Here is a 59,524-nt window from a genome sequence, read left to right as displayed (position 1 = left end):
GATCGAGCGTAACCGGGGGGGTCATATGTAAGGGTGATGATTTGTGTTTGGATGTGGAGTTTGGATCGCACGGCTATGATAATTGTTGCTCTAAATTAAAGTCTAATCCCATGGCTTAGGTGTCTATCATAATCTGAAATGCACTAAACCAGAAAACGTCGACGTGTACCAAACGCTTGGGTGCAGTGCAGCACACAATCATATTCCCATTTCCCACCACAACTTGCTGCGTCTCTGATCCTAAATTCACAAAGTTCAACTAAAGAAAGATTGGCCTTGTTGCTGACACGTGTGGGCTCACACGGTTTTGAAAAATCCCACTAATGGACAACCGACTGATCTCTCCATCATCCCCACAGCTTGGTGGCTGCTTCCTTGACGGTGAGGTGTCAGCATCCTATCCACTAGTGTCCAAGTGGACCATTGCCACGTTGTAAAAGAGATTGAAAGGTCAGGATCATTTTAACCACATCTCTAATCCCAAATATACCGAAAGCCGACACCATATTTGGAACAGCATCACAAAGAGTTGAAGATGGGAAAAGATAGAATGACTGTGTTATTCTCTGCCTAACATGCTGCTAAATCCACGAAGAACTTTTTTGGGCATGATATGATGCGGTGATGCTGGAACCTCCTAGCAAAGAATCACTGCAATTGGAATTAGGTTTTTTTTTTTTTTTTTTTTAATGGACATAAATTTCTTATGAATCAACTTTTAACAGTGACATATATATATATATATATATATATATATATATATATATATATATATATATATATATATATATATATATATATATATTAATCGACCCTTGTAAGTGAAAAACAAATATTTTTTTAATTGCACATGCTTTTTATATGCTTTTTTAATAGTTTAAATGACACATATAGCTTTTAGAGTTTGATTTGTAAAAATTGTGTCCCCTTTAAATAAGTCCCGGTTAAAAAAAATTATATATATTCAATGACTATTAGACAGCACAAATGTGTGATGTATAGTATTACTATCTCCTATCCAATTTAAATAAAAAACATTATAATAGCTTTTAATTAAGTCCATATGTCTGCGGAATGAAGAGAGCAAAGTGCATGATTCTTTTTCGGAGAGGATAAGAAGATAAAGGTGCATGGCCGGATATTCTCACCTCCTTTTGAAAATTACGCTAAAGAGAGAGAGAGAGAGAGAGATCAGGTGTGGTGGGGATATACAGCGCTGTCGCAAACGTAGGACCCCATGGCATGTTCAAAGGAGATGCTCTCTTGGACGATTGTGACTTAATCAATGAATATGATAACCATGACCCGAATAGTAGTTTTGAATGCCCCAGAAGTTATCCTTAAAAAGCAGCCGACCTTAAACTAATGTGTTTTTTTTTTTTTAAAAAAAAAAAAATACCTTAAACTAATGGGTTGAGATGATGAAATCATGAAATGACACTAGTATATATGATTCAGAATGGTTAGTAGCGGTCACTTGATTTTTATATTTTGAAGGAAGAAAATGTGATAATGATGATCTAGAACACGATTGTTGCATTTAATATGCATTATCTGATTTTTATTTTTGGTTTAATATGAAACCAATTATACCTACCAATTTGGACTTCAGAAATAAATACTGTACAATGACACTTGTAAGATAATAGACAAGAATATTGACAGGTGCTTGATTTTAACTGGTCGGGTTTCTATTCCGTTGCAGAAGCGGACGGAATAGAAGTATATGATAAGTTTTATTTTATTTTATTTGAAGTGTTATTTAACTTCTTCTTCTTCTTTTTTCAAACAGACATGTAGTCTACAGGATATTTATCAGGTTAGTAACTAAAATATAAATTGTCTTAGAGCAGTTTTTTTTTTTTTTTTTTTTTTTTTTTTTTTTTTTTTTGTCTTAGAGCAGTTTAAATTGCACTTACAATGTTTATAGACTAACATGATAATCTATGGCAATTTATATATAACAATTATCATATTAGTCATTAAAATATGAATTGTCACATGGCAATATGCATGCATTGATATATATTCATTTCTATAAAATGTAGATTATCTCATAAATTTATAATAAATTTTAGTAAAAATTATACTACCCGACAATAATAAAAAGAAATAAAATAACTTCCGATTTCTATCCATGAAGAGAAGAAGGGGCCGCGGGGAAATCAAAGGTGTACAATCAGTACTCTGTGGGTTAAAAAAACAGGACTCTAGGGATTGTCTGTCCATTTAGAGCTGAAATAAATAAATAAATAAATTTATCGGAGAAAATATGATGGCTTAGGAGGCTTTTATGTGGTTCCACCCCTGCCACTATTAACTACATATAGGGCAAGGGGCCAGGTCCATTGGTTTTCGTTTATTTTTTATTTTTTTTAGTTTATTAAGTTCAATGTATATTAATTTTTAAGCTTAAAAAATTAGAAATAATTTATTCCAATTCAATTTATTAAATTAATAATATATTTTAAAAATATATAATTCTCATATGTATTTTAAAAAATGCATATGAAAATTATATACTATATTAAAAATTTAAGTAAAAATTACATAATTTTAAAATAAATTTTAATTTAATAGATTAAATTAAAGGACAATTGAAATTTATCCTTTCAAATAATATTCCTATAACAAAAGGTATTTCGGGAGAATGTCCATCTTTTGTTGGGTTATGAGTATAAGAGTATTAGGTATCTGAAGGAACCTGATCTTGCAGTTCTCCATAAAAGGGGCGAACCACAAGGTCAATACCCAATCAATTAATCAAAAACAGTGAAAATAAAATAAATACATAAAACTGCGAAGGTAATAAAAATAAAATAACCTTTATTGCATTCTGAGGAACCACCTATCCACTTGTATCCTGACATCTGTTAGCGGCGTGGAAGCGTCTCGTAGCATCTCACAGTCTTCCCTTGCAAACAAACTGGGTTGTGGATCCCATACCTCGCAATACAGATTGCTACGTATGATTATGACTAAATGTGACTAGAGACGTGAGTAGAATTAAAAATAAATAATAAAAATAATAATAGAGACGTGGGGTACACATGGACCAATATAAACCTTTGCAATGGGAGTGGTTACGGTTTAGTGTTGACGTTCGTTAGAAGATAAATGTTTTCTTTACATCCCTGGTTTTTTTTTTTTAAGAAGTTATTTAAAACACGTAATGTCTACCGATATAAAGTAAGTGTCAAGGCCAGTGCAATAGATTTTGAGGCATAAGACAACAAAATTTAAACGAGACCTTTTTTATATTTAAATAATATTACTTTTAATTTATATTTGTTATTTACAAATCATTTTTATTGCTTCTTCCTCTTTTCTGTTTTTTACCAAATAACACGTAGTCTCAACAAATAACATAATTTGTGTTGAACAACATATAATTCCTTTTTCTATAAAATGTAATTTGTGCAAAACAAAATTTACTTTATTTTAAACATTATTTTAATGAACGAACTTAATTAAAATATTAGTTTTAGGTTCACCAAAATTACTTACTGCTTTAATGTAACTTTCTGTTTAATGCTGTAGCTTTCTATTTTTCTCTTTTTTCTGCTTTAATGTTTGTTTTTCTCCTTCTATAGGTAATGGGAGGTAGGGATTTAAATTTGGCCGGTTATAACTGGCTGGTAACCAGTAACCGAAAAATCAGCCAACCAGTTTGGTATTCGGTTGGAAATAACTGATAATCGGTTTTACCGAAGCGTTACCGGTTTTAACAATTATATATATTCGGTTATAACCGGTAATCAGGTGTATATATATATATTAAAATTAAAATTAAAAAAATTAAAGTGTGATAAAACTCTGATTATATTCTATAAACCAATTAATAGATCCTTTCAGATTTCCTTGTAGTCCCGTGGATGAATGAAAAGATATATTTCCTTGTGGATGAACAAATATTGCTCTTGATGAAACTCTTATTATGTTCTATAAATTAAACCAATAAATCTTTTCAGATTTCCTTTGCGCGTAAGGGCACTTTCCACTTTCTACTTTTCACTTTTCAGGCCAACATGGTGGTGTTTTCGGGAAGGATTGCTGACCAGCTGTAGCAGGGGTGGCCGGAGTGCGGTGCATGTCTTACACGCGCCGATGGGTAGTCCTCCACTTGTCGGCTCAGCGTTTTGTTTTTGTTTTATGTATATTATTTATTTATTTCACAGTTTATTATTGTGATGAGCTGAAAATTACTTGGGCATTTAGGTGACTTGATAGCTAGACTAGGTCTTCTCAATTTTAGATGGGTGGTGTTTTATTGTAAAGAGAGGGCCAAAATGTGTTGTTTTTGTAATTTTTTGCTTGTTGCTTTGGTAACTGCTTTAAGTTATGTCTAATCTTGACTTAGTGTTTAGAGATTCTTTATCTCTATTCACTACCTTCGACCTTCGGGCTTGTGTTATAAATTTTAAGACTGGTTTATTTACTTTCAGACTTTTGTATTTGCCTTCGAGCTTCTTATGAAATGAAAGATCCCGTTAAATATATATATATATGTATATTAGAAAGACTGATACAAATTCTGTAAAGGCACATCGATCTGCGCGTTTGAAAAGCAATCAAGGCTCCAAACATGCAGAATATAGTCGATCAGTAATTGAGACTAATTAGAAATGCATAGATTTTTTATTTTTTGACACGGAATCATTTATCATTCAATAAAATATGACCAAATTACGGTCTAGAAACCAAAAGATCTCTATCAGAAACATTAAAAATAAAACGAGGCATATCCTTATTGAAGAAGCCTCTCTAGCTAAAACATGGGCAACATCATTAGCTTCTCTACAACAATAAACCCAAAAACAAGAAAAGAACCTAGAAGCATTCTGTCTAATTGCCTCCACATAATGCCCAATTCGAACATAAAGAGATCTTAGATCACAAATTTCTTTAATCACATGCAAAGAATCACCTTTACACACAACTTTAGAAAAAGTCTATTTCCTTACAAAAATCTATAGTAAGATGGGCAACCATTGCTTATGCCAACAGAGGATTCGCCTGTACTTTACACGCACAATATTTAGCACTCACAACCAAGCCTTCATCATTCCGAATAACATAACCCAAACCAACAACACTAGCTCTCAAATTGAAAGAGACATCCCAATTAACCTTTACAAACCCCAAATCAAGAATTTTCCAAATTTACAACTATTTAAAGTGTCGTCAACCTGAGCCCTTACCATTTGTTCCTTCATTTTAACCGGTCGGAAGTCCTCAATATACTTAGAAGCTTATGTGAAGACCATTAAAGAGGAAGAAAATTGCTCCTCAAAAACCACTTTATTCATTCTTAGCCAAGTGCTACGAAAAACAGTCACTATTAAACTCAATAATTCATCGTTCAATCTATTAAACAGACAAGAAACAAGCTCCATCACAACCCCAAACATCTTGAGCACTAGGACAATTCCATAAAGCATGGATGATGGACTCCTCCTGAATTTTGCAGCAAGGGCACAAATCATCATTCACCACTCATTTCCTCAATAAATTTTGTTTAGTAGGAAGCAAGTTTTGACAAGCTTTCCAAATAAAGATTTTTAAAGAATTAGGAGCTTTAATAGCCCAAAGCTTTTTTCAAAACTCATCTCTATTAGGATTGGTGAAACATTTCCCTTATTATCTTCTCATCAACTCTAACCTCAAATGATAGGCACTTCTAACAGAAAACATTCAATTATATGTACCATTACAAATAATTTTATACGGAGGCAGGGAAAAAAGCATAGATATTTGGCATCTATTACAGGTACGCCCAAGTTCCTAGGAGAATTATTACTTTGTTCTTGACGATTTATTCTTCTTTACCATTTCTATCATTTTTCGATTTATTTACTTCGTTCTTTTCAATTTTTTTTTTTTAAAATTTTCCTATCAACCAATAACTGTCGGTTATTACATATGTGGTTAACTAACTATCCGGTTTTAAGCTTTAGTCAATAACCAATAACCGTAACCGAGTTTTCATCACTAATGAGAGGAATCATGTATTTCTCAACTATTGTTTCGAGATGATACAACCGTTGAGGTGAGTTGAGAAGCCTAACTGGCCAGGATTAGTAGCCAAATAAAATGGGTTATTTATACTCGCTCAATGGATTTGATCCGACCCATCATTAGGTGCTTAACAACTTTTAGTTCTTTTTAAATCCTTCAAAGTTCTTTCAGCACCCAAACGAAGGATTTAAGTTTAAATACTTACACCTTTATAGTTATTCTATGCGCATAATTTCTTAAAGAGTAATGGTTTAACATCACCAAAACATATAATTTTTTATTACTTTGTTTATGTAGTAAGGTGGTCCATAACCTTAATTTATTTAAAAAAAATTAAAAAATCAAAAAAAAAATCAAAAAATTATATCTTTAAGTGATGATACATCATTACTCTTTTTTAAATTACTTAGATTTAGATTTATGATTTATCTCAATCTCATTTTTTATGAATTTAAAAACACAAATAAAAGGAAGAAAATCGGGGGCCAAACAGTAAATTGACTATTAAATCTCGCTATCTCTCCGAAATCAAATATTAAACGAAAGGCCGTTGAAGACGAAAGAGTGGGGAGATTATAAAATATATTGGAGGTATCCGTACCTGTTAACCCCCTATGGGCCACGGAGGAATCTGAGTGACGTAAGCTGACCTCCACCTCCCCCTTCCCCACTCTCAAGCAAAAACTCTATAAATAAGGCGCAAAGGGTACCATACATAGGCTTGAAGACGCCACTCCATAAGCATCTTCGAGGCCCTCTCTCTTCTTCTCCTCCTCTCTGTTCTCTAAACTGGAAGCCATTCGTCTTTTACCCAAGCCACAGAAAAGCATGGTCGGACCTTCACTCCACACCCTGAAACCCACCCCAATCAAATTCCTCTGTAGCTACGGCGGCAAAATCCTCCCCCGTTATCCTGACGGCAAGCTCCGGTACGTCGGTGGCGAAACCCGTGTCCTCGCCGTTGACCGCTCCATTTCGTTTGCCGGTTAGTCAAATTAATTTTTTTGTTTGATTTTTTATTAGTTTGAACGTATAATTAAGAGGAAGAGAATATGTGGATTGCGAGAAATGATTCAGAGTGAGATTTGTGAATTGTGGTTATGTGTGGTACAGAGCTGTTATTGAAGCTCGGAGAATTGTGTGGCGCATCTGTGAGCCTTCGTTGCCAATTGCCTACGGAGGACCTTGACGCTCTGGTATCGATCACCTCCGATGAGGACCTCGCTAATCTCATCGAGGAGTACGACCGAGCGGCATCGCCACCGTCATCTCTGAAGATCAGAGCGTTCCTTTCGCTGCCCAAATCCACCAAAAAAACCATTCCTTCTCCTCCTCCATCGGCTTCATCTTCATCCAAATCGTCGTCGTCGTCGTCTTCGGCGTCTCAAAGTCCCACCGTTTCCACGACAAGGTTTTCGGTGCCGGTGGCAGACATGTGCCTCCGTCAGATCTCAACGCCGGTAGTGTTTCAGAAACCTGCCCCGAAGACTCATCCTCATTGTGCTTACCGTGCTCATGGAAACCCTAGGCATATCTATCTCATCCACAACGGGAACCACTGGCAATAGCCCCCAAACTGATGGGAATTGGGACTACAACATATGCGAAGCAATCTATAAAGGAAACAAGAAAAATTACTGCTGCAAACAGCAAAACCAAAATTCAAAAGCTTTCCGAGTTTCATATATATATGTCTGTGTGAGATGTACTGGGACTGTAAATCGTTGAGAAGGATTGCTTTTGATCCGTCGCCATTAATGAATTTCAGTCCAATTAGTTTTTTTTTTTCTAAAAAAGAAAAAGAAAGTGGTGGTGAGTTTTGTTCGTTTCGTCCTGTTTTGGATTCCATAAGCCATTATTTTCGCATGACAGATTCCATGGCCACTGCCCATTTGCCGTAAGGTTCCGTTAAGCGCCGTTTTCCATTGCTTACGTAACCGTAACAGCCGGTGCCGGTTTGTTTTGTTTGTCTGTTTCCCTTTCAAAGTCCGCCGTATTTGTATGCGCCACGTTGCCTCAGCCATCTTTTAGCTGCCACGTGTGTGTTGTGTTTGGTCATTGCGTTTGTCCCAAGTCACACCTGCCATTTCTGGCTCTCTGCTTTTCTCCCTTTCTGTTTTTTTTTTTTTATTCATTTTCTCTTTTTCTTTTAAATGCGTTTGTTTATTAATTTATTATTTTTTTAATTTGTTTGTTATTTGTTTGGATTTTTTATTTTTTGAGTGATATTATTTGTTTGGTTGGTTGGTTGTTTGCGTTGATTTTTTTTTTTTTTTTCAATTTAATTGTAATTTGGCATTTGTGAATTGCAATTTGCAGGTTAAAGAGGAAACAAAAATGAATCAGGCGGGAAGCTGAGTGCGAAGATAGCATTTGGCGACGAGCAAGCGATTCCCTTAATTACTTTAAGATGGTATGAAGTAAACTCTTTATACTTCGTCAACAAAACTTTTATTCAACATCTGTTGCAAAAAAAAAAAGAAAAAAGAAAAAAGAAAATGCTTTATTTCTGGGCATTTGAATGCTAATATTTCTTAATTAGGCTCCATAATTGTTCATTTTTCCTGAAAACGCGATTTTATGCTTAACAATTTCAGTACTCCTCGAGTGCTATATATCCGAGTAGTACTGAAATTTTTTATTTTTTATTCTTCGAAAAAAAAAAAAAAATCAGTACTACTCCGGATATATAGCACTCGAGGATTTTATTTATGGAGGACCAATTAATTTCTCTGTTTCATTATGTACCCTTTTTTGTATAAGAGATGAGTCATCTCAAACATCTATTGTGCGAGAGGAGTCATACTTTTGGAGTTTCTTGACGGATTTAGATCCCGTCAGTCGTCACGCAATAGGGCAGTTGTGTTTCCCTAAATCTGCCACTAATTATATTGGCCAATGAGTTTTTTTAAAAAAAATCAAAATTTAATTAGAAAAATCTAACTTTATTAATTTAGCTAATCACTTTTTAAAGTTATTAGCAAATCCTCTAAATGTTTCTCTATTTTAAATAAATACTATATTTTATTGATAAAATTAATTAGTAAAAGCATTCAATGCATTAAATTCAAATCAAGCAAAACATTTTGAAGCATCAATGCAAAAAATAACTTGAAAAAAATAACATTAAATTTTTGACTTTTTAGATTTAAAAAGATTTTGACAAATGTTAGATATAACTTTTGATAAAGAACTTGTTAAATAATAGTTTTGTGTGTTTTGTTAAAAATTTATAAAAAAAAAAAAAAAAGAAGTCAAATTTAAAGAACTCATCGTTAGTGCTCTAAAAACTTTAATCTCCCGGCAGCTAGTGTTGTATTTGTTTTGTTGTACTTTGATCGTGAAAAATGATGTTGGAGAATTGTTTTTTGGTTATCGAACGTGGAACATAGTGATTCGATCGATCAAACTAGTTATATATAGAGAGGTTGGGGAAAAAAATGAAAAGAAAAGAGGATGTGTACGTAAGGCTAGGCTGCTCATTGTAGTGCGCGCAATAAGATAAGATCGTTGCATGGGATCTCGCTCCCTTTATAACAAAAGACATCTAGCATAGTAGGTTCATATTATGAAACGCTGCAAACAACATTGTTTTAATTTTCACAAAGTAACCAAAGAGACGACTAGTGGGTGTTTTAAGGATCATGATATTTTAATTAGACATTTGTCTTTCCTGTTTCCGAAAAAGAATGAATATATATATATATATATATATATATATATATATATATATATATATATATATATGGTTGATGATATTTTATCCTTTTGATGGGTATACCCTATGGGCCCTGACTAACTGGTGATGGATGATGTGCATTTTGACCAGATTCGACCAAACTGTAACTGGCCGGGGTGGCACGTACTGGAGCGAGCACTGGTGTTCTTTCACATTAATGATAGAACGTATAAAATCCAAAGGCAATGGCATGGCATGATGGCAATAATATATAAAATTGGAAACATTGGGGGACCCCATGACAGCTGGAACATGAAGGGGCACCAATATAACATAAATTCATATATATATATATATATATATATATATATATATTTTAAAAAAAAAAAAGAAAAAAAAAAAAAGAAAAAGAGTACGCACTCGGAAATAGACCTAGGCAGCTAATAGCTATTTCGTTTGGGGAAGGGGAAGGATAGACATGGAGGCATGATGATTTTTTGGTGGAAAGAAATGCTCTCCATTCAAAAGGAAGATTCCCTTTGCCGACGCGATCGATTAATAGAGGAGCCAAACAAAATTGAAAGAGAGGGAGAGCTCATCATTGTTATCTTCTGATCAGAAAAGGAATTGAAAAAGAATGATTTAAGGTTGTGATGCTGCCCCACCACGTGTTATTTCATTTTCATTTTTGATAATAAAGTCTAAATGCCACGAATGCCACGATCATTGGATCTTTTGTTTTTGACCCTTTTTAAACAAAAGAATGGTACGTTTGCCAAATAGGTCCCTGTTAAATGTGAGGCTCGGGCAAAGACTAATGTGGGGATAAGGTGCAAGTGTGCTGCTGAAAGTAACAAATGCTGTTTGGGATAAGATGGAGGTTGGGACCCTCAGACTAGGGCACATTAATAGATAGCGTGATGAACCTGGTATGCAACATGGGTCCCACCCCAATGTGTATTGGGTTGTGTTAAGATTGTGCTAAGGGTTGTGCTTTTAACATTTCCTATATATATATATATATATATATATATATATATATATATATAATATAGCCTTACCATGTGCGCCTGGACCCTTAATTGTAGATGAAAAATACATACAAGATGTTGAAATGAGGGGATCAGATTAAATCAGTGTGATGGACAGATGGTTTGAGGGTGATTGCATGACTTGGGCAGGACAGGACACTTAATTAACCCTTAATTGTAGATGAAAAATACATACAAGATGTTGAAATGAGGGGATCAGATTAAATCAGTGTGATGGACAGATGGTTTGAGGGTGATTGCATGACATGGGCAGGACAGGACACTTAATTACTTTGAAGGCATGTATCTGGGTGTAAAGCATCAGGATTTTTATGCTACAGTAAGATCGAGAGATAAAAAGGCTTTGGAAGCATGGGTCCAAGTAAGATTTAAGAATACATGTCATGTCAGCTAGGTGAATTTACGGAAAGCCGGATGCTGAAAAGTTGAAAACCTTCTTCTGCTGAGGGCGGATACAGTGGCGGACTAGGCCTGATCTCCGCTATATTAGCTTAGGGGAAATGGTCTTCGATCAAAATCTTAAAACATTACGTACTTCTCTACCTTAATTTACATGTCAAAAGGAAGACCTGTTTTATTTTGCACTTTAGGCCACCATGTCTTTGGTTGAGGGGCACTACACCCAATGAAGGAGAAAACAAAAGCTCACCAAATTAAGAGCAAAAGACAACAAGAAGAAGTTAATTAAGCAGATTCTTCAAAAAGAGCTCATATTGAGAATACAGTTGACTTGCATCTTTAAGGCCATCCCCCTCTGCCGCCTCCTCGACCTCACCCACGCCGCCCTTCATGGTGTCATCTCGCTCCACAGCGGTGTCTTGTCCGGAGGCTCCATTCTCCGCAAAAGATTATTCCAATCTGCTTCTCACCCTCTGGGGTCCTCAAAGACCTCTCCAGGTTTGTGGAGTTCCATGACGAAATCCTATTCGCCAAGCCCATTCCCCGCAGGAATTGTAGTAACCCTGAGAATTCAATTCCTGCGAGCCATAAATCGGATCATTCCCATAGCCCAAATGGTAGCCGAAAGATGTCACGATAAGTAAAAGATTTGAATGATATCTCTGCCATTAACCGGTTTACAGGTCAAACAAATTATGTGTATTTAAAGTCTCAGTTTCCAAGAAGCAAGAAATATATTGTGTGAGAGAGAGACTTCATTGTCAAGAAATTCGAAGAAAATTTGCACATGAGAATTGGCTAAAAATGATGTGACTGACTACCCGAATCTAGATGACTCACTGCCCATACACGTCACCCTTCATCAACCTCAATCCTCATCTCTCATCCCTGCTACCATACCCCATCATGGTAGACCCATAACAATCCTCTCCCCAATTATAGCAGAGCACCCTAACAATGTTTCCCTGGAATTTCTGTCAAGGACTGATAATTTTATTAAAGAAATGTCTGTCATTATGTTACAAATTGCGGTACATGGAATCCATCCCCCACAAAAAAAGATGGTGGTACTGAGGAAAAACCTGTTTGCCCATTGTTTAATGAAGGATCTTATCCTATCTAAAATGACAGAAAAGAAATCATCTAGCTGACACAAAGTATGTGAGAAACTGTTTACCACAGCAATATTCCGTGAGTCAACAGTCTCACAAGAAGTTGTAAGTTGTATATTAATAGAGAATTACTTAAGGAAATGTAGTGAGCCTGTAAAACACCATAATGTCAACGGCCATTACCTCAACAAGCACCCTTGTTCTCTTCTTCAATTTTGCACCAGGTTCATCTTTATCAAGCTTTCCTGAAGCCAAGCCAGTTTCCTTCCTCACTCTCTTGCCAGCAACTGGTTCAACCTCTTCCTCATCTGCATCCATGCCAACTGCATCATTGAACTCTTTTTTCTTATTCCAGTTGGGATGGACACTTGCACACATTTGACAATTCTCTCATGCGCTCGATCATCCCATTATCATATATGCTAGTAAAAACAAAGGCCACAACTTATGCCCTAACTAAAATTAAAAATATCCCGTGTAAACTAAAAATACGACACAACAAAGAGCTAAGAACAAATCAGGGCTAGCAGTTCTACTGCGCAAGAGCTACTTGCTTTGTTTGCACATCGAGTTTGTCAATTTAGGGCAAAGCGTCTCACAAGGAATGATTTTTTAGGAAAAAGAAAAATAAAAAATATATCCATGTACCCACTAACTTTTTAAAAAATAAAAAATAAACAGATATATTACTCACTTTTAATTTTGAAGATACTAAATATTTTGAAAATTTTGAATTAAATTTTTAATATAATTAAAAGAATATAAAAACATCATACCCAAATCGTGATACCATTTACTAGAGGGCCACTCAAGCAAGCAAAGCCCATTACTCTCGGGCCTATAAAAGTCCATTATTTGGGTTGTGCCCAATGAGTTAGCCGACTCAACCCTCTCCCTAGAGAGTCACCAACCGACTAAGGATTCCTTGCTCGAAGAACAACTTGCAAAGAGATGACCAACAAATGGTAAGACCACTTTGACAACCATATCGCAGTCCATGCTCGTAGTCCATATCAATAGTATCTTCTCAACTAGATGGTGCTACGTGGCTTGAGTCACTACGCCAAACTTAAGGCACCACGTGGCCTAAAGTGCTTAATTCTCTTCTGTATAAATATGAGCAAAAGTCCTGAAAGGAGAGAATGAACTCGATTGACAATCTTAGAGAGAGACACAGAAGGAAAAAACTTAAGATGGAATCCAATGTTGTGTGCTGTTTTATTGGATACGTGAATGTCAAAGGAGGCACGGGCGGAGGGGAAGGAAGGCTAAGGTGAGGTTACATTTGGCCTCGTTGTCCGCTCCTATGTGGGCGGCCGAACATTGATGATGTTTCTCCTCTGTCGCCGCAGACACACAAATCTTTTGTTCATACACATGATGTTCCTCCGTTCCCTACTTCTCCGCCTTCTGTACATGCGAACCATAATAGAATTAACATTCTAATGTCGTTCCGGTGAGCGAATCCGAAAATCGGGCAGCAGGGTCGAGTGATGCCACTCTCAACTTTTTGGGATCCCTTTGCATACCATGATTGAGCCCGAGTTTAGAACTTTGTTTCAACTTTTCTTTAGTGAGCTACCTAATGCGGTGGTAAACCTTTACCACCTGATACCGACATTTTGCTTGATCCCAACTCATTCTCTGAAATTGAATCTCTACCACCCACGTCACTCTGCACACTCCACCACTCGATATCTTTCTTGGCAGTGGCAGTTGGCCCAACTCACCTACCCTTGTCCATTCCATACGCATCACACAGCAGTCTCAACCCACCATACCACTGAACGTGATCGATTTGCCTCCTCGACCCGTGTTCTCTGCTGACAATATAATCGAAGAAAATAAGGAAGTGAAATCATCAAAGGCTCGCCACAACTTCTGGAATCTAAGGAAGAAACATGCTTACCGCTAGATGGAATCCTTGGTACAAAGAAATTAATGTTGGTGCAATTACCAAGGATTCCATCTAGCGGTGAGCATGTTTCTTCCTCAGATTACAGAAGTTGTGGCGAGCCTTTGATGATTTCACTTCCTTATTTTCCTCGAATATATTGTTAGCAGAGAACACTGGTCGAGGAGGCAGATCAATCACGTTCAGTGATATGGTGGGTTGAGACCGCTATGTGATGCGTACGGAAGGGACAAGGGTGGGTGAGTTGGGCCAGCTGCCACTGCCAAGAAAGATATCAGGTGGTGGAATGCGCGGCGTGGCATGGGTGGTAGAGATTCAATTTTAGAGAATGGGTTGGGATCAGGCAAAATGTTGGGCTCAAGTGGCAAAGGTTCTGCATCAAGTAACTCACTGGAGAAAAGTTGAAGTAAAGTTCTAAACTCGGGCTCAAGCTCAGGCAAGGGTAAGGACCCGTGGTATGCAAAATCGGGATCCCAAAAAGCTGAGAGTGGCATCACCCGACGCTGCTGCCCGATTTCCGAATTTTTCCACAAGAACGACATTGGAATGTTAATTCTATTATGGTCCACATGTACAGAAGGCGAAGAAGTAGGCAACATAGGAACATCATGTGTATGAACAGAAGATTTGTGTGTCTGCGACGACAGAGGAGAAACATCGTCAATGTCCGGCTGCACACACAGGAGCGGACGGCAAGGCCAAATGTAACCTCGCCTTGGCCTTCCTTCCCCTCCGCCCGTGCCTCATTCGACGTTCACGCATCCAATAAAACAGCACACAACATTGGATTCCATCTTAAGTTTTTCCCTTCTGTGTGTGTCTCTCTCTTCTCTCTCTAAGGTTGTCAATCGAGTTCATTCTCTCCATTCAGGACTTTTGCTTCTAATAGTGAAAAGAAGTATCAAGGGTCGAGATCTTGAAGCCTGCATTGAAACAAGGACCAATTAATCAAAACAATTGTTTTTTATAAGTTAATTAATCACCAGAAAACTGTAAAAGATCATGTCAATCCATTAGGTAATGGATACAAAAAATCATGATAGTTCAAACAGTAAGTGTATCATATAGTAGTAGAATACTTAACTGGAAGAAATCTAGTATGCATGAATTAGAAAGAAGGTACTGTCTTCAATATGTGTGTGTGTGTGTGTTCTACAGTTTCACAAACATACCCAATTTTGGAGCACAATCAAACTCCAAGTGTAGATGTCCGTAACTAACAAATACATACATCAGTCCTTTTTCCAGGAATAAGAACATTACTGGCTTTAATAAATACGTGAATTAGAAGGAAGATGCAAGCTCCTTATAGAAGCACAGCTCAATTCTCAACTAATCTAGATGTCAATAACAGACAATTTCTAACCAATACATGCATCAATCCATTTAATTTCTACAATTATTTCCAAAAGGCAAGAGAAGCAAACAGCTTGAACTTTGAATTAAGACTAGAGTCTGAAGGCCAATGAGCTCTAGCTCAAATGAAACCTCAAAAAGAATGTTGCAGAGAATGTGGGTGTAAGCTCAAGACTTCAGGGCACGTCTCTTTTTATTTATTTATTTATTTATTTATTTTATAAGACTTCAGGGCGTGTGTATAATGTACAAATCAAAAAAACAAAAAATGTAAGAGGACTGGATTCCTTAATGCTTATGCTGCCACTTTTATAAAGCAATATATAAGCCATTATTGGTAACAACAGTACACAAACAACAAATATGGTAAATACCTTATGAAATGTAAAACCCATTAAGACATTCACAAATCAGGAATATCATATATACGCAATGGATAAAGTAATATACACATATGTGATGTACCAAGTAAAGATAATTATCTTGAATCCCATGCAATTGGAGAATTTAAAAATATCATATAGAATGTTCCACTTCGTCTCAGAACACATATTCCCCTCACCTCTCTCAAACTAGAACAAGTATTCCACTGTAATACAACAAAGCATCTCAATCAAAGTACTTGAACTTAAGGCTGTTCTCTATCCAAAATTACTAGTCATTGGGAGTTACTTGTGATATTTTTTCCCAATGAGATGACCCATAAGTTCACAATAATTGGTTTCATAATTTCATTGCCAAAATTTAGATGTTGAAATTACTGAATGAAAATTTAACATTAATATCTCAATTACAAGTCCTTACAAGAGCTTTTATTTTTGAGTCGACTAAAGAAAAATTATCAGAGATTAGTACGCAACAATTTTCATCTCTTCATAAGCTTCCAAAAAAGGCCCAAGTGTGTGGTGTATTGTTAGGCTAATCGTCAAAATTCTGTAATTACATTCCACAAAAACAAACAAACAAATCAAAACAAATACGTCAAAACTAAGAAAATAACTAATAAGAAATAGTCATGATTGTCTGGTTGCTGAGAAGAAAAAATTGGGCATGAATTCCTGGAGTTTTAAACTTTTGGAACAAAATCAAGCTGATACACTATCATTTGTAATCAACTAGTCAAAATTTAAGCAAATTTTAGCTAAAAAATTCACTTTTGTTATTTTAGCTACCTAGTTTTCAAAAGTTGTAAATACCAAACTCTATAAATATTCTCTACTTTAAATAAATACTATTTTTTATTGGTTTCAAAATAACCACTTCTGACCACTTTCCAACCACTTTCAAAACCAAAATTTTGCTGGTTTCACCTTCATTTGAACATTTCATCCACAAGGTGCCCAAACATGGTGTACAAAGAACCTAAATCCAACTTAAAGCACATACATTGGTCACAAATGTGCACTCAAAAAATGGGTTTATGATTCAAACAAGGTGAAGCCAAAATACATGTGGACAGAACAATTCACAACCATTACCAGAACAACTCCACATTCAGAAGCCAAAACAATGCATGTAATCTGAACAAAAAACGCAAAAAAGATAAATTTTCACATTCCTTCCCCTGTTAGCAATAATTAACATATTACTTATCTAACATGCGCAGCGGAAAACGAATAAGACAGGATTCAGGCTTACCTCTAACCATATTTGCTCAAGTGTTTCCACGATCCATCTGAAGAACAAGAAAAAATTATTTGAGGGATCTTCTAACCTATGCCTATTACCGAATTGCCATACTGATGGTGTACACAGGCTGTTTATTTATAGGCTAGGTCAGGGACCCTCAAATATGGTAAGTACCGTATTGTTCCTCCCATCAAGGAAACAATATTATTAATTGATTTTAAATCAATTAATCGATTCCATTACGGTAATTTAATTAATTAAATTACCTAACCGTAATACCGTATATACTATTCATTTATTAAATTATTAATAAATACTTCTTTATGTGGCATATAGGCCATATATGGAGATAAAATCTTACATTCTCCCACTTGGCCTTTATGACACATGACTTTATGGCATTAGGTTCCTTAGTTTGGCCAATCACTTATGGAATCCTCCCACTCAGATAAGAAATGTTTCACACGAATCATGGCGGTAAAACCATTATAAAATTAGGTCGTCCCTTCCATGTATCACGATGTAAAACACTCCTTACATGAGTACCTTATGGATAATCAAGCTTTATGAATGAACTTCCTATAAGTCATTCGGGTCCAACTTTATTTATCCTCATGGATAAAATAACAAAATGTGCACAAAAAAATCTTTATTACAATAACTTTATGTCTATAGACCAAAAAGAGACAAACCAAGCGAAAATGAATTAATGAGTCTCATATATTCCGCATGACTTTATTCTTTCTTTACCGGTAAACTTTAAGTCATGGGATCCGCAATCATTAATTCAGCACTTATATGCTCAATAGACCCTTTATGTCTCTTAATGTTATATCTCGTACTGAGATACTTGATGTCGATTTACTTCTACTTCTACTCTTTATTCTTATAAAAGAAGATTATAGTAGAATTACCGCAGAGTATCTTTATGGTTTAACTGTAAAAATCGACAAGATTGAGACTTTCAACAAATGTCTCAACCATCATGCCTGTGTACTAAATTCATAGCACGCTAGACTTTTAGCTTTCTTGGTAGACGTAGCAACTATAGTCTGCATACTGCATCTCTAGGATATATCCTTCAATAAAAAGATATATACCCTAAAGTAGACTTTCTACTATCTACACAATCAGCAAAACTCAAATCTGAACAACTAACCACTTTCAAATGGAAAGTGTATCTTTAGGTTAAGTTGTACTTCTTGGTTCCTTGCATATACCGCAAGACTTTATTTGCAGCACTTTATTGACTCAATATACTTATTGTCAGTCATATGGTTATGTATAATGCAGACTTTTAAAACTTTTCATCTGCCCTTATTCCAATACCTTTGGGACATTAATCTTTATTTAATTGGTCCCTCTTAATTGCTACTGAAGGTATTCTAAATTTTCCCAAAACTTTTTCAATGTAGGGCTTTCGAGACAATGTTAATATTCTTTATGTCTCTGTGAATCTCTATGTCAAAAGACATAAGAGGTTTCACCCAAATCCTTCATTTCAAAGTTTTGTGAACTTTATGTAGCAAACCTAAATCACCACTTGCAAATATAGGACTAGAAAGATTACTGTACTCCCACTGACCTTAAGGCATATATACTAATCAACAAGGTTTTCTATAAACAATAACCTTGTAAAAAGTATTTTACCATTGAGAGATCTATCACAGCCCATAAATAGAATTCTTTAATTTGCAAGCTTTCTGACTGTTATTTATAAAACCTTTTGATTGTTTCCTGTAAACCTCATCTTTAAGATTCTTATTCAGAAAAGTTGTTTTCGCATTTATTTGATGTAGCTCTGGATCTAAATGAGCTACTAATGCTATGATCATCTTGATGAACCATTCTTAAACACTGGAGAGAATGTTTCACGATAATCAATGCCTTTCTTTATGAGTAAAACCATTGGCTACGAGTCTAGCTTGACCTTTTAGCCATGGACTTATCTCTTACTTCATGGCACTGAATCTCAATGTTCAAAAATTGAAATAGACCAATAATGACTTAAAAATCTCAATCTTTAGGGACTTAAGCTAAACTACAATATCCTTCATTCCCATAATGGAATTAGAAACGCTCAAATGAAAAAGTATATTAATCTTTTTCCAGTCAGAAAAATATTACCATAATGTATTGGAATATAAAACCACCAAAGTAGAGTAATATGAACAGCTGCAATAACCAAGAAAATAAAAAATAAAAATACTTTAATGCTATGAAGTAACTTTATTTCAAATTGGCCAATGCCAATTTAAATAGTAAATAGTAAATTTCAACCTACCTGTGGACAAAGGTTGCATCACGCATGAAATTTACTCTTTATTAACAAGACTAAAGCAAATTTAAATATTAATAAATAAAATTCTTCGTACCTTTGGGCAACCGAAAGAAATTTTACTTTTAATATTAAATTTGTTATCTCATTCTAATTAAGCCATAAAAATAAAACCTTCCCTTTGGGGATAAGTAATTAAATTTATGAATTAACTACAAGACGATGTTAATTTTTCTATATGAAGTTCATGTGTATGATCCTTATGCAATTATTACAAAATTAGGATGCTTTGGCTCTCCCAAAATCATAATAATCACGCTATAGTTCATGAACATCTAATAAATCTTTATGAGGTTCATGCGTGTAATCCTGATGTAATTATCATACAAAAATGGGATGCTTTAGCTCTCCCATAATTATTATGATAATTACGTGTGTGTAATCTTGATGCAATTATTATTCAAAAATTGGGATGCTATGGCTCTCCCAAAATCATAATAATAATTGCGACTTCATTAACATCTAACAACTTTATAGATGCCCTCTTAATAGCCCCAGGAATATAACAAACCAATACCTAAATGGGGTAAACAGCATTTTCCAAGGTGCAAGCAGATGAGCTCCCAGGAAAGTGAGGGGGGGTCACACCGGACACACTTAAATCCCAAGACTTTCCTTGCCAGAACTTTCCCCGACATTGCATTCTTAGATATTACTGTAAACACACCAGTATATATGGTATTGTTGATTATTCTTAGGTCTAGGCATCAAACAATTTATATATAACAATATAAATTCAACAACTAAAATATATTCCTCAATATATGTATTAAAGAACCAATAATCTTAAAATACAACACTGTAAATAATAAGTGGAATAAAACTGCAATATGAGGACATAATAAAAATATGGCTCAATGGTTTAGTAGGTGGCCAAGGCCCTTTACACTTGGTGAACCCAAGTTCCAAACACCATAAGGCCTAAATTCCCCTTTTTAAAAAAGAACTTGATGGGTTGTTGCAATGGGCTAGTGGATCTCTTTATAGGGCTGGGTCAAACCCACTTAAATGGGCTCCCTCTTTTTTCTTTTTTTCTTTTTTTTTTTTTAATTGAATAGGGCCTCTTGGGCTGACCCAATGGGTCAGCACTTGGATTGGGCTGACCCGAATGGGTCAGTTCCTTGATTGGGCTGACCCGAATGGGTCAACCCGCTTGATATCAGGTTAGACTCATGGGTTTTAAATCCAACCCGATCCCCTATCCGACCCGACCCTCATTTCCTTATGGGTCGAAACCCTAACCCGGTGGCCCAGGCCCTGAAATTAAGCTCCAGCCCGGAAAACCCGAGACCCGAGACCGAACAAACCCTAACCCGTCAACCCGAAACGGAATTCTTTATGGGTCAAAACCCTAACCCGGTTCTTAAACCCGAAAACCCAAATTTTTGACCCGAAAAATTTTGCATCTGCGCCGTTTTTCTTCTTCTTCTTCCTCGTGAACGCCAGCCGCCTACCTTATGCAGCGGCCACAAAGGGCCGCCGCTCAGCAGCAACGGCGACCCCTCTGGGTCGCCGTTTACTCAAAAACCTGGCGGCCCGTAAGGGCAGCCAGTTTCCGCGACGGGGAGAGTCCGCTTCAGCGGCCTCTCCTCCTTACATGGACTACGCCGGCCATGAGCAACGGCGACCCAGAGAGGTCGCCGTTGGTCCAGGAACCAGGCGACCCGTGAGGGCCGCCAGTTCCGATGAAGGGGGAGACCGCTAGAAGCGGCCTCTCCTTCGACAAACGACGCCGGCCACGACGGGCCGGCGCCTACTGTATGCCGGTGGCGTTCCTGCAGGTGGTAGAGGAGAGATCGGGCGGTGGTCTTTGTGCCGGGGCCTAGATCCTCCCTTATGCAGTGATAAATCACTGCTGGATCCTTCCTTCAGCCTCTGTTGGTTACAACATGGATTTTTATGGTAGGAAGTTTCATGCTTTTCAATAGTTCTACAGTTTTTCCAGAATATGTATGTGAATATCACAGTACAAAAACCACAATATTGGAATATTGTATAATGAACAATATCAATATTGCACAAACAATGTGTACTAATAAAAAGCAAAAACTGTACATTATAATGGAAAAATACCAATATCACGGCAATGGGTTATCAACATTATGTGAATAATAGATCTAATTATATTCACGAAATAAAACACTGAATTCAGTAGTATCCACACAAATCGAGAATCATCCAGAATCAAAGACAACTTAACGCTGAACAAAAAGGGCATAGAGGTGGCTCTGATACCACATGTTAGCAATAATTAACATATTACTTAATCTAACATGCGCAGCGGAAAACGAATAAGACAGGATTCAGGCTTACCTCTAGCCATATTTGCTCAAGTGTTTCCACGATCCATCTGAAGAACAAGAAAAAATTATATGAGGGATCTTCTAACCTATGCCTATTACCGAATTGCCGTACTGATGGTGTACACAGGCTGTTTATTTATAGGCTAGGTCAGAGACCCTCAAATATGGTAAGTACCGTATTGTTCCTCCCATCAAGGAAACAATATTATTAATTGATTTTAAATCAATTAATCGATTCCATTACGGTAATTTAATTAATTAAATTACCTAACCGTAATACCGTATATACTATTTATTTATTAAATTATTAATAAATACTTCCTTATGTGGCATATAGGCCATATATGGAGATAAAATCTTACATCCCCCTCAATTTTCTGGGGAAACAAACGAACAAACCACTAAAAGCAATCCAAATGCACAAAACACAAAAAACCAAAAACCATTCACTTACCCACGCGTGCCACAGCTCTAGACACACCGACAATGCCAAGGCCGAAGAGCTCAGAGAAGGGGCAGAGCACGACGACGAAGCGGAGGAGTCGGACGACGTACGACGTTTCGTCCTCAAGAACCCCAGAAACCAAATTCTAATACAACCCACCACGAATTACAGTCCCAAAACCCTAAAACCCAATTCTTTCCCCTCCAAGAAACCCAAAATCCCAACATTAACGAAAATTCAAGCAAACCCAAACCCTAATTCCTCAAACAAAACACGCCCAGAAACCAAATCACCCAAATTAAAAGCAAGCAGATTTAGAGCGAAAGAAGCAAACTGAAGAACAACGAAGACTGCTCGAACCACCCAAAGTCCCAAATCCCTTTAAATTCCAAAGTATTAGACCCAAAACCCTAAAAAATCCACAGCTAAATCGGAGACCAAACCACACAAAAGACTACTCGATTCAGCACAAACCGACATCGCAACACGAACGCGTTGATCTCCCTCTCCTGTGGATCTTCTTCTATTTTCGGTAGACGCAAAACCAACGCGAATGAGCTTTGAGCCTGAACTAATGCGCGTGGTGTCACGCCCCCGTTTTGGGATATAAGGGAAAACGCGAACTTGAGTGCTATGGTGTGTTTGGGTGTAGAATTTTTGAAATCAAAATTGAATTTTTATTCTGTTTACGAATTTCGAGATTTGACTTTTTAGAAAAAGTTGAATAAAATATGATTTGTTTTTGAAAAAAGTAGAATCAAAATTATTTTTTGTTTCCAAAATTTTGTTGCCAAACATACCAAAAAAAACATTTAAATAGAAGCGTACATTTACAACATATAGATTGTAACTCCTTATTTTATTATTCCTGTCTATTAATAATCATTTACAATGCCATGAACTCCAAAAAAAAAAGTACATACTATACAATATAAATGTTTGGTCGGTCCACAACGATCTATTGCTCTTAGCAAGGTCTACGTCATTACAAAGAAATGAATCCGTCTTACTGTGTCATCTGAAAAGATTTGGGAAAAAAAGAGTTGAGTTTGACAACTCAGTAAAGAAAGCATAACAAATAAGAGTATGATATTTTTCTTATTATTTTTTTTCTTCAAGAATTCTAAATAGAGATCAAATAATTTAGTAAGTAAAGAAATAGTTAAATGATATACAATTAGTTCAATTGCAGAATGATGCATGAATCATTTATGCAGCGTGTAAGTTTTTACCCTCCACCGGCCCACCTCCGTTATTTAGCCGTGAGCGGCGCACGTTACCTTTGGCATGTCCACGGGGACCGATCCCAAAGGACCAAATCGCTCATTATGTCGTCACAGGGGAGAGCCGATGGGTTAGGAACTTCCCTAGGTGAAGACCCCCCCGACCGATAGCCCACACTTTTGCTATGGTTGCCACGCTACTCATATGAATTCAGATCATAACACGATGCTGCCGTGGAGTAAAACTTCACGCTACTCATATGAATTCAGACCATAACACGATGCTGCTGTGGGGTAAAACTTTGTGTAATGTATGCACATATAATTACGATGATGCCATCATTTTTCACTCACATGGAGCACATGCAACATATACGATATAGTGCACAAATACAACTATACATAATATCATGGAATCATATATAACACATATACATTTTGAGAACCATAATTGCATCAACTTCATTCATATGGTGCACGTGTAACTTATTCACAATTCATACTTTGAGAGCTGTAATCATATAATCACATGATTTCTCAATCACATTTGATAATAAGAGTAATATCATGACAGAATTTAAAGAGGCAATTAATATAAAGGAACGAAAGAGTTTAGGAAAATCCCCGACTTTTTTTTCTTTTGAAAAGTTTTATTAAAATTTAGCCGTGATTTTTAGGTTGTGTTCCCTTACCTGAATTTGCCATTAGCGTCAGAGTCGACTTTCTACCTAAATAAATTGCAAGAAGAAGTTTAAAGAAATATTCTAAGATTTAAAGCCTAAAACTTAAACTAAGGTATCCTGTAACATGTAACCATAGATCTCCAAATTATGCTACCTATCTATATTTTTAAATCAACATTACCACTTAATAGACTAAATCATCAATATTCTAAGAATTTCACTATGAATTCATTCAGCCTAAACCACATAAAATCTCCTAAAAAACAGTAGTTCCCTTGAATCCTCTAATCATTAGTCCAACACGCCATACCCCAAAGAATCAACCACAACTATTTTACAACCAACCAAACTCATCATATTCCTCCAACAACATCAAATCCATCATATACCCATAATCTTCAACTCCAAATATCACTACAAGCAGGAACACACACTCACACACATTCAGGTCTAACAAGGAAACATCCATTGCTATTACTCCCAACCAGAACACACGGCCAAGAACAAGTAACAGTGAACATGGCTAAAAACCCAAAACAATGCTCAAATATTCCAACCAACAAATACAATATTTCCAAACAATCAACCCTCAAAATTAACAATAATCACAATCCCAGAAAATCATCAAACCCACAGTAAATCAACAACTATAAATTAAATCATAGAAATTATTTACCTTGATAGTTTTCATAGAGAATCCACTAGAAAAGGGGTAGAATCAGTAAGGTAATGATTCTCTACATAGATCGCCGGAAAAACACCCTGGGTCACCGGAAATTGGGTATGGGTTCCGCCGGAAATCGCTCTGCCTCCGGTGACCCATGGAGGATCGGGTCCTCATGGGTTCACGAACCGCCCGGGTTCTCTCTCTCGGGTCTGGAGGGTTGCGGGTCACGGGTTTCACGATCGGAGCTCCTCCCGAGTTACGTCTGGTTCACGAGCTCGCCAGAAACCCACATTACAGGTTGCCGGAATTCACAGAACTGGGATCTCCGGCCGTCCTCTGGTTCTTGGGTTGCTGGGTTCCGCTCGGATCCTCTCCTGATCTCTCTGTCTCATGATCTCTCTCTCTCTCTCTCTCTCTCAGTATCTCATCTCTCTCGATCTCACTCTCTCCCCGGTCTCTCCCTCTTTGTTCGGTCTCAAGAAGAACAGAACGAAGGAGGAAAGAAGAACAGGGAAAAAGAAGAAAGAAATAAGAAAAGGGAGAAGTAGAGGTGTGCGTGAATTAAGAAGAGTGGGTTCTGATATATAGGCAGAGGAAGCATATATAAACTTGCTCAGCAAGTTTATAAAACTTACAGGTTAAGTTTAATCTATAGATAAAATATCCGATTAACCAAGGGTTAAGTTTTATATAGTTTTTTTTTTTTCTTTTTTTTTTTAAGGAAAGATTAATTTTCATTAATCAAGTGAAGGGTACTTATCAAGCCACCATAAAGGTGTATACAAGAACCACCCATAAAGGTGTACATAAGCCACCGCCATAAAGGTGTATACCCAACCTGAGCCAACAAACAACTCAAACTATTACAGACTGAATGTTACAAATAAAACTTAGCCAACTAAAATGATGCCTCTGCGGTGACATAAAACTATACTTGAACAGAGAGTCAGTTACATATTTTGGGCTAAAAGCAATGACTAAGTTAATAAGCACAAAGCAAACTGCCAACACAAACACACAAGTGCAGGAAAAACCTAATACAGAAACTGCCTTCCAGGATGATCGCCGCTAGAGGCGGCACGTGGGGCACATGCGCCACCGCAAGAAGATCCCCAACAACGACCGTTCACCAAAAGCCTCTGATCTCTACCATACACGACAAAAACAAACAGTTCGTGGTCATCACGCGCAACCACAGGGACTAAGCACGGCCGTGGAAAGCGACGGCAGCATCAGAAAGCGACGGCGAACAAGCCTGGAGGGCGCGTGTCCAACAGAAGATGACAGAAAATCGCAGATCTGACCTCCAAGAAAACTAACGTTTGAAAACTTAGCAAAGATCTCTGTTGTCGGCACGCACGGGACAACTACTCCCCTCCGGCACCTTCTCCAGTGAGTTTACTTGCCAAAACAAACTAAAAACAAGAAGAAAAAAAAAAAAAAAAAAAAAAAAAAAAAAAAAAAAAAAAAAAACTAAACCTCCATAGTCCAAAAGGACTAGGAAGACCAAAAGCACCAACGGATCTAGTCTGTGGGGACTGGAGAAAGGAAGGGGGGTGGGAGAAAGGTATCATGGAAACGGAGGGAGAAAGGGAGGAGGAGGGGGAAAGGAATCAGAGAAGGGGGAGGGGGGCTAGGGTTTCGATGAGGGGTTTCCTACCTCCACACCAGCCCGAAAGGGGGAAGTTGAAAAACATTTTTTGTCTAGTTAGATTAACCTGAGTTAACCCGTAGATATTTTATACAAAACTTACTAATTAACTTTTTACCGCAGATTGTTTCTATCTCATAATTTTTTACTATTTAAATCTAATTGATTAAAATATCAATCTAAGTCCAATTTGAGTCTAGTTCGTCTCATTATTGATATTATTTTATGAATAACATTATTACATTGATAATATTACTAAGCTGAATATTATCATCTCAAATAATATTTAAGTAGCACAATTAATATTCTAACATTAATACAATAACAATTGAGTTTATAATATTATTATGCCACTAATAATATACCGATTTCATCACTGAATAATCAAACTTGTCAATTTAATTATTCAGTAATATTATTAGAATCCAATAATATTTCCTGTTTTATTAAATCAAAGTTTATAAAGCTAATGTATATTTATTTTTCATAAATATTCATATTTAAAATACGGGATATTACATGTGGTCTACTACAATAGAACATTATGCTTAAATAATCACTCTAATCTTAACCCTAATGTGGCTAATTGTGGCCATGAGCCAAGGGCCAAGTCTATTATTAAATTACAAATAACCTAAACTAAAATGATCGACTTTTGGGCCAAACTCATTATTGAAGTACATTAACTTAAAACTTTGAATCAAATTCCTAATTAAATTAAAATAAAACTAAAAGACCAATTTATTCCACATCGACCTAAGTCCATCTAATTAAATAAACGCCACATTCTCCCAAACAAGTCGAAATTCCAAAAGCTATTTTTTAAAATATATATATATATATATATATATATAATATCCAAACCCTGGAACATCATTCACACAGCACACAGCAAACAGCAAAGAATGACCCTACGTGCTCTAATTGGAACCAAATCAGAAAAAATTAAATAAATATCATGCTTCTTTAGAAAAAATTTATAAGACGAAATGCAAAATTAGGTTTAGGCTCGAACCTGTGTTTGAGAAAATGGGAGAGAGATGGACCTGTGCACGGGAGGAGGAAGAAAGAGAAGGAGGGGGAGGGAAAATGATCCATGTCAAGTTTTCGTATTGTAAAAGCCTTGCATAATAATTAATTAAGTACCTTATTATAATTATAAGCCTATAATTTGAATATACCTTATTATAGTTATAAGCCTATAAAATTTTAATGGGTTTGAATATATCTCTTACAGAAACAACCCAATTAATTAGTTTGTACTGAATTTAAGTTTTACAACACTTAAACCAAAATATATGACGACATTTAAAGCCCTAAAAATTCAATTTAATTTCTTTATAGTAAGTTATTTAATTATAATTAAAATAATCATTATACCTAGAGAGAAAAAAATAGTAAATTAAAAATGTATAATTTAAAAACTTGATTTTTAAAAACGCAATTAAGCGTTTGGTAAAATCGTAATTTAACTCTTAAAACTATGTGTTTTCAAAAAAATATCTCATTGCCTGCGATTTAAAAAAGCATATTTTTTTTCGTTTCAAATCATACTTTTTTTAAAAACACAATTCTAAATGATTAATTTTTTACGATTTGGTTTAAAATCACACTTTTTATTTATAAAATCGCAATACCAAACGTACCTTTATATAAGTAATGTTTCTTACACGACTCTCACACAATTTTTGCACAACTCTAACTTTTTCTTTTTTTTTTTTTTTTTTTTTTTTTTTTTTTTTTTATGATCAACCATTGGATTTGTTTTTTTACATGTGGGCCATAAATATTCAATGCTTGATATTAATAAAAAGTTGTTAAAGTTGTGTAAAAGTTGTGCAATAAACATTACTCCATATATATATACCGGGATTGTTAGAAAAACACTGATTACACACTCGTTACGCACCCTTCCTCTCACATTGGGTGGGGTCCACATGTAATGTTCTCCATCCCATATGAGAGGGAAATTATGTAATTAATGTGTAACTGGTGTTTTTTTTAGCTTTATTCTCTCTCTCTCTCTCTCTCTCTCTCTATATATATATATATATATATATATATATATATATATATATATATATATATATATATTTCCAATTGCTCGCAAGTTTAATGAAACATTTCCGAAATTGAAAAATCTGAGACGGCGTCAAATCCTTCGACGTTTTCTTAAAACAGAACGATGCCGTTTGGTTAAAAATACTAGAGTTGAATCTGCCGTTTGTTTTCTTAAAAGCATTTTCATGAAGACACATATTAAAATACATAAAAGAGTAAGCTTATCCTTAAAATGTGTAAAATATTAGATGTTGGAGCTTAGATCTGGCCAGTTAGATTATTTCAAATTATTTATTCACATAAATATTATTTATTTGTGTTTATACAGTTGACCGCATGTCAGTAGTCTTGTTAATGAGACTTGCTAATACAATAAACAAGTTAGGGTAACTAATTCGAGATGCCGGCAGAAAACTCAGTGAAAAATTATGGGAAAAATAGAGAGATGTAGGGATAGCAAGGTTCAAATCATTTACCTACTAAAATGGACTCCTATTTATATGGAAGGGAATTAAGCACTTTAGGCCACGTGGGGCCTTAAGATTGGCGTAGTAACTCAAGCCACATAGCACCATCTAGTTAAGAAGATACGGGGAGAAGGAAAAGAAAACTCTCTTCACAAGGCGATTTTTTCATCTTTTCAGAAAACTCATTTTTTATGTGTGAAAATGGAGGAGGGGAGATTTCCGTTTCCTTCCTCCCCAGCAGGCTGTAGTTTAGTTTCTTTGTTTATAAATAATTTTCCTTCTCTTTTGGGGGTCGTTGGCCACTGAAGGGTTTGAAGGGTTGGTTTTTGTCTCGTCCTGGTCAGGGATGGAGATGTGGTTTTTCGTTTAGTAGGGTGTAAAGGCGGGTTTTTTCTCCCGATTTGTGGCGCACGGTGTATGATTTCTACGAGGAGTTCGGGATCAGGCATTTGCTGTTTTTTATGGCCACGCCAGTGACAAAATCGTTTTGATCCGAGATTTTGGTTTCTTCTATGGATATTCCGGCCTGACGGGTTTTGATTTTGATTGGGAGGTTTTGATCCGCTGCTGCTGGGATGGCCACGCTGGAGACGATATCTCTTGCTCTTGTTTGTTTTTCGTGGTTGTTTGTAGCTTAGCGGGTCTAGGGATTTCCTCTTGAACAGTGGTTTAGGGAGAAAGGGGTTTCGGCGGTTTCGGCGTTTTGGATTCTTCGTTTTTTACGGTGCTGTAACAGTGATTCAGGCGCTATTTTCAGGTGTGGCTTTAGGCGATTTTCCAGGAGCGGTTTTCGGATTTTCTTGAGTCTGCAAACCGTCGAGCAATTTGGGGAAGTGGGGGAAATGATCCGGCTTGTGCATTTGTAGTTTTTTCTTTTTCTTTGTTTGTATCTGGTTGTTGCTAATACGACTGCTGTGTTTTGTTTTTTTTAAGATCAAAACCTGGTCTGCAAAAGCCCTCTCCTAGATCTAGCATAGTTATATGTTCATGTAGAGGTATCTTTCTGTTTGTCTAGGTTTTTGAGCAGCTGTATTTTGTTATGGTCTTCGTCTATTTGGCCTGGGTAGAGGAAACTCTTACCGCGGTGTCTCTAACTTGGTGTATTATGGATTCTTTGTAACCCTGCACACTTGACTTGTTTGGTCTCTTTTCATATATTGAAAGAGATTTGTTCCAAAAAAATAGTTAAGAAGATACTGTCGATATGGACTGCGAGCATGGAAAATTGATATTTTTAGAAAGGATTGTTCATTATTGTGATATGGGTGGTGGTATGCAAACGCCTCCCTTGGCATGGTTGTCAATGTGGTCTTATCATTTGTTGGTCATCTCCTCGCAAGTTGTTCTTTGAACATGAAACTCTTGGTCGGTTGGTGACTCTCGAGGGAGAGGGCTGAGTCAGCTGATTCATTGGGCACAACCCAACTAATGGACTTTTATAGGCCCGAGAGTAACGGGCTTTGCTGGCTTGAGTGACCCCTCTATTAAATGGTATCACGATTTGGGTATGATGTTTTTATATTTTTTTAATTATATTAAAAATTTAATTCAAAATTTTCAAAATATTTAGTACCTTCAAAATTAAAAGTGAGTAATATATCTATTTAATTTTTTTTTTTTAAAAAAAAATTTAGTGGGTACATGGATATATATATATTTTTTCTTTTTGTTGAAAATTCATTCATTGTGGGACGCTTTGCCCTAAATTGACAAACTCGATGCGCAAACAAAGCAAGCAGCTCTTGCGCGGTAGAACTGCTAGCCCTGATTTATTTGTTCTTAGCTCTTGTCGTGTTGTATGCTAACAATATTGAATCCCTAATCCTAAACTAAAACCCTAAAACTCATTTCCCCTCTTTCATTATAAAACCCTAAAAAACCCTGACCTTTCACTCCAAAGAACACAGTAATTAGCAGTGAAATCAACTCAAAGATTTGGTAAAAGATGCAGCACGACGAGGTCATATGGCAGGTAATCAGGCACAACCACTGCAGTTTCATGGCCAAGTGAGTGTTTCTTAACCTCAAAAACCATTGATTTTTCGGTCTCTATAAGAATCTATTGAAGTTTTGATTCATTATGTGTATTGTGACTGTGCTGATATTGCGGTGGGATTTCAATCTTGGTGGGTTTGTGGTTTTGTAGAATTGAGACCGGGAAATTCTGTAGAAATCCGTATAACGTGACTGGGATTTGCAATCGGAGCTCGTGCCCGCTCGCCAATAGTCGCTATGCCACCATTCGCGACCATGACGGTAATCTTCACTTTTTTTCCTCTTACCCTTTTACTTGTTCTGTCAATTGGGTCTGTTTATTTATTTTTTCTTTGTGGTGATTTTCACATATATGCAGTTGAATCATTGTAATATTGTTCCGTTTGGTCGTTCAGAAGAAGCAAGTAGAGGATGAAACTAACTTATTCAATCTTATTTTTGTTATGGGACTTGATAAAACAGAATCCTCCATCCAATTGAGCGTAATACAATTATTTGGATTAGTTGAATTGAGCTTTATAGTATATTTTTCTAAGCCGAAGAGTATGGAAAAATGTGCTACAGCACGGCTTTGGTTGATCTTGGTGGATCTTAGGCTGCTTATCTGTGAATTGGTATCTGTATTTGTGAATTGACTTGCTGTCACATGTCAATTAAATTTTGTATATATTAACGAAAATGATGAGTGTGATCGAATTTATATGGTTGTAATGGGCTGCTGCAGGAGTCTTCTATCTTTATATGAAAACCATAGAAAGAGCTCATATGCCAAACAAATTGTGGGAGAGAGTTAAGTTGCCCAGGAATTATGAGAAGGCACTTGAGATTATAGACAAACACCTGGTATTGAACATTATATATATTTTTTAAACTTTAAGATTATTTGATAAGATATGATTTTGCTCATCAGTTCTAGAAAGGTTAATTTGCCCTAGCTTTTGATTTGACAGATGTATTGGCCTAAGTTTCTTGTGCACAAAACAAAGCAACGATTGACCAAGATGACTCAAATGCGGATACGCATGAGGAAGCTTGCTTTGAAAACAAGGTTCATTTTTACTCATGCTTGCATTTGTTTTTATTGAACTACCAGAAATGCTTACTCATGTGCGTATAATTAGGATCTCACATTGATCTTTGAAGACTAAGTTTTTTTTCCAGTTAGCTTTAGCTCTATGACACTTCCTCCCCCTGTATGAATGGTTGGAGTGTGTGGTTGTGACTATACAACCAATTGGGTAATTCATCTTAAAACTATGTTTTCCTTTCCTCCCAACTATATGCATAAAGTGGTGAATAGCCTAATCCAGATTTGCCTATGGGTTTCAATAATAGATCAATTTCTTCTTTCATAAAAATATTCTATGAATAACTCTTTTGATAAATTTGCCATAGGATCCCTTTTATTCAATGAGAAACAGTAATTAATTAGCATAAAAAGTTAGGTTCGCTTAGTAAACAAAGCAATTAGATCTACAAGGATCTAGATCTTAGGTCAGTAATGCATTATCGGTGTTCAGTACTTAAATTTGCTCCAGGATGGTTGGTTGACACAGTATTGAGGGTTGGGTGTTGTAAGTGTGAAATAGTATTCACTGTGAGATATTTAGTATAAAAGCAGAAAGAAAGGACTAAAATGTGAAAATTTTACACAGAATTGGCAACCCTGGACTGTGTTGTGATGCTGAAAAGGGTTGTAGTTGTTACCTTTATAGGTTAAATAGTGTCAAACATTAACTTGCTTTGTTGTATTGGCAATTGTTTCTGCTGCCTAACAGGGAGAAAATAATGACAACACCGAGAAAGGAGAAAAAAAGAGAGGCTAGAAGAGAAGAGAAGGCCGAAAGGGCAGCAGCACTGGATAAGGTTATACATGAGCTCATACTATTGATGTATATGATTATGTGTTGTCCCTACAGCTCGACTAAGACTTTCTAGCTTTTCTGCAGAGTATTGAAAAAGAACTCTTGGAACGACTTCAGCAAGGAGTTTATGGTGACATATACAACTATCCTGTTAAAGAGTACAACAAAGTTCTTGATATTGAAGAGGGGCAGGCTGTTAGTGAAGATGAAGATGAGATGGTAATTTGTGAAATCCTTTTTTCTTGAACTTATTAATATTGTTATCAAAACAAGTGATTTGCTTTTGTGCTCACTTAGATGCTACTTTTAGATAATGAAATGCACTTTGATTGGTTCTTGGAATAAGCAGGAAGCTGAGATAGAATATGTTGAGGGTTATGATGAACTTGAAGAGGAAGATGATATAGAAGATTTTGGTGATTTTTCAATTACTCAGTCTCATGCGGATTACGACAATGGTAAAGGTGTCACTAGATACTTATTGTTGAGCATTTTTTTAATGTTGACTTAAATTTTTATTACCTCATGCTGACCTGTGCTTGCACATATATAATTAATATAATCCTGTTCCAATTTCAGTGTCTTACTTTCCTCTCTGGGACATTGTAAAATATACGTCCACTTTTTAAAAGTGGAAGTTCTTACATCTTCAATTTCCTATTAGTCTTAACCTTTTTTCTTAAAGATTCTTATTAAAGGTTATTTCATCTCTAATTTAAAGTGAAGGACATTTTATGAAGAGGACAATATTGTTAATAGTCATACAATTTGAAATCAAGTCATGAAACCAATAAAAAGAGTCATTTAGATTTGGACGAAGGGAGTATTAACTTGTACCATGTAAAAGTTGTCTATTTTTAGTTTACACGGGATATTTTTAATTTTAGTTAGGGCATAAGTTGTGGCCTTTGTTTTTACTAGCGTATATGATAATGGGATGAGTGCATGAGAGAATTATCAAATGTGTGCAAGTGTCCATCCCAACTGGAATAAGAAAAAAGAGTTTAATGATGCAGTCGGAATGGATGCAGATGAGGAAGAGGTTGAACCAGTTGCTGGCAAGAGAGTGAGAAAGGAAACTGGCTTGGCTTCAGGAAAGCTTGATAAAGATGAACCTGGTGCAAAATTGAAGAAGAGAACAAGGGTGCTTGTTGAGGTAATGGGCGATGACATTATGGTGTTTAACAGGCTCACTACATTTTCATATATATATATTTTAAACTTTACCTATAGTACAAGTAATTCTCTATTAATAAACAACTTACAACTTGTTGTAAGAATGTTGGCTCACAGAATATTGCTCTGGTAAACAGTTTCTCACATACTTTGTGTCAGCTAGATGATTTCTTTTCTGTCATTTTACATAGGATAAGATCCTTCATTGAACAATGGGCAAACAGGTTTTTCCTCGGTACCACCATCTTTTTTTGTGGGGGATGGATTTCATGTACCGCAATTTGTAACATAATGACAGACATTTCTTTAATAAAATTATCAGTCCTTGACAGATATTCCAGGGAAACATTGTTAGGGTGCTCCACTATAATTGGGAAGAGGAGCATGAATACTCCTGTGCGAATTTGAGAATTTATGTTGCAATGGCACTCCAGTGTCTCTTGAAACCCCATTTGAGTTGGTCCACATCTATAATTACTCATTTCTCTGAATATCCAAGACTATATGGTTGGGTTCCTACTGGACAATCCATCTATCCTGAGACATGCACAATTCTCAGATATTCGCCTAGGTTCTCTAGCAATTCCTGCTTTAGTTGATGCTCTACCTGATCAAAAGTTGAGACAGTATTCTTATTGTGCATTTTGGTGGCATCTTGCTAAATTTTATAATACAAAGTTAAAAAAATGAAAAAAGATGGATCAAAAGTGGATGCAGTGAAGATAAGGGTATCCTACTGCAATTATTTTTTCTTTTTATAATATGGTAGCTATTATTTTCAGTCACATCATTTTTAGCCAATTCTCAAGTGCAAATTTTCTTCAAATTTTTTGACGATGATCTCTCTCTCTCTCACACTATATTTCTTGCTTCTTGGAATCTGAGACTTTAAATACACATAATTGGCTGTTGCATGCGCCCCCCCCCCCCCCCCCCCCCCTTCCCCCCCCCCCCCTCCTCTTCTGTAATCTTCAGTAGCTGCATTCTATCAGGATCCTAAATATTTCCAATGTTTTTTTCTTATTTGTCAGGTTGAGCATGAAGATGCCGATGAAAGACAAAAGGCCGTCCACTAAGTGCTTCAAGCATATTGATTTATTTGTTTGACCTGTAAACCGGTTAATGGCAGAGATATCATTCAAAGCTCAGTCCACAGCGAGGGAAAGTTGCTAAAGAGGATTAAATTTTGATAGCTGTCTCTTGATTACGGTTGAAAGATTTTCTTAATTAGGCGGTAGCTTTTCTTGATCTCCTGTAGTTTTATTATTATTTTTGGTTTCCTCCCTCTTTTCGGGAGAAGGGGCTGTACAAGAGTGGACACCCTAGCCTTTTCAAGCCTTTTTGGTCCCAGTTTTTTGTTTTTGTCACTGCCTCTCAGAAATGAATGAGGCAACTTGTTCTCGCACAAGAGGTCATATGAATCAGCTATAAATGTTTACTTCTCTTAATTGCTCCCTCTGCTCCCCAATTTTTTTTTTTTTTTTCTAAAAAAATATTCCAATACATCTTATGCACCTGTAAGAATTCGACCTTTAGATCATAGATCTGATGTCTATTGAGCATCAATCACAAGGCACCTCCTTCGTCGGACATCGACCGTCGTTGCAGATATATATCCAAGCAATACAGTATCAATACCCACGGTTTCAAAACAACCCGTCAATGATATTGGACGTTACAGTTGCTTGCTTGCCTGGGTAAATGATCGAGAAAAAGTAACCATATAAAAGAAATCAAAACAACCGGTCAAACTCGTAATGATGCCACGTCAATCTCCTAGAACATTAGTGCACCTTGGTCCCCGGAGGGGATGATTCAGCCACTCGTGAGTTGGCCCTACCAACTACTGGTTTGGAGTGGCCGAATAACCCTCTTTGATTAATAGATGGTTGAGCCAAACCATTTCTTGTAGGGTGGCTGCAATAATCATGTGGCCAAAAAAAGAGGTGATTTAGTCTCCCAACAATCTCTTATTTCTTTTGTTTTTCTTGCTGTTATCATTTAAAGGACTACTAACCAAATTTTTTTAATTGCATGTACTTATCGTATGCTTTTTTTAATAGCTTAAAAGATACATTTCGCTTTTAAAGGCTAGTTTGTATGAGTTTTCTACAAATTAATTTGTAGGAAATTTGTGTTGTAATTTAAATTGTTCATTTTAAATGAATTATCCAAATAAAATTTATTGTATGTGAGTATTTGTTAAACGTTAGAGATTTTTTTTTTTTTTAATTTTTTATTCTTTCTTTATTTTTTTCTCAAAGTTGATGTGATTTTTAAAATTACCATTACATTTAGGATGGATCATAGATCACTATTAGATTTTGATCTAATAATGATTTTAAAGGTCATATCAACTTTGAGAATAAAAAATGATGATCCCTGACATTATCAAAATGGATCAGAATCCCTTTCAATTTCAAAAAAAATTTATAAATTCTCAAATTACAAAATTTAAGAAATCTATATAAGAATAGAAACATATTATTGCACCCGAACTCAAAAGTCAAATCCACTAATTTAATCTATATACCAGTTCTACGTGTTCCTCACTCTCAAGTCGTATCAAATAGAAACAAGGGGCAAGGGCTTAATATAATACAAGTCCTTGGCCCACTGCATTCCCGTAGCACCTTCTAGTTTCTAAACCATCTATATCTTCCCTCCTCCTCTCTCATTCTTGTTCATTCTCATAATCATCTCCATCTTCTCCGTCTCCGTAGCTCACTGCTCCAACACTTGGTCATTTTCATGGATCCAAACCCCAAAGAATTCCCAATTCTTGCCTACGTCCTATCCCAACTCAACCCCACTTCTCATCCACCACTCCCGCCACACCTCCAAGAAACTCTGCTGACCCAGCTGCCGTATCTCAACCACCCCAAAGTCCTAGCCTCACTGGCCCAAGGCATCCCCGACCTCACCCAGAGCCAGAGGCAGCCGCTGCTCCCAAACCTCGGCCAACGCCCTGACCCCTCCGCTGTCGCAGTAGCCCGAGACAAGCTCGCCGAAATCAAAGCCAACACCCTCCGACAAAACAAAGCAATCGCTGTGGTTGACGGTGTAGTTGTTGATAGGGTACAGAAGGGCAAGGAGCAAGTGGCAGAGACAGAGACAGAGGCGCAGATATATAAGGCGGTGTTGAGGTTGGAAGAGATGCACGAGGAATATGAGAAACAGTTGAGAGAAGCAGAGCACAGGTTGGTTGAGATTTATAGGTCGATTGTGGGGGAGTTGGAGGAGGAGGAGGTTGTTGGGATATTGAAGGAGGCAGAGAGTGGGGTTGTGGAGAGGGTTGAGCTTTGTGGGCGTCAGCTGAGGTTTCTTCCTGAGGCGTTTGGGAAGCTTCATGCTCTGCTCGTGCTCAATCTCTCCCATAATCAGCTAGAGGTTAGTACTAATTTTGGATCAATTAAGCCATTAAAAGCGATTTTGTAATATTATGGACGTTAAATTATTTGCATAATGTAATTTAGGTTCCATTTGTCTCGGCATACCGAAAATATTTTTTGATTTGACAAAAAAGAAAGAAAAAAAGAAACTTTGTTTTTATTTTTAAATTTTGTATACCATTTTTCGAGTTTGGATTTTTCTTTTTCAAATCACCGAGCCACCCCGCACAACGTTGGACCAACATTGAGCTGCCCTCATACCACCGTTGAACCACCACTATGCCACCGTTGACCACTGCCACACCACCAATGAGCCTCCTCTGGACCATAGGCGAAACTCAAATTATTAGGTTAATCTTTTAAATTATTCTATCTTTATATTTTTATATTATGAGTAAAAATTAATTTTTATACATTAATATGATTGATTAAAAATATAAAAAATCATAATACGTGTCAAAGGACAAAAGGAGAACATTTTATGCCGAAATACACGGAGCCAAATATTCAATTTCAGTTACTTCAACTCGGTTTTTAGGAGTAGTCAACTCGGTTCTTCATGGATATTGCTATGCTCTAATTACAAACTGCGTTTAGCTAATCATATATGAACCCTTTTAATGACCCATCAATTCATAGATTACATGTTGTCATCTGTAGTTTAAGATAAATTAGACCATAACTCAACAAAATAATAGTTCTCTGAAGCAGGACATGGGAACAGACCCTTGTTAGTCGGTGATTTTTTGAGTTATATTTTTCCTGAGTGTCTCTGCTTTTATTCTTGTTGGGAAACAGGTCCTTCCTGATTCAATAGCAGGACTACAGAAACTGGAGGTGTTTGATGTTTCTTCCAATCTTTTGGTGTCCCTGCCAGACTCTATTGGACTGTTGCTTAACCTCAGGGTCCTCAACGTGTCAGGAAACAAGATAAATGCCCTTCCTGGAACAATTTCTCGCTGCAGGTGAATACATTGCGTTAGTGTTTCACTTTGTGTTTGTCCTTTGTTAATGAATTTGGTTCTACTTCTACTTCCTTTTTAGTTCACTGGTGGAGTTGGATGCGAGCTTTAACAACCTGATGTGTTTGCCAACAAATATTGGGTATGGACTTGTCAATCTTGAGAGGCTCTCAATCCACCTGAATAGAATCCATTGTCTTCCAGCATCACTGTGTGAAATGAGGTCGTTGAGATATGTAGATGTTCATTTCAATGAGCTGCGTGGCCTGCCACACGCCATTGGGCGATTGACAAATCTTGAGGTCCTGAACCTCAGCAGTAATTTTAGCGATTTGACAGAGCTTCCTGAAACAATTGGCGATCTAATGAACCTCAGGGAGCTTGACATAAGCAACAACCAAATCCGAGCTCTTCCAGACACATTCGGTCAGCTCAAGAATCTATGCAAGCTCAACCTGGACCAGAACCCGCTTGTTATTCCCCCAGTGGAGATTGTGAATAAAGGGGTTGAAGCTGTGAAGGAGTTCATGGCAAAGAGGTGGGAGGATATCAAGGCAGAGGAGCAACAGAGGAGCGTGCTTGAAGTAAACAAGCAACAAGCTCAGCCCAGTTGGCTGGAATGGGGAACCTCCTTGATGAATAGCTTGGTTTCTGGGGTTTCACAAAGTGTGGGAGGGGGAAAAGGTAAGAGAGACCCTTGGTTGGATCAACAATTGTGATTCTATTATCTCCTTCACCTGCCTTTTTCAGAATTGTCTGTGTCAAAATATTTGTAGCTGTAAATATTTCGGATTCCGCTTGGATAGGAGGAGATCTCCCTTATTTTAAAGGGTTAATTAAATTTACCCTTCCTCTAATCACCATTTTTTTTTTTTTGGTAATGTCTTTCTAATATTTTAATTTTTGCAATGTCTCCTTATAGTTGCAATCTCTTCTTTCTACGTCCAAAAATGACAAAAATATTCTCTACAAGATAAAAAATGACAACCTTTTTTTTTTTTTTTTTTAAAAAAAAAAAAAGTACAAATCTCTCGAATTACCATGCAATTTGCAATTTGTCCCCAAACTTTCAATTCAATCAGTGTTTATATTCCCCTAAAACTACATGAAAATTGCAATTTACTCTTTTTGTTATGGAAAAAGATAAAAATGACCACAATTTTTTTAATTAGACAAAATTACTCCTATAAATTCAAAAAAAAAAAAAAAAAAAAAAAGAACACGTTGAAGCGTCGGGTCTTGTGAAGACCAACGGGTTGTGGTTTTTTACCCCCGGTAATGAACGTTTAGTTGAAAAAAGTTAACGTCCACTTATGTAGTTAGTGGTTATGAGCAATTAATAACCGTTCATTTGTACAGTTATATCGAGGTTTAAAGAGTCATTGCACCAAACTTGAATGCATTTCAAATTACCATTTTAAAAAAAAAAAAAAACTAGATTTCTCGGATCAACCTTGACCGCATTATCTTTCACTTTCATTACATAGGATCTACCTTCACCGCATTAACGCTATTAGTTTTGTGACCGACCTGTAGATTATGGGGAACTTTTTTTTTTTTTTTTTTTTTTTGAATCTATGGGGAACTGAACTTAATGTAGCCTCAAAAACTCATTAATCTTTTAAGAGCTATCCAAACCTCTTTTTTATTAATAAGATTTTTTTTTTCTCATTAAATATTAATCACAAGATTTTGGAGATTTTCTCATCCCCCTTCTGTTTTCAGAACATGCTTCACAGTGGAATGATTATGTAAATTGAATGTTACAAATTTCAAGTAAACTTTCCTATTTTTGGGTCTATTAAAATTGAAACTAGGTGGTTTAAATAAATAAATCGGTGAGTGAAACCCAAATAAGAGAATGATTTTTTTTTTTTTTTTGAGAGAAGCTGTGAAGGAGATCTCCTGTTTGCCCTTTACTGGAGGCAAGCCAAATCCAAGTATTTGTTGGTCAACGCGAGAAAAGGTGATTGGGAAGAAAAGAAGGGTAGCTAACCTTGTTTTATCTGTGCGTCAAACGAAGAGGAAAGGAGCTACCTTGTTTGTTTTCCCCCAAAGGCAAATATATATATATATAAAAGAACTTCTCAAACCTTTACCACAAATGTATCCTATATATCTCTCTATATATTGAATCATTGAGAGCTTCTCGAATAATCTTTATGGAGATGAAATCCTTTCAAATGGCTAATGCCACCAAGCCTCTTTCACTTTCGCCAAATTTCGTCCTTCCAGAGGACAAAAGACCACAACTTGCGCAGATATCCTCCTTGGCCTCAATTCCTGTCATCGACCTGAGCGATGATGGCAATGAAAATGGCGGTGGCCCATCCGGGTTGGTTCAGAAAATATCACAAGCTTGTGAGGAATACGGCTTCTTTCAAATCATCAACCACGGCGTCCCTGAAGAGTTATGTGACAAAACGATGACCGCAATTACAGAGTTTTTCCAGCTGCCTCCGGAAGAAAGATCAGAGTTTTTCACAGAAGACCATAGGAAGCGAGTAAAACTATTCAACTATTACCTCAAGGTTGAAGGCCAAGAGAAGGTCAGGATGTGGAGTGAAACCTTCTATCATCCTTGGCATCCAGTAGAAGATTTCACCCATGTCTTGCCAAAAAATCCACCCAAGTACCGGTATTCCTTCTTGTTAAAGTATTGATTAAGTGATTAAATTTACTTCTTCCTATCAGCTTAAGCTTTTGGGACAAGTGGTGATTTAACATGGTATCAGAGCCAAAGGTCCTAAGTTCGAACCTTGACTCGGTCATTTACCTCCTATTTCAATTAAATATTCCACGTGTTGGGCCTCACCTATTAAAAGGAAGTCCGAGCCCACACGTGAGGGGGAGTGTTAAAGTATTGATTAAGTGATTAAATTTACTTCTTCCTATCAGCTTAAGCTTTTGGGACAAGTAGTGATTTAACACTTCTTTTAACTGTGGCTACTGGACACTATTTTCATTGACACAGAGACTCTATATAAATTCGGTTCGATGTCACATATATATTTGGATTTTGACTGCTTCAGTGAGGCTTTTGCCGAGTATGCAAAGGAGATCGGTGGGTTGATGAATAGACTTTTGAGCTTGATTTCCCAAGGGCTTGGGCTGGAGAAAGATTGCCTGCGGAAAAGGCTGGGCGACACGCCTAGACTAAATGCACAATCTAATTTTTATCCACCGTGTCCGGACCCTGAGCTGACCTTGTGACTGGCTGTTCACACTGATCTAGGGGCGGTAACGGTTCTCCGGCAAGCAGAAGGAGTGAGTGGCCTCCAAGTAATCAAAGATGGGAATTGGGTCGCCGTTGATTCCGTTCCAAATGCATTTGTCATCAATCTGGGTGATCAGATTCAGGTAACCTGACCCTTGCTTCTCTCACACGAAAAGTAGTAATTGATAGGGCAATATATTGTTGTTTTTGTTATTATTATTATCACAATCAATGGGCTACTCTCTTGGCCTAAACCGAATTATACTAATGATTTTTGTCCTTTCCATGTAGGTGATGAGTAATGGAAGGTTTAAGAGTGTGCATCACCGGGCTGTAACCAACAAAAGCCAGCCGCGAGTGTCACTGGCAGTGTTTTATGCACCAGATATGGACGCTGTCATCGGTCCGATAGAGGATTTGATCGATGAGGAACATCCTCCAACCTATCGTAACTATCGTTACGCAGAGTTTCTCGAAGAATTCTACAGGCAAGAAGGAACAAGGCGAATGGCAAAGGAAGCTTTCCAGTTGTCAAATTAGGAAACACCCTTTGCCTTGTTTGGTTATTGTCCCATGAAGCCGCCATTACCATCGTTTTCGTTGGCATTTAAGCCGAAACCTTTCCTTTTTGAATCGTCTTGTTGCATCTTCATGAGCATTTCTATCACACAAAAGTTTATTTCAAAATTCAAAGTTGGTGATGTTAGAAGAGCATTAAGTAATTACATGCATTATTTTTTATATACTCAAATTTTTGGAAAAAGTAAACATACATCCTCGAATTAACACTCAATTGACCCATATCGATCATATTCGTGAAATCTAAGTCGTAACAGGTTCCATACGTACTGAGCCCATCCCTTGCTTCATTTGGACGGCCCACGAACTTATGGGCCTTACCAATCTCTTTTATTTTATTTTTTATTTGTTTTTTAAGTACATCAAGGAAAAATTACAACTAAGAACAACAAAGAAGAGTTGGATAGCTGTCGAAGACGAGTCCTCCCCTAGGTCTGTCCTTGTCTTGGAAACTCCTAGGAGTGAGAGTGTGAGTCTCCCGACGTTTTCTCCACGCTTGGGAGTTTTTCAGTCACTGTTTCTTGCAGTGTGTTGAGTTTTATTTTGGTGTTTTTGTCCTAGTTTTTTTCTCCTTCCTACTCTGGGATGGAAGGTCTTATTGAAAGTATGAGTGAGGGGATGAAGCTTTCAGAAGGTGAAAGAAAAGAGATAACAATTACTGAGTCTGATACTGCAGATCTTCGAGGAAGAAGTGAAAGGTGTTTGCTGGGAAGGTTGATGTCGGATCGGCGTATCCAGAAGAACACTCAATTGACCCATATCGATCATATTCGTGAAATCTAAGTCGTAACAGGTTCCATACGTACTGAGCCCATCCCTTGCTTCATTTGGACGGCCCACGAACTTATGGGCCTTACCAATCTCTTTTATTTTATTTTTTATTTGTTTTTTAAGTATATCAAGGAAAAATTACAACTAAGAACAACAAAGAAGAGTTGGATAGCAGTCGAAGACGAGTCCTCCCCTAGGTCTGTCCTTGTCTTGGAAACTCCTAGGAGTGAGAGTGTGAGTCTCCCGGCGTTTTCTCCACGCTTGGGAGTTTTTCAGTCACTGTTTCTTGCAGTGTGTTGAGTTTTATTTTGGTGTTTTTGTCCTAGTTTTTTTCTCCTTCCTACTCTGGGATGGAAGGTCTTATTGAAAGTATGAGTGAGGGGATGAAGCTTTCAGAAGGTGAAAGGAAAGAGATAACAATCACTGAGTCTGATACTGCAGATCTTCGAGGAAGAAGTGAAAGGTGTTTGCTGGGAAGGTTGATGTCGGATCGGCGTATCCAGAAGGAAGCTTTCAAGACATTAATGTCGAGGCTGTGGAAAACCGTTGAAGCAGTGGCTTTCAAGGAAATACAAGATAATTTATGGCTGTTAGAGTTTTCTAACAGGGAAGACAAACGACGAGTTCTCGAGGGCCGACCTTGGCTCTTTGATCGCACCTTGTTGGTCCTAAAGGAGATTGATGAAGATATACCACCCTCGCATATGGACTTTTCAAAAGCGTTTTTTTGGGTACAGTTACATGATATGCCTCTCACGTGTATGAATCGGGAGGTAGGGCTTCGTATAGGCCGATCCATTGGAACTGTGGAGGATATAGATGTTACTAGCGATGGTGTGAGATGGGGTAGATGTTTGGGAATAAGAGTTTCTATTGATATCACAAAACCACTTGAAAGGGGTCGGGCAATTGTCCTGAATGGTAAATCCATTTGGGTCTCGCTCAAATATGAAAAACTCCCGCAGTTTTGTTATCACTGTGGGAGGATTTACCATGCGGATAAAGCTTGTCCCAGTAAGTCCAGCTTCCGGATCAATGAGGATGTTTCGGCTAAGTCCTGGGGGGTTTGGCTTCGGGCGGATGACTTGCGTTTCAGGAAGGAAGGATCATCGACAGTTCGACAATCTGATCATAATCCAGGGAAGCAGGTGCTGGCTGAACAGGAATCAAGAGCGTTGGAAGGTATTACTCTGGGACATTCTCCGGCTGATTCCAAGGTTTACTGGAACACAAATACTATGGATGCTAGAGGGGGCGATAGAATCCCGGGTGGTTTTTCCGTGAAGCAGTTCGGGGGCGAGAGACGCCGAGAAGCCCCAACTGGAAGAGCTCCGGACGGACCAGCTGGAAAGATAGTTGTACTGTGTACGTCCGATTTCATGGAGAGTGATGAGAATATGGGCGGGACAAGTGGCATTAATGAGAAAGATTCAGTGGGGGATTTGGAAGGAGAAAATGCGGCTGACAGTAGGAAAGGTGAAGAAAATCAGAGAGAGAAGCCGTTGACCAGAAATGATACAGAGGTTAATAACCAGAATGACACGGAAATCTGTGGGGCGCTAAAGGAGTCTATCTGTATTGAGCCAAGTGTTGAAGATAGTTTCGATAGAAGGGGAGCCACGTTGATGAATAAAATGATAATAAAAGATGACCAGGTGGCAGGAAAGATGATACGTAATACCAATGTGGTAGTGAATAGTCATGGGCCCCAGCAGGAGGTGTCGTCTGTCCAAGTAACTTGTACAGAACATGGAATTTGTTCCACGGTATCAGCCTCTCCTAGTCTTAAACACGAACAGAACGTTGACCATGAGATTTCTCAGGAGTCAGTAGAGGAGATCTTGAAGATCCCGAGTAAGGCTCGAAAGTGGAAGAGAAAGACTAGGGATATTACAAGTGTCAATACTGGTGAAACTGATCGAAAGAGGAAGGCTGAAGATGTGGAGTGGATTCATTCAGAGAATCAGGAGCATCATCCAAAAAAGAGCCATTCTGGAGGTGAGTTATTGTTCCATGTTGAAAAGGCAGTGGCTGATTCTCAGCCCCGCCTGTCGCCATGAGTCTTTTATGTTGGAACTGTCGGGGGCTTGGGAACCCCCGAACAGTTCGAGTTCTTCACCATTTGGTGAAAGAGAAGAAACCCAATGTTGTTTTCCTTATTGAAACTCTGTGTAGAGGTAATACCATGGAGAAAATTAGATGTAAACTGGGCTTTGAAGGGCTTTTTGTGGTCAACCCAATTGGCAGAAGTGGGGGCTTAGCATTATTATGGAAGGAAAACTCTTTTCTGGAGATCTTTAATTACTCCCGTCAGCATATAAATGCTATCATACGAAATGAAGATGGAAGCCCAGGATGGAAGTTTATTGGCTTCTATGGATTTCCCAATACTGCTAGACGATGGGAATCATGGGAACTATTGAGATTCCTCAAGACTTTTCAGCCTTTAGCCTGGTTGTGTGCAGGGGACTTTAACGAGATTCTTGATCAAACGGAGAAGCAGGGTGCAGCATTAAGACGTATCTCTCAGATTAACCAATTCAGGAGGGCGCTAGAAGATTGTGATCTAAGTGACCTAGGCTTCTCTGGGCCTCGATATACTTGGTGCAATAACAAGAGAGATGATAGCTTTACACAGGAAAGGTTTGACAGAGCGGTTGCTAATACGGAATGGTGTTCCAGATTCAATTATGTGAGGGTTCAAGTTTTGGAAGCTATTTGTTTGGACCACAATCCGATCCTTATTTTGTTCAATGATGTGCCCTATGAGACTGGGCCTTCTCGTCGGGCTTTCAAGTTTGAAGCCAAATGGCAGCTGGATCCTGAATGCAATGACATCTCTAAAGCAGCTTGGGAGCAGGAGGTTTTGGAGTCTAATCAGTTGAAGGAAATCCAGGCCCGTCTCTTAGCTTGCCAAAGAGATCTTACACGTTGGAGTAAAGCAAAATTTGGAAGAGATGCAGAAATGCTGAAACAGAAGAGTAGGAGACTTTTGGAATTGCAAGGAAACAACAGCCCGAACCAAATTGAGGATATCAAGCAGATCCAAAAGGATATTGATGATATACTGGAAAGGGAGGATATCAAATGGAAACAGAGAGCTAAACAGAATTGGTATTGCCAAGGAGACAGAAATACTAAGTTTTTCCATGCTTGGGCAAATCATAGAAGAAAGATAAATTCTATCCGGTCTATCACTGATGAACATGGAAGAACGTGGAGGAGACAAAAGGAGATTGGTAGAGCTTTTGTTGATTACTTTGGAGATATCTTCACCTCTAATTGTGCTGCTGATATTTCCCAATGCTTGGAAAATATGGAGTCTCGACTTTCGGAAGAGATGAATTCATCTTTGTTGAGGCCTTTTACGGTGGAGGAGGTGGGTATGGCACTTTCCCAGATGCATCCATTGAAATCATCGGGTCCAGATGGTTTTTCTGTGGGTTTCTTTCAAAAAGCTTGGTGTTTTGTGGGTAAGAAGGTGTCAGAGGCAGTTCTGTCTTTTCTTAATGGGGGACCCTTTGATGCGTCCATAAATGCTACTAACATATGTCTTATCCCAAAGATTCCATCTCCGGAATCGGTCAAGGATTATCGGCCTATAAGTCTGTGTAATGTGGTTTATAAATTGATCTCCAAAGTGCTTGCTAATAGATTGAAGCTTGTTTTGCCGCAAGTTATTTCTCTGGAGCAAAGTGCGTTTATTCCGGGCCGATTGATAACTGATAATATTATTGTAGTTTTTGAAACTCTCTATACCATGGCATCTCGACTAAAGGGTAGAAAAGGGTTCATGGCTCTTAAGCTCGATATGAGCAAGGCGTATGACAGTTTAGAGTGGGGGTTTTTGGAGGCTGTGATGAGGAAGCTCGGATTTGCTGAGAGATGGGTTCAACTGATCATGACCTGCGTTCGAACAGTTTCATATACTGTTCTCATTAATGGCCTTCCCCATGGTCATATTGTACCCTCCAGAGGTATCCGTCAGGGAGACCCCCTTTCCCCCTATCTATTTATTATGTGTGCCGAAGCCTTAAGTAGGATGCTGAACCATGCTGCAGGGTTGGGACGAGAATTAATCATCTCCTTTTCGCTGATGATAGCATTCTGTTTGGGAGGGCTAACTTAGATGAATGGAGCCAAATGAAGGATATTTTGGATGTTTATGAGAGGGCTTCTGGACAGAGAGTAAATATGGAGAAGACTTCTATTTTCTTCAGCAAAAACACTAAGGAGGAGGAGGAGAGGATTCCCATCTTGCAGGAAACAGGGCTGAACCCTATCCAGTGTTATGAATCCTATTTGGGGTTACTAGCTATTGTTGGTCGATCCAGAATCTCTACTTTTAACTACATCAAAAGTCATATTTGGAATCGAATGAATGGGTGGAAAGAAAAATTCCTATCCCACGCGGGGAAGGAGATTCTTATTAAAGCGGTCCTTCAAGCCATCCCAACCTATACTATGAGCGTATTTAGGCTTCCTATTTCCCTTTGCCGTGATATAAATATGCTTATGAGTAAATTCTGGTGGGGGCATATGGATAATGTTGATCGGATGGTTTGGATGGCGTGGAAAGGTTTAGGGAGGAGCAAGAATTCAGGGGGTTTAGGATTCCGGGACCCGGAGAGTTTTAATTTAGCCCTTCTTGCCAAACAAGGGTGGCGCTTAATCCAGAATACAGGCTCTCTAGCTGCTAGGGTGCTTAAGGAAAAGTATTTTCCTGGGAAATCCTTTTTGGAGGCTTCCTTGGGTTCTAAACCTTCTTATATATGGCGTAGTTTGTGGATGGCTAAACCCCTCCTGCAGGAAGGTCTAATCTGGAAGGTGGGAGATGGTACTAACATCAACATCTGGGGAGATTGCTGGATTTTTTCTCCCCATTCAAATTCTATTCAATCTCCAGTTCGAATCTTAAATAATGATTCAAAAGTTGCCGAAATTATTGACCAGGACAGTAAGTGGTGGAACATACCGCTTATTGAGTAAATCTTCCCAGCCGATATTGTTAAGAAAATCTGCAGCTTGGCTATCAGTCCGGGCGTTGTGCAAGATAGGCAGATCTGGGCGTATTCGGCAAATGGCTTATTCACTGTTCGAAGTGCTTACTATCTGGAGCTGGATAGGAAGGCCCGGCAGAATGGTTGCAGCTCTCTTGGCCCTTACCAAAGTCCTATTTGGAAGATAATCTGGAAGTTAAGAGTGCCTCGTGTAATCCATCTTTTTCTATGGAGAGCTTGTAATAATATTCTTCCTACGAAAGAAAATTTACATAGGAGGAAAATTGTCACTGACCCGTTCTGTCCCTTGTGTGGCCGAGAAGTGGAATCTACTGGACATTCCTTATGGAACTGTGATGCGGCTCGTGCTGTATGGTCCGAAAGCCCCCGAGTTATCCAAAAGTGCGCCATTAATGCAACTGATTTTCACTCTATTTTTTGCAAACTGTATGAAAGGTTGGAGATTGAGGATCTAGAGCTAACAGCCATTATTGCCCAGAGATTATGGCTCCGTAGGAATCAATGGGTTTTTGAGAATAAGTTCACGCCCCCCATCTGTTTGCTGGTGGGTGCGAAGGAATCCCTTCAGAAATTTAAGGAGGTTCATACCCTGCCTTCAAATCTTTGTGGCCGAGCTCCAGTTTCCAGTTCCCCATGGAATCCCCCCAACGTTGATACCGTCAAGGTGAACTGGGACGCTGCCGTTGATAAGCGAAAGAAGATTATGGGGGTGGGTATCATTGCTCGTAACAACTTCGGGGCAGTAATCGCGGCTCAGTGTGCGGTTCAAATGTTCATTTTGGATCCGTCGGTTGCCGAGGCGATTGGTGCTAAATTGGGTGCAGAACTTGGCCGTGCTTTGGGCCTCTTCTCCATCTTCCTGGAGGGTGATGCGAGCGAGGTGGTTTCGGCTCTTAATCGGGAGGAGGAAGAGTTCAGTAAAATGGGGAGTATTATTGCAGAAACTAGGAAGATTCCTATGGAGTTCCCTATGTGGAAAGTGGGTGCGGTTAGGAGATGCTGTAATAATGCAGCTCACCAACTTGCTAGGTTTGCAGTCAGTCAGAATTAAAACCAAACTTGGATGGACTCGTATCCGTCTTGTATTTCTGATATTGTATTGGCTGAGAGGCTTTTGTCTCCTTTTTAATGAGAATACAAGCACCTTTCAAAAAAAAAAAAAAAGAGTTGGATAACCCAACAATAAGCTCCAAAACAAAGATTAAATAGAAATTAAAAGTGAATGCATCGAAATATCAAATAAATTATGCCGCCATATGAATTCTTGACACTAACATGAAGAAAAGTGACCACCATTTAAGGTGGTTTGACAAGGCGCGAAAAATGGCATGACTGTCGCGAGATCTTTCAGCCTTACCCGAACCCCTAGTGCAAGGGACGCAGATAGGGGCATGACCCTCAAAAAATACACAAAACTCACGAAAAAAAAAAAAAAAAAAAAAAAAAAAAAAAAGAAAAGAAAAGAAAAGGCATAAATAAATCACGAAACCCAAAATCAGCATAACCAACAATAAAGATGACAAGGTGGAGCCTCGTGAGGCAACGACAGGGGCGTAGGAGGCAGCAACATGGAGCAGAGAGGCCAATGATGACGGTGGTAAAGCACGTTGGGGGGAAGAGTTGACTGAAAATGATAGATCTAACTAAAAAAAAAGCCAAATCTGAGAATCTGGAGGTATGAGACGTCGCAGCCGAGCAAAGGAGGTGGTAAGGCGAGAGTGGAGGGATTGAGGCTACGATTTTGAAAAGACCAATAATAGATCGTCAGAGATGATGGATGGATAGAACCTCAAAAGAGGCAAAAGACACAGCGAAGGACTCAAAAGAAGCGAAAAACACTGGAAGAGAAGGGAAGGAGGAGAGGGGATGGGGGGAGGCATAAAGGCTCCCATGGCAGCATGTAGAAGTTGTCGAGAGGAGAGAGAAGAGAGCGTTTTCTTAGAGTATTCATAGCAGCTTCCATTTGATTTTCCTTAAATTTAAGAAACAAAACTAATTTATGCTTCCCTATCCAAATATATTCTACAACAGATTTTTTTATCTTTTCCTATATTAATTAAATATTCTTTCTTTGCAAATATAAATTCCTACCTACCCAAAAAATCCAACACAATCCCCAATAAATGGTAAAGAGCTTAGAGAAGAAAGAAAAAATATTTTTGTATTAAAATAATGGATAAAATAATTATTTTGATTCTTATATATTGAGTAGAACTGTAGCATTCACAAAGAACAAGTTTCTTACTTTTCTTTTCTTTTTCTTTTTCCGTTAAATGTAAAAATCCATTTCCAAAAGACGTGAATCTAGTTTTCACACTTATTTTCACCTTCCAATTCCTCTCTAAAGGGTTTGTTTGTTTAACCATAAAAAAGAAAATTTCTTATTTAGCTCCAAAATTGCATACACCAGCATCAACCCCCGATCTCAAAAATCCTCCAAACCAACCAGCCTCTGATCACTTCTTCTTCACTCCGGCCTACGTCCTCTTTCAAACCCAAAATAGTGATGCAAGAAATTGATACCCATCAAATAAACGCCAATGACTGTTTTAACTTGTACAAATGTAGAAGCCTTTGGGTTTTCTCTATACAACCAGATCGATCTGGTGGCGAATTGTTTATTCACCGCCAATCGGTAATGGTGGCGTGAAAAATGCGAAATCCATATGTCCTCGAAATCCATAAGGCAAATGAATCATATATTAATAGAATATTTTATGATCCATTGACTTATGATCTCGACAAAAGAATTATCAAGAGCTTCTCGAATCAAAATATAGTGTGTTATCTATCATCTCCACTGAATCATCAACAGCTTCTCGAATAATATCCATGGAGATGAAATCCTTTCAAATGGCTAATGCCAACATGCCTCTTTCACTTTCGCCAAATTTCATCCTTCCAGAGGACAAAAGACCACAACTTGCGCAGATTTCCTCCTTGGCCTCAATTCCTGTCATCGACCTGAGCCATGCATGATGGCAATGAAAATGGCGGTGGCCCATCCGAGTTGGTTCAGAAAAAATCACGAGCTTGTGAGGAATACGGCTTCTTTCAAATCATCAACCCCGGCGTCCCTGAAGAGTTATGCGACAAAACGATGACCGCCATTACCGAGTTTTTCCAGCTGCCTCCGGAAGAAAGAGCAGAGTTTTTCACAGAAGACCATACCAAGCGAGTGAAACTTTTCAACTATTACCTCAAGGTTGAAGGCCCAGAGAAAGTCAGGATGTGGAGTGAATGCTTCTCTCATCCTTGTCATCCAGTAGACGATTTCACCCATATCTTGCCAAAAAAATCCACCCAAGTACCGGTATTTCTTCTTTAACTTGTTGCTACTAGCCTACTAGACACAATTTTCATTGACACAGAGACTCTACATATATTTTATATATATATTTGCATTTTGACTGCTTTCAGTGAGGCTTTTGCTGAGTATGCAAAGGAGATCGGTGGGTTGATGAATAGGCTTTTGAGCTTGATTTCCCAAGGGCTTGGGCTGGAGAGAGATTGCCTGCGAAAAGGGATGGGCGACACGCCTACACTACTCACACAAGCTAATTTTTATCCACCATGTCCGGACCCTGAGCTGATCTTGGGACTGGCTGTTCACACTGATCTAACGGCGCCAAAGGTGCTCCGGCAAACAGAGGGAGTGACTGGCCTCCAAGTATTGAAAGATGGGAATTGGGTCGCCTTTGACCCTGTTCCAGATGCATTTGTCATCAATCTAGGTGATCAGATTCAGGTAACCTGATCCTTTGCTAATCTTACAGAAAAAGTAATACTTGCATAGGTCAATTAATTAACACATTTGTAGTAGGCTCATCATATTTTATTATTCTTTTTTTAATATTTATATTTTCGAATGTTTGTCTTTTCCTTACTGTTATATTTTTGAATACTTCTCTTATTCTAATAGCATATTTTTAAAAATTTTGACTAATAAAATTATTATATTTTTGAATATTTATCTTATCTTAATAGTCATATTTTGAATTTTTTTTCTTCTAATTATCATATTTTTCAAAAAATGTCATATACTATCAATATAAATAAAAGTTAGGATAAGAAATTAAAAAAAAAAAAAAAAAAAAAAAAAAAAAAAAAGAAAAAGAAGAAAGAGATAGAAATTTTTATTTTTTATTTTTCTTTTGGTGAGTGAATAGTACTCCCCAAACAAAGCATATGAGGCTATTGGTGGGTACTTTTCAATCACTAAACAAAAATCAATCATTTTGGCAAGGCTATTTTGGTGAGGGTTTTTTGTGGTTTCTAGTGATTTAGCTCATCAAAATAGGTAAAAAACTATTTTTGTAAGTCTACTCATAATGCTTTTAGAACATTCATTTTTATTTTAGCTAGGGATGAAAACTCGATTACGGTTACCGGTTATTGGCTAAAACCAATAACCGTAACAGGGGTAGCTGGTTAGCTAAAATTTCCAATCGGCTCCGGTAGCTGGTTAACTGGCTGTTTAATAACCAGTGGTTACCGGTTGGTACCCGATTATCTGGACCAGTAACCAAATTTTTTTAAAAAAAAAATTGGATCTTTTGGGCTTAATTTAGGTATTAGGCCTACTTTTTGGGTTTAATTTAGATGGTTTTTAGACCTTAAAAAAAATCAACTGTTTTTGGCGCAATATGTTATCTTAAGCTGGAATGGAAGTAAATGTGTAAAACCCTACATTTTATTATTTTAGTTTTTAAATAAATAAATACATTTATATATATATATATATATATATATATCGGTTATAATTGGTTTTAATATTTTCTAAAACCGATAACCGCTCTGGTAGGGTCAGTTACCGATTATTTCCAACCAAGTACTAAACCGGTGGGCTGGTTTGTCAATTACTGGTTACTGGTTATAACCGGCCGGCTTTATACTCCTAATTTTAGTCATCTACTTTTTTAAAGCATCCCTAGCAACCTCATCATTTTAGCTATCCATTATTACTATTCTATTTAAATAATTTTTTAAAAAAATGAGATTGTATGATGCATGAGAGAGAAATAAAAATAAATAAATAAAGGAAGAGATAATTTTTTTTTAATAGTTTTTATTGTTTTGGTGAGTGAGTAGTGCTTACTATTATTTTCATCAAATTGGTGAGGCTACTAAGAACTCATTTTGGACCATTTCGACAAATTAACTCACCGACTATTTTGATGAGTCTAATAAGAATGCTCTTCTCTATCTCTTTCAATTCATTGCAACCGATGCAAGCTAGATTTTGTCCTTACATCTTTTGAACTTACGATGCATCAATTTATAAGTTATATTATTGTTCGTGTTATTACAATTATTATTTTCAAATCAATAGGGTATTCTAGGCCTAATGATATAAATAAGGTTTATGGTTAACTAATTGGTTTTTAATACATGTGGTTTGCCTCGAAATCAAATAGCTCTCTCGGTTTATAAAAGTATTACAAAATGTTGTGTATCACAATTTATAAATGTAATTAGTGATATTATCCAAATACTTAACGTTTTACCACGTCAAACCTATTAACGATTGTCATGTGTCCCATATGTCACATAAGTATTATTTACAAATAGATAAATAAATAATAAAATAAAATGACAAAAATTCAGGAGTAGTCGAGTCACCCCTTGATCAAATTATAGTAGTTTTGGCCACCCTCATTTGATCAGAGTGGCTGAACCACCCTCAATGGCCATAAGATAGTTCGGCCACCCTAAGGTTGGCTATTGGGGGTGGTCATTTGGGGGTGGTAGAACAACCCTCAATGCCCATTAGGGTGCTCGACTACCCCCTAATTTTTTATTTTTTATTTTAATTTAGAGAAGATTATTGTGGCATATGTTTTAGACCGTAATTTAATTTTGTTGGATCATTTATTTATTTTATTTAGTATTTTTAATAATAATAAAAAGAAGTGAACTCTATTTTATAATCTTAAACCCTGGCATGAACTAAATGCATCATAGCAGCATGAAAACAGCAGATCGATCCGAGTGCTAATGATTTTTGCCTTTTGCAATTTGCATGTAGGCCGGTGATGAGTAACGGAAGGTTCAAAGAGTGTGCACGACAGGGCTGTAACCAACAAAACCCTGCCACGAGTATCGCTGGCAATGTTTTACGCACCGGATATGGACGCTGTCGTTGGTCCGGCGGAGGATTTGATTGATGAGGAACATCCTCCGATCTATCGTAACTATCGTTATGAAGAGTTTCTTGAAGAATTCTACAGGCAAGAAGGAACAAGGCGAATGGTAAAGGAAGCTTTCCAGTCGTCAACAAATTCATTAGGAAACACCCTTTGCCTTGTTTGGCTATTGTCCTTTGAAGCCGCCATCCCTTTGCTTTTTCAGTCGTCTTTGTTGCATCTTCATCAACATTTCTTTTCCTCCTGTATATCAAATCAACACTACAAAAATCGCAGCATTTTGACGCGTGTCTACAGTACCCGTTACTGTAGACACGCGTCAAATTAGACACGTGTCTCCAAAGACACGTGTCTAATTGTACAGCCGTCCATTTTGGACACGCGTATTAAATACACGTGTCCAATTGGACATGTGTATTAATACACGTGTCCAATTGGACACGTGTCTTAAATACGCATGTCCAAAATGGACACGTGTATTATTACACGTGTCAAATTGTTATTTTTTGCCAAATAAATATATAAAAAAAAAAATTTCGGTGTTGTATTAATTTTTTAAAACAAAAAAAAAAATTAAACTCCTTATCTTATTAATCATACAAATCTTTGAAAATACGGTGTACATAACTTATACACATAAAATTAGGTTTGAAAACTATATGCTATATGTAAATTTTATGGTTGAAATTTATACTTTTTATGTTCTTTATTTATATATATATATAGTATACTATATTGTACTATATGCATAATTAAACAAATTTGGTCCTATATATCTAATTAAACCAAATAGTTCAAATTAGGGTTTAGTTTTGTACACCATCTACGTTTAGAAAAAAAAAAAATCAAATTTAAACATAACAAAGTTAAAAAACCTATAATTAATACTATATATATAGATATGCATGCATATAAACGGTTTAGAAACTATATACAGTAACCTTGCTATTTATGGCTATATATAGTAAATGCAATTATTTTAAGAGTTCTGCGCTACATAATGAATTAAATATTTATAGTTTAGTCCCTCATATAGTACATACATTTAGGGTTTATAGCTATATATAGTACATACACTTAGGGTTAGAGTTTATAGCTATATATAGTATATACACTTAGGGCTAGGGTTTATAGCTATATATAGTATATATAGTATATACACTTAGGGCTAGGGTTTATACCTATATATAGTATATATACTTAGGATTATGGTTTATCGATATATATAGTATATACACTTAGGGTTTGGGTTTTAGGGTTTATAGGTACATATAATATATACACTTAGGGTTATGGGTTATAATTTAATTGATTTTACATTTAATGAATAATAATGTCAATATATTTTTCACGTGTCATTACTGTACACTTTTCAATATATATATATATATATATATATATTAAATCATGAGCAGTTCAAAATTAGATTGTTCCGATATATATAGTATATACACTTAAACTTATGATTTATAACTATACATAGTATACATACTTAGGGTTAGGGTTTATCGCTATATATAGTATATACACTTAGGGTTAGGGTTTATAGCTATATATAGTATATATACTTAGGGTTAAGGTTTATCGCTATATATAGTATATACACTTATGGTTAGGGTTTTATGGTGTATAGGTATATATAATATATACACTTAGGGTTATGGGTTATAATTTAATTGATTTTACATTTAATGAATAATAATGTCAATATATTTTTCACGTGTCATTACTGTACACTTTTAAATATATATATATATATATATATATATATATATATATATATATATATTAAATCATGAGCAGTTCAAAATTAGATTGTTCCGATATATATAGTATATACACTTAAACTTATGATTTATAACTATACATAGTATACATACTTAGGGTTAGGGTTTATCGCTATATATAGTATATACACTTAGGGCTAGGGTTTATAGCTATATATAGTATATATACTTAGAGTTAAGGTTTATCGCTATATATAGTATATACACTTAGGGTTAGGGTTTTATGGTGTATAGGTATATATAATATATACACTTAGGGTTATGGGTTATAATTTAATTGATTTTACATTTAATGAATAATAATGTCAATATATTTTTCACGTGTCATTATTGTACACTTTTAAATATATATATATATATATATATATATATATATATATATATATATATATATTAAATCATGAGCAGTTCAAAATTAGATTGTTCCGATATATATAGTATATACACTTAAACTTATGATTTATAGCTATATATAGTATACATACTTAGGGTTAGGGTTTATCGCTATATATAGTATATACACTTAGGGTTAGGGTTTATAGGTATATATAATATATACACTTAAAGTTATGGGTTATAATTTAATTGATTTTACATTTTATGAATAATAATGTCAATATATTTTTCATGTGTTATTATTGTACACTTTTAAATATATATATTAAATCATGAGCAGTTCAAAATTAGATTGTTCCGATATATATAGTGCATATACTTAGGATTATGATTTATAGCTATATATATATATAGTACATGTACTTAGGGTTATATATATATATATATATATATATAATATACTTTTGGACAGAGGATTAGGGTTAGGGTTTATGACTATATACAGTACGTACCCTTAGGATTATAGTTTATAGCTATATATAGTCTATGCACTTAGGGTTAGACTTTAATTTTATGGTTAGGTTTTAGTTTTTATTTTTTATTTAGGGTTTAATATAGTATATATACTTAGTGTTAGAGTTTAATTTTAGGGTTAGGGTTTAGTTTTAAATTATAGTTTACGGTTTAGTTTTAGCGCGTAAGGTTTAGCTATATGTACAGTACATACATTTAGGGCTGCATGGGTTTGTATTTTTTTTTTTTATGTGGTTAAATTATATAAATACATATATATAATTTTTTTTTTTTTTAAATAAATACAATTGGGGACGTGTATTTAAATACACGTCCCGGATTGGACACGTGTACTCAGTACACGTGCCCAATCGTTTGGCCAGGACAGCTGTGCGGGAGTTCTCCCGCGCGCCACCTGGCCTTAGGTGATCGTGTATATGTATATTATATTTATATAAATTTTAAAATTCAAAAAATAATATATTTTTAATATATATATATATATATCGGAAATGGGTAGCTTCCATTTTTGATCACTCTCTCTCTCTCTCTCTCTCTCTCTCTCTCTCCGTCGACACATACAGCCGCACCAGACAGCTTCCGGCCACCGCGATCCTCCCTTCTCGCCGGTGAGACGCCCTCTCTCCACCTCTCCTCCTCTCGGTCTCTCTCTCTCTAATATCTCGCTCCGTCTCTCCCTCTCTCTCTACCTTTCTCTCTCTGTCTCTCTCTTCCTCTCTATCTCTTTCTCTCTCTGTCTACCTCTCTCTCTCTATCTCCCTCTTCCTCTCTATCTCTTTCTCTCTCTCTCTACCTCTCTCTCTCTCTCTCTTTCTCTCTCTGTGTATCTCTCCCTATCTCTCTCTGCCTCTCTCAGTATACTCTCTCTCTCCCTCTCTCGCTCTCTCCCTATCTCTCTCTTCTCTCTCTCTGTATCTCTATGTCTCTCTCTCTCTCTCTCTCTCCCTATCTCTCTCTGCCTCTATCTCTCTCTGCCTCCCTCTCTCTCTCTCTCTGTATCTCTACGTCTCTGTCTCTCTCTTTGTGTAATAATATGAAGTTAGTTTTTTGTAATTTTGTGTTTTTTATTTTTGCTGATAGTATTAATTTGTTCCTCCCAAAAAATGCAGGTACAAAAAATACAACAATCAGTCGTAAATTACATCACAGAGTACAGGATTGTGAGTAATTTTCAAAAATTGTTTCCTACATTTTTTGGCTATAATAAATTTCAAATATTTGTGATAGTATTTATTTATACATTTTTCTTAATTGTTTATCATTGCAGTATTACTATATATTGTTGTATCATTTTTTTGATTTTTCTGTGGTTAGTTATTATGCATGGAAAATATGCATGTGTACGGTTGAATATTTTTTGGTGATATATTTTACCATTTACAAATTTGTGTTGTTATTATCATTTTCGACAATTATCATATTTTGGTTTTTGGGAATTCTATAAAACCGAAATCTTACAAAATGACTCAACAAAATGATCCTCATATAGAAAATCACTTTTTAAAAATAAAATTATGGAATTGTTTAAACTAAAATTGAAACAAGTATATTGTACTATCAGCACTTGATATTTTCTTAAAAAAATAATTTGAGAAACATAAAATGACCCAAAATATTTAATTTATGACCAAAAACCCTTAAAAAAACCAAGCTCCTTAACCCTAAACCACTAAAAAAAAACAAACACCCTAACCATAAACCCTAAATCCTAAACCCTTTAGAAAAAGCAAAACCCTAACGAATCCTAAAGCCCAAACCCTATAACAAAACAAAAACTCTAACCCTAACCCTAAACCATTTTTTTAAAAAAAATATCCTAACACCCTAACCCTAAACACTAAATTCATAACCGTAAACCCTAAGCCCTAACTCTAAACACGGAACAATAAACCCTTTTTAAAAAAAAAAGAAACACCATAAACCCATATTTGTTTTTGTTTTTTAAAAAAAGAACATTCAACTCTTAAAACAAAACAAAAACCCTAACCCAAGAAAAAACCCTAAACTAAAACCCTCTAAACCCTTAAGAAAAAACTAAAACCCTAACCCTAAACCCTAAACCCTTAAAAAAACAAAAAATTCCTATACTTCAAAAAAAAAAACTAAAACCCTAAACCCTAATCCTAAACCCTTTTTCCAAAAAAAAAAATCCTACACTTTCTAAAAAAAATACCCAAACCCTAAACCCTAAAAAAAAAAATCCTACACTTTCTAAAAAAAATACCCAAACCCTAAACCCTTAAAAAAAAATCCTACACTTTCTAAAAAAAAAACCCTAACCCTAAACCTTAAACCCTAAATCCTAAACCCTAAACCCTAAAAAAAAAATCCTACACTTTCAAACCCTAAAAACCCTAACCCTAAACCTTAAACCCTAAACCCTAACAAACCCTAAACCCTAAACCCTAAAAAAAAAATATCCTACACTTCCTTAAAAAAGAAACCGTAACACTAAAAACAAAAATCCTAACCTTAAACCCTAAACCCTAAGAAACTAAAACCCTAAATCCTAAACCCTAATCCTAGATCCTTAAAAAAAAAAAAAAAACAAAAAAAAAATTCCTACACTTTCTAAATTTATACCCTAACCCTAAACCCTTAAAAAAACAAAAAATTCCTATACTTCAAAAAAAAAAAAAACTAAAACCCTAAACACTAATCCTAAACCCTTTTTCCAAAAAAAAAAAATCCTACACTTTCTAAAAAAAATACCCAAACCCTAAACCCTAAAAAAAAAAATCCTAC

General features: G+C 36.6%; 5 protein-coding genes and 2 pseudogenes across 10 annotated transcripts; 6 read left to right on the top strand and 1 right to left on the bottom strand.

The window, feature by feature from the left end:
• Positions 1 to 6,722: 6,722 nt before the first annotated feature.
• Positions 6,723 to 7,847, top strand: LOC133866025 (protein PAL OF QUIRKY-like). Its single transcript, XM_062302593.1, has 2 exons — positions 6,723 to 7,003; positions 7,132 to 7,847. Exons 1-2 carry the CDS (start codon positions 6,847 to 6,849, stop codon positions 7,584 to 7,586), a joined length of 612 nt encoding a protein of 203 aa, XP_062158577.1. The 5' UTR covers positions 6,723 to 6,846; the 3' UTR covers positions 7,587 to 7,847.
• A 3,018-nt stretch (positions 7,848 to 10,865) lies between these two features.
• On the bottom strand, positions 10,866 to 25,379 carry LOC133866034 (uncharacterized). 4 transcript variants are annotated; one of them, XM_062302614.1, is made up of 4 exons: positions 24,829 to 25,379; positions 24,162 to 24,197; positions 12,444 to 12,568; positions 10,866 to 11,726 (listed from the first exon to the last, which is right to left on the bottom strand). In XM_062302614.1, exons 2-4 carry the CDS (start codon positions 24,172 to 24,174, stop codon positions 11,631 to 11,633), a joined length of 234 nt encoding a protein of 77 aa, XP_062158598.1. In that variant the 5' UTR covers positions 24,175 to 24,197; positions 24,829 to 25,379; the 3' UTR covers positions 10,866 to 11,630. The 4 variants fall into 4 exon arrangements, 3 of the variants coding, with proteins under 3 accessions (XP_062158598.1, XP_062158586.1, XP_062158593.1); XR_009899861.1 differs by lacking the exon at positions 24,162 to 24,197; XM_062302602.1 differs by lacking the exons at positions 24,162 to 24,197; positions 24,829 to 25,379 and adding an exon at positions 13,037 to 13,503 and having other exon boundaries at positions 12,444 to 12,583.
• A 5,295-nt stretch (positions 25,380 to 30,674) lies between these two features.
• On the top strand, positions 30,675 to 35,482 carry LOC133866012 (uncharacterized). Of its 3 annotated transcripts, none has more exons than XM_062302565.1 (9): positions 30,675 to 31,005; positions 31,145 to 31,254; positions 31,718 to 31,836; positions 31,944 to 32,041; positions 32,772 to 32,859; positions 32,943 to 33,077; positions 33,208 to 33,316; positions 33,875 to 34,014; positions 35,066 to 35,482. In XM_062302565.1, the coding sequence occupies exons 1-9, from the start codon at positions 30,944 to 30,946 to the stop codon at positions 35,108 to 35,110; spliced, it is 906 nt and encodes a 301-aa protein (XP_062158549.1). In that variant the 5' UTR covers positions 30,675 to 30,943; the 3' UTR covers positions 35,111 to 35,482. The 3 variants fall into 3 exon arrangements, with proteins under 3 accessions (XP_062158549.1, XP_062158556.1, XP_062158565.1); XM_062302572.1 differs by having other exon boundaries at positions 30,676 to 31,005; positions 33,208 to 33,322; positions 33,890 to 34,014; XM_062302581.1 differs by having other exon boundaries at positions 30,677 to 31,005; positions 33,890 to 34,014.
• A 1,178-nt stretch (positions 35,483 to 36,660) lies between these two features.
• On the top strand, positions 36,661 to 39,245 carry LOC133866002 (plant intracellular Ras-group-related LRR protein 3). Its single transcript, XM_062302552.1, has 3 exons — positions 36,661 to 37,424; positions 38,225 to 38,391; positions 38,471 to 39,245. Exons 1-3 carry the CDS (start codon positions 36,786 to 36,788, stop codon positions 39,105 to 39,107), a joined length of 1,443 nt encoding a protein of 480 aa, XP_062158536.1. The 5' UTR covers positions 36,661 to 36,785; the 3' UTR covers positions 39,108 to 39,245.
• Positions 39,246 to 40,493: 1,248 nt separating this feature from the next.
• On the top strand, positions 40,494 to 42,297 carry LOC133858700 (protein DMR6-LIKE OXYGENASE 2-like; annotated as a pseudogene).
• A 2,714-nt stretch (positions 42,298 to 45,011) lies between these two features.
• On the top strand, positions 45,012 to 49,027 carry LOC133858452 (uncharacterized). The gene is made up of 3 exons (XM_062293924.1): positions 45,012 to 46,932; positions 47,085 to 47,912; positions 47,955 to 49,027. Exons 1-3 carry the CDS (start codon positions 45,012 to 45,014, stop codon positions 49,025 to 49,027), a joined length of 3,822 nt encoding a protein of 1,273 aa, XP_062149908.1.
• A 1,753-nt stretch (positions 49,028 to 50,780) lies between these two features.
• Positions 50,781 to 54,228, top strand: LOC133858755 (protein DOWNY MILDEW RESISTANCE 6-like; annotated as a pseudogene).
• The last annotated feature ends 5,296 nt before the right edge of the window (positions 54,229 to 59,524 follow it).

Source organism: Alnus glutinosa, chromosome 1, assembly GCF_958979055.1.
Source record: "Alnus glutinosa chromosome 1, dhAlnGlut1.1, whole genome shotgun sequence".
Taxonomy (NCBI): Eukaryota; Viridiplantae; Streptophyta; class Magnoliopsida; order Fagales; family Betulaceae; genus Alnus; species Alnus glutinosa.
Note: the sequence above shows the minus strand (reverse complement) of the source record. Positions and strands in the feature narration are given on the sequence as shown.

Bases quoted from the DNA above. Each gene is read 5' to 3' on its own strand.
- LOC133858452 (XM_062293924.1), top strand. From the start codon at position 45,012: ATGAGTCTTTTATGTTGGAACTGTCGGGGGCTTGGGAACCCCCGAACA. The intron at 46,933-47,084 runs GTATCCGTCAGG...GGGCTAACTTAG, and splicing joins TCATATTGTACCCTCCAGAG to ATGAATGGAGCCAAATGAAG. The intron at 47,913-47,954 runs GTAAGTGGTGGA...AAATCTTCCCAG, and splicing joins CGAAATTATTGACCAGGACA to CCGATATTGTTAAGAAAATC.
- LOC133866012 (XM_062302565.1), top strand. From the start codon at position 30,944: ATGCAGCACGACGAGGTCATATGGCAGGTAATCAGGCACAACCACTGC. The intron at 33,317-33,874 runs GTAAAGGTGTCA...TTAATGATGCAG, and splicing joins TCATGCGGATTACGACAATG to TCGGAATGGATGCAGATGAG. The intron at 34,015-35,065 runs GTAATGGGCGAT...CTTATTTGTCAG, and splicing joins GAACAAGGGTGCTTGTTGAG to GTTGAGCATGAAGATGCCGA.
- LOC133866002 (XM_062302552.1), top strand. From the start codon at position 36,786: ATGGATCCAAACCCCAAAGAATTCCCAATTCTTGCCTACGTCCTATCC. The intron at 37,425-38,224 runs GTTAGTACTAAT...GTTGGGAAACAG, and splicing joins TCTCCCATAATCAGCTAGAG to GTCCTTCCTGATTCAATAGC. The intron at 38,392-38,470 runs GTGAATACATTG...CTTCCTTTTTAG, and splicing joins GGAACAATTTCTCGCTGCAG to TTCACTGGTGGAGTTGGATG.
- LOC133866025 (XM_062302593.1), top strand. From the start codon at position 6,847: ATGGTCGGACCTTCACTCCACACCCTGAAACCCACCCCAATCAAATTC. The intron at 7,004-7,131 runs GTTAGTCAAATT...TGTGTGGTACAG, and splicing joins CCGCTCCATTTCGTTTGCCG to AGCTGTTATTGAAGCTCGGA.
- LOC133866034 (XM_062302602.1), bottom strand. From the start codon at position 13,112: ATGGACTTTTATAGGCCCGAGAGTAATGGGCTTTGCTTGCTTGAGTGG. The intron at 12,584-13,036 runs GTATGATGTTTT...TCAATGATGCAG, and splicing joins TAAATGGTATCACGATTTGG to TTGGCATGGATGCAGATGAG. The intron at 11,727-12,443 runs GTAATGGCCGTT...TATGGCTCGCAG, and splicing joins GAACAAGGGTGCTTGTTGAG to GAATTGAATTCTCAGGGTTA.